General features: G+C 37.7%; 1 protein-coding gene across 1 annotated transcript; it reads right to left on the bottom strand.

Annotated features, from left to right (window-relative positions):
* Positions 1 to 18,404: 18,404 nt before the first annotated feature.
* Positions 18,405 to 65,951, bottom strand: CUNH14orf132 (chromosome unknown C14orf132 homolog). The gene is made up of 2 exons (XM_027849029.1): positions 65,894 to 65,951; positions 18,405 to 18,911 (listed from the first exon to the last, which is right to left on the bottom strand). The coding sequence occupies exons 1-2, from the start codon at positions 65,918 to 65,920 to the stop codon at positions 18,687 to 18,689; spliced, it is 252 nt and encodes an 83-aa protein (XP_027704830.1). The 5' UTR covers positions 65,921 to 65,951; the 3' UTR covers positions 18,405 to 18,686.
* Positions 65,952 to 72,089: the final 6,138 nt, after the last annotated feature.

Raw genomic sequence — 72,089 nt, 5'->3', positions numbered from 1 at the left:
AAGTGTCTGGTTTCAGCAAACTGTTTCACAAAAGAATAATTATCCCTTTGCTTAATGGAAAGATAATGTAATATGTGATTCCAGACACCATGGAGCAATGGAAGCCTGATAAATATTAACTGTGGAACAGCAATGCTCTTTTTGCAGACCTTCAGAAATCAAGTGGGGGTAATTTAGAGCAATTAGGGCAGACATAGTCTGCTTTAGGCAAGATGGAAAAATACCCAGTGTGGGTTTGAGACACAAAATGGCCACATGTCACATAAATAAATAAACAGTTCCCCTTCCTCCCTCCTTCCTCTGAATCAACAAGACCAATAGGCTCCCTGTTCCCAAGGCACTTTATAAACCATAATACAGCACATAAATATGAGCTACTATGATAATTATAATTATTATGAAAATGCTTCCCATCTTTTCAATAGAATTCAGATAGAAAGGATTCAGGAATAACTCACCATATACTTATTATTCTTTTACATAGTAAGCAGACAAAATAATTGCTTTTTTGTGGTGGAAAAAAGTAGTAGGATATAGAGCTAGCTCTTGATTAGCACAAAAACTAGATTCCCTCCAGAAGTGGTTGTACTATTTGAACATGACATGCTTCCATTTGGCTGGAAAAAATGATCACATTTTAACATAATTATACTTTCAAATAGTGTGAAATAGAATACATGTGACAACTTCAGGGGATTCATCATTCACGCTCATTAAGACTTAGTTCATCCCCTGTAGATTTGTAGAAAACATCCTCAATTCAACTAACTCCAGTAGCAGGCAGCAAGGAAGGAGATGGTATATACCTCTTCCTGTTCCCACATGCTTTTGATTTCTTCTACTGGGTCCCGGTATTTGGAAAGATTTTAATTTTGTGTAGCTTGCAGGTAATAAGAATTCAATATGGAATATGAATAAGGGTTGCACTCATTGATATAGATAACTTACTGATGAGGAAACTCTCTACTGATACAAGTGGGCACCTTCTCTGCAACTTATAGTCTTAGAGAATTACCTAGGATATTGAGGGGTTAATGAAATTGAGGCTCAATACTGATTAACTTCTCAGGTTACATAACCAGTTTGTGTTAGTAGAGAGATTGAATCCAGGTCCCCACAGTTTCAAGGTCAGCCCTTTATCCATTATGCCATGCTGCCTCATGTATTTATTATGTTGACATCAATATCATTGTTTTTGTTGTTCTCATTCTAATCTTATTTAAGAGAATTCAGTTAGAAAATAGTGAAAGGATAAATTGCTACCTTGATATTACTTCACACTTAATCTGTAGACTATTGTTCAAGTGCATGAAAAGAATGCTTTTTGTAACTCAGTGTTGGTGGTGGTGATGATTATGATGATGGTGATGATGGCATAAGGAAAGGAAACTGGCCTGAAGGATAATTTAATAAAGTTCCAGAGAGAGAGGCAGAGTGTCCAGTTTTCTTTAGTCTTTCTCTCTCTCTAAGGGACTTGAATAATTCATCAAACATTTCACAGATGTCTCTTAAAGGAAGGCTAGTGAAACAATGACAACCACATGCATTTCTGTATCACTGTAACATTTGAGGAGTATTTCTGTCAATGCTGCTATAGGGTGGGGAATGCAAGCATTATTCCCACTTTGTTGCTGTGCAAGCTGCAGCTCCAAGAGGGGAGGTACCTTGCCCAAGGTCACATGGCTAATGAATTCAGAGATGAGACTTGAACACAATGGGTTTTTATTTAAAATGTGTTAAATGGGCTCATTCTCTCAACTTGAAGTGAACAAGTTCCTCTGGAGTACCATGACTACTTTTTCCTTCAGGTTCTAGGAGTAGCACTGCTATCCCTCATGATCCCCATCCAGTGTGTTTGATGATATCAATTAACTGAATAACATCAATTATCATTTATGAGAGAATCTTTACTGAGAAGGTATAGCAATGAGTTATAGGATGATCACCCCCAGACTTGGGAGTGGGGCACACCTTCCCCCTGCATACACAGGCAGGGAAAGTGGGTTTAAATTTAAGGTATAGAAGTAGTGAGGTGCACATTAATTAACTCATAGGGCCAAGGGGTACTTTGTGACTCTTAGCCCTGAGAATCCTTTTCTCCCTTCTAGAAGTCCACACCAAGTACATATCAGGGATAGGTGTTATTCTAACTCCTCATAGGGTATGGTGTCTCAGTTGGTGGGTCAATCCACTTCCGGTCTGGGTCAAGCAGGTGATTTACTTTTTGCAATAGCACCTTACAGGAATTTTCTGCTACTATAATAAACTCCAATTCATCTGTGAACAAAAAGTCATGCACCAACTCTCCCTCTGCTTTAGTCTTGTATTGTAGCCTTTTTAAGATACCATCAATGTAGTAGTTAACCTTGATGCCATTTTTATCCTTGTTGAAGGCTTCTGACAACATTGCCGAAAACATCATGCTAAAAAGCAAGGGAGCAAGTATACAGGCCTGTTTCACTGCATTGGTGACTGAGAAAGTGCAAGAGCATCATCCATTATCCAGAACCTGGGCAAGCCTACTATAAAGAAATTGAGGTACAATACTGATTAACTTCTCTGGGCAACCACATTTTGACATAATTTTCAACAAGCCCTCACATCTGACAGTATCAAGGCCTTGGTCAGAACAACAAACATTGTGTACAGACCTCTGTTCTGCTCCTGGCATTTCTCCTAGAGTTGTTGGGCAGCAACCACATCTTTGGCCCTTTCTGAAGCCACACTGGCTCTCAGGTAGATGACCATCTTCCAGGTGAAGGATCAGCCTATTAAGGAGGTCTCTGGCAAGAATCTCAATGCGGCCTCTGAAGCTGAATGCAGCAAAGTATGGATCGATTCTCTGCTGCTTGTGCTAGTTTTGGTCTAACAATCAACACCCAGAAAACACAGGTTCTCCATCAGCAAGCACCACGCCATCTATATGTGTACCATCAAATGGAGAAATTTTTAATACTGTGGATAAGTTATCTTACCTTGACAGTACTTTCCAGGGATGTACACATAAGTAATGAGGTTGATGCATACATTGCAGATCTAGTTCAGTGTTTGGGAGGCTCTGAAGAAAAGTGTAGGAGAGAAAAGATATTAAATTGCCTACCAAACTGAAGGTCTACAGAGCTGTTGTGTAAACCTAATTGTTGTATGCCTGTGAAACCTGGACAGTCTACCAGCACCATGCCAGGAAACTGAATTGCTTGTATTTGAATTGTCTTCGGAAAATCCTGAAGATCACCTGATGAGATAAGGTACTAGACACTGAGGTCCTTTCAGGAGCTAAACTGCCAAGCGTTCAAACTTTGCTACAGAGAGCACTACTCTGATACACTGGCCACATTGTTTAAATGCCAAATGTGTGTTCGCCTAACAGACTATTTTATGGAGAACTCATGCAAGGCAGGCACTCACATGGTGGTCAGAAGAAGCAGTACAAGGATACTCTCAAGGTCTCTCTGAAGAACTTTGGAATCAATTGTGAGACATGGGAGACACTAGCAAAGGACTGCCCAGTCTGGCATGCCCGAATCATAGAGAACAATGTGTTCTATGAGTGAAGCAGAATTGTAGTAACTCAAAATGAAATGTGAGATGCACAGATTTAGAGACATCTCTACTCCAAATGTTCACATGGAGTATGTGTGTCCAACTTGAGCTCATATTGGTCTGATCAGTCACAGTCAGACACATTGTACTCCTACTTAGTGAAGTTATTTTGGTCCTCCTCAAGAAAGAAGGACAACAAATAATCAATAAACTCCAATCGCCAATTTTGGGTAGGAGGCTCTTCTGGGTGGTTTTGATGGATCTCCACCAGTTACTTAGGCACTCCCTCCGCCAGAATGCTTAGTTTGTCTAAAATCATGAAAGAATGAACACAAAAGAAATATAGAGGCTCTGTGAATTCATGTACATGTGATAGCTGCTGGTGGTGGGAGTACAGCTTCCCTCCCCCAACTCCCTTCTGCAACTTATAATAGTCTTCCTCAATCAAAGCCACAAGTGAAAAGGATAAAAGATCATTCAAATGAAACTTTTGTATATGCACTAATTTCCAGCTTAGCAACTCAGTCATTCCAGCTGTAATGCTAATTAGAAGACTTTTCATTGTCATATAATACTGACTCTGAGTCATCATGGTCAAAACCTGTCTCCCCAAAGTTCCATATATTGGATTAGAGCCAGGCAAGGAATGTCAGCACATGATTCAAAGACTGACCAATTTTATTATTGGCCTTACTGGCTCCCCATTATACCACAAAGCACAAAATGGAATGTTTTTTGAAAATGGATAACCTTTGCTCTTTTAATTTTGTAATCATGCCTTGTTTTATGGATATAAAATACTGAAATCTTTCATCTTCAAGTCATTACACTAAAGTTAACTTTGTAAAAATCAGAACCTGATGTATGAGGACAGATGCTATTAGAGCAATTCCCTTTGGCATGTGGTTTCCCAGCTCACAAAGTGCTTTCTTCACAATAATCCTGTATGGTGGGTTGTGGAAGTGTTTTTATTTTCATTTTATAGATGAGGAAATTCAGGGTAATGAAGTTAAATGGGCTTGCTCAAAATTACTTATTTGGATCTTGAACCAAGTTTTTCTGACTCTGAGCCTAGGTCCCATTGTATGATACTTTTAATAGCAATATTGATTCTAGGTCATTCCCATCTTTCTTGCTCAGGGAGGAAGTGCTTCCTGGTGTGGGATCCTTTTTATGGGCATGGAAGACATTTTCTCAAGTAAATAAAGATGATTCAGATGATTTGTTCTATTCATTCATCATCTCTTCAACCTCTGGGAAACACTAACAATTCCAGTGGCTCCCTACTGCTTCTAGAATCAGATGTAAGTTCCTCTATTTGACATTTAAACCCTTCACGACCTTGTTGTGGTCAGCCTTTCCAAGGATATTTTACATTATTCCCCTATATCTATACACCAGTCTAGCCAAACTGACTTTTCTGTTTTTCACCCAGGACATTTCATCTCCTCTCTCCATGCCTTTGCATAAGCTGTGCCCCATGCTTGGAATGCCCTCCCTCCTCACTTCTATCTTTTTGAATTCCTAATGTCCTTCAAAACTTAACTAAAATATTACCTCATATATGAGGCCTTTCCTGATCCCCCCAGCTGCTAATACCTCACTCCCTAAAATTATTATATATACATACACATGTATAAAATATGTATATATGTAATAGTTATACTGCATATTATACGTTATATGCAGTATTTCCATTCCTGTATCTATATATACTTAGATGTATACATGTTGTTTCCCCAATAGAATGGAAGACAGGGGCTATTTCAATTTTGTCTCTAAAGTCTCAGCACCTGGCACAAACTAGGCACTCATTAAATAAATGCATTTTGATTGATTGGTTGACTTTGTCTTATTCTTTTTCTTTTACAGTTTAGCCCAAGACCCATTGTTCTTTTCTTCAAAATGTCTCTTGGAGTTGTCTTGGACTCCTAACTGGCCAATTCACACTACATATGCTGACAAAATAACCTTCTTTAAATTCTCTGCCCATTATATAACTTTCCTCTCATTGCTATGGGATCAAGTCCAATTTCCCAACTTCTTCAGGAAGGATTTTGTGGCCTTTCATTATATGGACCCAGGCGATTTTTCCACCCTTTTTTTCCCATTACTTTTCCACACATTCTTTTTGCATCAGTCGACTCACTGCCCTCAAAATATGCCACCCTCACTCCTAATTCTGTGCTTTCACTCCGTCTTCCTCAGGTTCAACATCAACTCTGCTTATCCATATCTTAGGTATCAGAGCTGTGATACAGTGACAGAAAAGCTGAGTTTTTGGTCAGGGGAATTAAGTTCAGATTTTTGGCTCTACTGTTTCTCTAAGCATGAGCAAGTTACTTCAACTCTGTGGGCTTCACTTTTTTCATTTGTAAAAAGACATGGTTGGGCTAGAAGGTCTTGAAAGTCTCTTCCAACTTTAAATTCTGTGATGCTATCATTCCAAATCTTTCTTTCTCTATAAAATTTTCTTTGACTACTTTGGGCCTTGCTGATATCTCCTGCTCTGCCCACTATATATGGTACTATTTGGTTTCTATAAGGTACCTTTTCTATGCACTTATTACTTTTTACTTCATATCACAGCTAAATGCAAGAGTGTGCTGGAGCCAGCTAGACTTGGTGAGAGCCAATTGCTGAATTTTCAGTGCGGGAATTTACACTTTAGAAATTGGCAAACACTACAAATCAGAGCTTGATTTACTGTTTTGTTGATTGGCTGGACTTAAGAAAGCAATGGAGAAAATGTTAATGATGCAGATTAAACTTAAATGTGGGTTATGTGTGAGTTTTCTGTGTGCTTTTTTTTTCTTAGGGAATCAGTTGCTGGACATTTATCAATAGACCCTTGATTATGTATATACATATATGTATATACATATATTATTTGCTTTTGAAATAATCACATTGATTTTGTGTCTTTTTTTACTGAATTTATTTACAATTAATTGATTTTGTTTTGTAACTGCCTAAGTCATGATTCTTTGTCTCTGATCTTAGTCCAGAAATTCAGCTGTCCCGTAATGTTTAATTTAGAAATCTATTTCTCCTGCTAATCATTGTTCTCATCTTGTGTCCAGGAAATGTTACCCTTAAAGGATTCAGGTGGACACCAGTGAGTCTTGTCTAGTATCTTTACACCACCAAGCTAGCTAAGGATTTGTTATCCAAACAAGTCTGGTTTGCTATCTTTGTCCTTGGAGATGTAGCTGGACTCAAACAATGAACATTTCTTAGTCACAGGAGGAGGGGAAGGAGTTGTTACTAGCCCTTATTCTCAATTTCCATAAAATCATATTTTCTTCTATCTATGATGCCAGTTTTCATATTATCTATACTCCTTAAAAACTATAAAAGAGAGCTGTTCCCCCTTATTCAAGGTCTTAGCTTTGCTGGGGAAGCTGAGATCCTATTTAATGGTAAATTCAAGCTTTACTAATAAATTGATTGTGCTCAGAACTTTGTACCCCAATCTTAATTTTAACTGTTACACTTTCTTAGACTAGAAACTCTTCCATGTCAGGGAATATTTCTTATTTATTGATAAGTTTTCTCACAGGATCAAGTACAGAACCTTAAACAATTGGAGTCCGTATAGAGAAGGGTAGCCAGGATGGTGTAGAACTTGAAACCATTTCACATGAGGTTGAAGGAACTGGAGATGTGTAGCCTTGGGAAGATAAGATTTGCAGGGTGAAGGGCAGCATGATAGCTATATCCAAGTATTTGAAGAAATGTCATAAAGAAGGAGGATTTGATTTGTTTATCCTGGCTCCAGATGAAAGAAGTAGGAACAACAAATGGGAGTTATAATAAAATGGATTTTGGTACAATGAAAGGAAAACATTTTTGTATTAGGCAGAGGCATTCTATAACAGGAGTGATTGGGTTGAGCATGAACCCTGGGCCTTTCCAGTGGGAAACATGCTCTGGTCTGTTGCTACAGAACAAGTGAGACCTGTGGCCTTTGGTTGGTCCTTATGTGTCCCTAAGACTGGTATCTATGTCAAATATGATTGAAGATTAAGTCATGAAGACATGCCAGTTCTCTAACTTATACAAAGGGAAGGGAGATAGCTTCTTTCATTTTTTCAAGGCATCCCTTTGATATATCTCTTGTGGACATGTAGTTGGAGGGGTGAGAACTTTTATTTTCTCTACCCCCTCCACTGCAATGGTGTCTGAGTGCACAGGAAAGTGAGAACACGTGCTTGCCTAGGCGAAGTTGAGGTCCTTAAGTCCCTGGCTGCTTCTTCTACTTTGTATTTCTTTCCTGAGCCCAAATGACTGACCACTGATCCTGGGATTGATGTTTCTAGCCTGGGAGGCTACTTTATGAATATGAGAGGTGGGGAATTCCTTGATCCAGTGCTTCCTAGTGCTGTTTGCCTATCTGGAGGTGATGTATATAACAAATTCTCAGAGGAAAAGATGAGAACCATCAGGAGGATGCCACAGCTGAAAGGGTTAATAAGAAAGCCCAACCCATTGGCTTGCCAGGAGATCCAGACTTGTTAAGTTCTAATCTGCAACTCTTTTATAGGAAAGGCTATCCCCTGGGCTTTTGGTGATCTCTTGGTGTCTTAAGAGAAATCGTTTCCCACCTTGCTAGAAGTCCAATGTCCCAACAAAGAAGGAGCCTCAAAATGAAGATGGAAGCTCTTTCTCCTCATGCCCTCTTGGGTCAGGGTCATGAACAGACATCTCTTGACTGAGCTGGTTCCTGGTTCTAATGGGTGAGAACCAGATTAATGACCCCCAAGACTTCTTGGAATAATTAGGTCTCTTTCCCTCATACCACCTCACCCCAAATGTGTGCTGTACATCTCCATGGCCTGCCTGGTCTGTAAGTAGATCAACAGAAACACTTGGGGGTCATAGTTAGTCTTTTAGAAATCTGTTATAATCTATACTTTGATAGACTTCAGAACTTTTATGCTGAGATCCCCAACAGTCTTCACTGCAATTTCACTTAACCCACAATCCTTCTGTAATCAAGTCTCCACCCTCTCCCCCACTCCTGACATCTAATTGTTTGGGAAATACTATTGATTGTATCTCTTCATTATTTTTTACATCTTTCCCTAGTTTTCCATCCCTACTATTACTAACCTTGTTCAGGTATTCATTCTTTCTCATTTGAACTCTTTTAATGTTCTCCCATTGTCTCTCTTCTCCATTCTCTCCTTTTTAACTGATCTTATATTTCACTCTCAGATCAAACCCTCTAATGCATAAATTTGGTCATCTCATTATCCTGCTAAAAAATCTTCAATGGATTCCTTCTACCTATTGAAAAGAGTCCAAATTCTTTTGCCTAGAGTTCAGGGCTTTCCAAAATATGAAACTACTCTATTTTACCAGTCATATTTCCCATTTCTTTTCTTCACTTATCTTGTTTACAGCCAAATTCACTTATCTCTGAACTAGTCCAATACTGTTCTGTGTCATCCTATCCTGTACCTGGAGTACCTTCCACCTCCACCAACCCCTTCTTCTGCAATAACGTTGCTTCCCATCTTCCAAGGCCTGCCTCCAATGCCACATGGGCCTGGTTCCCATGCCACCTCCTTCAGGAAGTCTTCCCTGATATCTAATCCCCTTTCAACCTGGAAGAGACTTTTCCAATCTCAGCATTTTCATAGCATGTTGTGCTCCTGCAACATTACATTCTAAATCACAATTATGAGTATCCCCATCTTATCTCTCCTACTAGATATTTTGTCTCTTGGTCACAGGGGCCAAGTCTTATTCATCTTTGTATTTCCTCTGCTGAACATAGGGTCTTCTTAAGTGTAGGTGCTCAATAAATATTTTCCCAAATTGTTGAATCTCTGGCTCATCTGGAAATCTGAACTGCTTATGCCCAACTGACCTGGATAAATGTGGTTATTCTATAACTTGTGTACTGACATGTGGAGAAGTCAGGATACTTGAGTTCTTGGACAGTGCCTGATTGTTACAGAATGTACAACCCTATAAATGCAACTACATTTTTGTTGGCTTCAGATATTCCATAGTTTTCATATTTTATTGACCATGTTCTTTATTGAAAACTCTACCTACAGACAAACTAGTACCAAGCATTTGTGAAGAAAATATTTGTTATAATGTGACAATAACAGGATAACAATAAACACTCCATATAAAGCCAACTGAACAAAAATACTCTACATAAAAAACATCCTTTTAACATTGTGAACTTGACCCATAAAAGCACATTTAAATATTACTTTAATCATTATTTTAACAAAGTTAAAAAGACAAGAAAAGAGAGACAATATTAACATTGTTAGGGAAATTCCCCAGTTTTTTAAGTAGGAAAGGACATTCAAAAAAACCACTGAAATATCTTTTCATCAAATAAACTAGCAAAGCTTTCAGGGAAATACCAAATCCCAGTGCTCCCTGTCTGTGTCACTCACATTTCCTGCACTGTTTGTCAAAGGAATAAAGTTTCAGTAGAATGTCAGTCGGTACAGAGATCACTTTGACCCATTCAAAGTCACAAAAGATCCAGGGTCATGGAAAAGAAATAGCAATGAATCATTTTTTATTTTATTTTATTTTTGTCTAGATCTGAAATTTCATAGGTTTAGGCAACTCCCAATGAGAAAACTCCTACTAATGCAGATTAGCAAATCTTCTGCAATGTTAGTCTTAGAGACGAGCCTGTAGGCAGGGAGAGAGGTTAAATGACTTGCCTGAGGTCACAGAGTGAGTGTCACAGGGAGGACTTGAACCTGTCTTCCTGAGTGAGGTTGGCTTTCAATCCATGACACCTAGCATGTATATAATTTGTATATAGTACAAACTGTATACACCTCCTGAGTGTTTCTCAGACTTGGAGAACCAAAGAGAGAATTCTCAGAGAGTCATAGACAGGGGAACTATGAGCAAGCAGCCACCAATCTGCTTCCCAGTGTGTTCATTTATCAGATCCTTTCCTATTGCTATTGACTAACTGCAGATAAAATATCTATTACACATCAGCCAACCTTTTCTGCTAAGATCATTAGTACTTTATCCCTTTCTTCACATAAAACTTTCCCCCACACTTGTAACTTCCTCCAACTCCTATCCTTCTACCCCAGTTAGTAATCATCTCTGCCTACAGAAATCCTACCCATCCTTTAAGACCCAGCTCAACTATCAACCCCTCTGAAGTCTTCCTAGTCCACAGTGCTCTTTCCCTATTCACAACTCCTATATCATTTATTATTTTACCACTTGTTAGGTCTTATTACTGCTTTGAATCCTTAGCTATATATTTTTTACATTCATTATGAATCTTGTCACTCTAACTGTATTCTATGATCCTAAAGCATGGGCACTGAGTCTTAGGTCCTTTTTTTTAGCATCCATTTTTTTAGCATACACTATGCATAAAAGTCATTAACAGGTTAGTGAAGCAACCTGCTAATAAAGGAAATATTGGCTCCCCTACCTAGGCCTTTTAATGGACTAAATAAAGGGCATGTCAAGCAGTTTCAGAAACACTGGGGTGATACATGAAGGTCTGTTCATTTCTGGGAGGACTGGGCTAACAAGATATCTTTTGAAGAGTTTTGCTTCTATCCACCCCAGGGTCAATAGGGTGCCAAATAAATAATGTCTGATGGATTTGTTTACCCCACTGAACTGACCAGTTGATTGAATCCATAGGTTGGCCGATTGTTGCATAAATATAATTGGCAAGATTCCCAAAGAAGAAAAATGACTTTGGGAAAAATCACTTGTGATCCCTCAGACTCAGTTTCCTCATCTTTAAAACAAAGAGATTGAGTGAGATGATCTCCAAAATTCTTTCTAGTTCCTTCTAATATTCTCTTCTTTGGTCCAAGTACCTTCTAAGGTTTAATGTTTTATGGTTCTATGACCTCCAAGATACCCATTTCTACTATTCTGTGTTCTGTAATTATAAGACCATTTCCAACTTTGACATTTTATATGGGTATATGAAATATAATCCAGTCTTTAAGTACTCTTGGCCCAACTTTCTATTGGAGGGGGTGAGGTGAACTAAAACTCTTTTGAAGGGTCATAGCCTGCAAATGCCTAAGAATTACTGCTTTATAGAAATCTGCCCTTGTGCTAAGACATGATTACATGTGGATATTTGAAGTTTGGGCCACAACTCCAGTTGCAATGCTTTCAGTTAAAAAACTAAATTTTAAAATAAATGTAGCCCAGACTCAATGAAATATCTATTATATTAACAATTATACAACTACATAGAAATTCATATTGTGTTAAAATTATACGACTAATAGTTATAGCTAAAAACACTGCTCAGCATAGATTTTCATGTCTGGCATATAGTGCCTCAACAATTGATTCAAATTTACAACAATTATAAGAAATTTGAGGGAAAATGCAAGTGTCACAGTCTGCTACAAGTTCATGATCCTGGGTTTATTGACCAGCTCAGATTCCCTGTCTTTCACTAAGGAATAGTGTGTTAGTGATAAAAATTAAAGGAATTGAGGAACCCTATAGTGTAAAAACAAACAAACAAACAAACACTAGTTTTGGGGTCAAAAAACCTAGGTTAAAATTCTCATTCTCTTCCTCATAAGCTTCATTGCCTTGGGTAAATCACTCAATATTCTTGAGCCTTGATCTCATCAACTGCAAAGTGGGATTAGTAATACCCTGCTTGCTTCTCAAGTTTAACATGAGGACCAGATAAGTTAATGGAGGTAAAGAGATTTGTGACCATTAAGCGCCATGTAAATGTCAACCATATTTCAATGGATCTGAGATCTCATCTGTGTTATTCCTTTCACTAGTGCAATTTGTACCTTCTCATCCTATGAAAGTTTCCTTCATGTCTTTCTGTAAGTCCTCCATTGAGTAGCTGTCCAAGGTACTAAAAGCCTTCCTCTTGTTCTTTTAATATTTCAAGGATTCCAATTCAGCATCCAAACTGTCAGGTTACCTGTTATGCTTCATTCTTGACACATGACTGATAAACTTCTTTTCCTACCATACATGCCCTTGATGACATCTTCTATGCCACTTCTTTCATGGAAGTCATCACTGGAAATATCCTGCAGCCTGTTTGTCATTATGTGTCTTTCCATTACTCAGTCAAGTGAAATATAACAATGAAAATAGGGCTTGCTGTTCAGGGAACATTGAAACCACTTTGCCTTGCAAATGTTGAAGTTTTATGTAAAAGTGAGCTATTCATCTAATTATTCTATAAATTGTTATTTGATGAATGTGAACTCAGTGTCCCATGACCTCATAGTCTTTATTGTTTGTTAACATCCATTCATGTCATAGAATCATAGATTTAGAGCTAGAAGAGACATCAGAGTCATCTAACCCAAACTTTCATTTTATAGATGAGTAGAGTTAGGCCCAGACAGGTTAAGTGATTTAAATGTCTTATAGGTAAGTAGGTTGAAATGTTGAGAAATTTTGCCTTATTATACATCTTGTGTTGTGGCCTCATATTGCTTCTATTTTCAGTTTTTACATTTTCATGCATATTATGTCTTATCTTATGCATGAACTATGTTTTATTTCATGATTCTCTCTCATCTTGTTTATTCCTTCTGCACTATACACACACACATACATATATAAATGTATATGTATATATACATATGTATACACACACACATATATATATATTTATTTTCCAAGTGCAGAGGAAAATTCCTCCCTGTCATGTTCTTAGAGAATGAGATTTCTGGGAAATTGATGTTAAAATGGCTGCTTTGGCTGAAGGTTTCCTGGAGGTTATATTTTATTATCATGCTCAGAAGCATTGGTACAAGCAGAGTTCATTTTAGAGGCTTTTTGTTATGTCACACTATTGAGAGGAGCAGTCCTGTGTAATATGATAGACAACAGAGACTGCTATAATATAGGGGCTGTATCTAATGAACCTCTTGCAGAGGGATCCTATGCTAAAGTGGTCTGGCTGTCTTCCAAGGAGTTCATTTAAAACTTATTTTGAAAATGGCCAGATGCCAGCCCAGCTAATTGGTAATAGAGCTCCCCAGGGGGTCCCTGGATGAGAAGAGATAACCATCTGCCTGGAGGCAGGGTGCTGACCTCAGTGATTTCTTGAAGTTTCCCCCACTGTCCAGAAGGAAATAGTCAACACACCATTATACTGAATTACCACCATCCTGGTGTGCACGTTTCTCTAGACTGGGAGGTGTATGTGTGGGAGTAAGGAGTGGTCTTAGACTGCAAGCATGGACAGATTTCGACGGTCTGTGAATTGAGATGGGAAAACAATTTAATCTTCATTTTAATTAACTTTTCACTGAAATTTAGCATTTCCTTCAATTATGAGATTCTTTAAAAATGCACTATTCTGAAATGAGGTCCATCAGCTTCACCAGATTGCCCAAAAGGGCCATGACACAAACAAGGTTAAGAACTCCTGCTCTAAGCTAAAGGTATCAAGCAAACCCTCCAGATGGTTTTCAAAAGTTGAGACATGAAGACAAAGGACACCTCAATAAAGATAACAGATTGTTGAGTAAGATAGAAGAGGCTACTTCTCATTATTATGATGAAAATGCTAATGAAAAGTTAAAAAATTGAAACAATTCCAGCAAATGTGGTTAAAAGATAGATGTCTGCAGGCCCTTAATTGGAAGGGAAACAGGGTAATAAGAATGAATATTCAGTGGGTACATATTGCAGAAAGGGGTCAATATAAAGCCCAGAAACTGTCATTTCACCATTTTTGCGCATTTTGAGAATTCAGAAAATAAAAAAGTACTCTAGATCATGAGATTATAGTCAAATAAATTCTTGTTGCCTCTTCTATTGATGGTCTCCTGTCCATGATCATTGCCAAGTCTGGTAGTGGGAATACAATACCTCTTTGCTCTCACTCTGTGAATTGTGCGTAGAAGAGATGGAGTTCACTTTAGATTCAACATAAATAAAAACTTCCTGGTGATTGGAGTTAACAAAAATGGAATGAGCTGCCACAAAGAGTTGTGAGTTCACCATCATTTAAGTTAGATGATCACTTGTTGGAAATGATTAATAATATGAGTAGAAAGTTAGACTAAATGACCTTTGATGTCCCTTCAAGTTCAGAGATTTCAGAGTGTTATGATTCTAAGATGGCTAGTGACTGTTTGGAATCAATCACCTGAACCTACAAAGAAAAACATGCCCACACATTTATTCTTCCATAGTCCATATGCAAGAGTGGTGTGAAGAATATAATGTTAAAAATATTCCTTTTGGAATAGGAGAAAAGGTCACCTTAGAAACTGGGATTATAAGATTTGTAGGACTGTCCAATGAGGGAATCTTATGAAACATGGGGCAATCTACCCCATGTATAGCACTGGTGGTAAGGTAGGAAAGACCAGGAAAATGCCCTAATGACTAGAGTTACCTTCATGAGTTCTTAGGGTTTAGTATAATCCATGGAGGACTCTGGCAGTCAATATTCTCTAACTGGAAGTGAAGGAAGAAACCCATATGTCTGAAACACCCAAGCTTTGAGGAGAGATAAAGGATTTGGGAATCTATCATCTTATTTGAGGATCTACAATCCTATAAATAATCTTGTGTTTCAAGATAAAAATCTCAAAGTTTAAAAGAACTTAAGGTTCATTTGGTGAGTGAATCTTCTCTATAATATCCTTAATATTTAAACATGAATCACTTCCATGCTTTTGTAGAGAATGCTCTCCCTCTTCATCTTTTATTCTTGGTACTTCTTACTACCTTCAAGGCTCAGCTCAGGTACCACCTCTTACTGGGGTCTTTCCTAATTTTCCCAGTTGTTTCAATTTTTCCCTGAACCCATCCTCCAATTGCTTCATACTTACTTATCTGTGTACATATGGTATAACCTTCCAATTGAATGTGAGGGAAGGGACTTAACTTTTCATTTTTGTTTCTCAAGTGTCTACCACAATGCCTACACACCATAAATATTTAATAAATGGTTCTTGAATGGAACTGAATATTCAGTGATGGGGAACTCATTATCTATTCTAGTGTATCCCATAGTGCTGCTGCATATCTCTGATTATTAGAAAGTCCTTCATCATATTGAATCTAAATCTGCCTACCCAAGAATAATGAATTTGGAATCACTGGATCTGGGCTCAAATTCTGATTCTGCTTACTACCTGTATGAACTTAAACAAACCAATTGACTTCCCTAAGCTTCAGTTTACTCCCTGGAAAATTATGGGGTAAGATTAGGTGATTTCTAAGATGTCTTATAGCTATAAGTCATAGGGTCCTTTGAAATTTCACTCATTTGCCCTATTCTGCCCTTTGGAGTTAATGTTTATTAGCTGCTAATGACATGCCCAGTCCTAGTTTAGGCCACGATCCACAAACTATTTTCTAAATTACCTAAACTCAGAGCTGCATGGACCTCATGGTTTTGAAGACCTTTGCTGATCACTTGGTAGCTTAGCCTTTTAAAAATGGAGGGCCAGTTGAACTAGGAATCTACTTTCTCTGGCTGAAACAGGTCAAGTTTTATCAGCCAAAAGGTGACCGGCTAAGCTAATGAAATCATCTGACTCTTAATAGCCTAATTCTAACTTACTTTGGTTAAATGTGCTGAAAATCACACCTCGCTTTCTTTTCTCATTAATTGGTCACTGATAATAATAATAGCACCTACCTCACAGAATTGTTGTGAGGATCAAATGAAATACATATAAAATTCCTTGCAAATCTTAAGGTTTCATATAAATGTCAGTTATAATTATTACTATTATTATTATTATACAACTACCATCTTTATTTTATCTGTCTACTTGAGGAAATAGAAGGGATTAAATATGAATTTGAAAATAGTGGAATCATATATGGAATTGAATTTTATTAATATCTGTTCCCCAAATCCTAGGGATCCTCAATACCTAGAAGAGATTAAGAAGACAGAAGAAAACCATAATTAAGGGAGTGGTGTTGTCCTCCAAAAGTTATGAGCTACACATTGCTTCCTTTTCTCTTTCTCCCTCTTTATCTGATTTCCCTTTCTCCCACCCAGTTTGGACTCCAAGAGACCTTCAGGCCAAATGGAATTCTAGCAGATTGCTAGATGAATACTTGCTGGAGATACTATAAATGGTATTCATGCCTTGGGTGGGAGTTGAATGAGATGGACTCTTCAACTCCTTCTAAGTCTAAGATTCTGTGATCCTGAGGAATGGGAAACCAAGCCAATGACAAATGTTTATAGAGCTCAGAGAGGTTTTCCACAGTCTCAAGACACTACCTCTCCTGAGTATTAGCAACTTGCACTATCTCTCCAAGCCTGCAGTGATCAAAAGGGCTTCTAGAAAGCAGAGACTGTCTCATTTTTAATTATTTTTGTCTTTGCATACACAGTGCCTAGTACAATGCCTGAGAAGCAGGAGACATTAAGTACTTGCTGATAAATTAAATGATCCTTACAAGAAAGGCTTCAGTGCTCAGGAAAGCCTTCCCTTATAGGAGTGGACAGGCCTGAAATCATCTTTAAAAAAACAATAAGAAAATATAGCCAAAACACAAATCCAGAGAATATTGCACAGCCATAGCTATATAAAGCTGGAGTCCCAACTGGCCTACCAAATCTTCTTTCTTCATACAAAGGTGATGTTCTGGTGCTTAGAGTACAACAATAACATGAGCCATGCTTAGCAAACTTTCAGAGACTTCCACTTGAATATTGACAATCTTAGATGTCCAGCTGTAAAACAGAGATACAACCAATTCCCTTTCGGAGCCAATCTGCAGGCACAGACAGACTGATAATTCTGTTGCCATAGTTTCTCAATAGCAATCCCTTAATGGTGTCACTCAGAAAATTAGGCTGTTCCTTTCTCTGTCCTAAAAATCATTCATTCTCCTGGATGATGGCCTGGGCAAATTTAAGCTTTCTGTAATAACAATTGAAACCCCCAAGGGCAGAAGACTGTTTTAATTTTCTTAATCATAAACAATACCCACAGAACAGACTTATAGTAGCCCCTCCTATTATAATGAAAGAAAGAACTCTAGGTTCCTGGAAAGAGGCTCCCCTCCCCCTTCATTTTCCATTTCCCAGGGTGCTGAATGTGATTTGAGGCTGTTGGGGGCAGCAGCATTTCTATGGAAGGAATAGGAGGACTCTTTGATTTGAACCTCAGTGGGAGAGATTCTGCTTTCAGCAATTATTGACCTGTTCTTTTACCCAGGAATTGTCTTATCTAGCATGATTCCAGAAGGAAGTTGAAAATAAAACGAGGCATGCAAAAGTATATTCAAGAGATATCAAATCATATCATGATCATTTCAAACTTTGAAATGTAGCCAGTGGGGCTGTCTGTTCTTTTATGTAGAAGAGTTTTAAGTATCCCTGAATGAGCTTATCAAGGACCATTTCTCCTTTCCTAAAAGAGAAACCAGGGAATGGAAACAGCAGTGACTGAGGAACCAGGAAACCTGGGTTCTGTTCTCTGTTCTACTGTTGATTAGCTATGTGACCTTAGGCAATCCCTGTATGCACCTCATTTTTCTAATTTGGAAAATGAAGGGTTTGGACAACATCAAATCTAAGGTAGTATCTGGTTACAACAATATCTAATTTTTCAGAAGGAGATAGAAAACATCTTTATTTCTATCATAAAAAATATTAGTATTTGAATACTACATAACTGTACTTAATTAACTTAATCATACAGTACTCATTTCCCAAGTTTCTTCCCTTCACCCACAAAAAAAACAGAAAATCCAGCTGGAAGGGAAAAAAAAGCAGGAAAAATGTACAAGTTAATTTGTTTCCCCTAGTTTTCCAAATGAACCTTGAGCCTTTAGAAGGCATAGCAGTTGCCTGTCAAAACCAAACCAAATTTTCAAATTTTTAGCACTATTCAAGTTTATACCATCAGGCTTTGAAAGGACTATGTAAAAAACTGAAGGCTGGCCCTATTTGTCAACTTTCATTTCTAGACCTTGGTGAAAACTAAATGATGAGCCAACCAGTATCTTGGCATAGCAGGGCCTAATTCTATCTACAAGGATAGGGAGAAGAAGCACACACAATTACTGGCTGTCCATACCAGCAGGATTCTGCTTCACACATGATTACCAGCACTCCTTCCACTTAGCAGGGTCAGGCCTCATGCTCATCAGCTGTTCAATCTTTGTGTTACTCAGAAGGTGAAGGCATAGACAACGCCTACCACCACGATATTCCCAATGGTGGCTATTATGGCAATCCATAATAAGATGGCATCATTGGAAGAACGAGGTGGGTCTTCCAGTTGGTTTGGCCCCGAAGTGGCTGTGTGGACATTGGCCGATGAGCTAAACAAGGAGTATTCAGTACTAAAGTCTTCATTTGGTGAATCCATAAAGGCCCCTCCCATAACAGGAATCTGTGGAGAAGGATGGGAAAGGATTAAGCAGAGTTTAAACATTCTGAGCAAATCACTTTGCCTTTGAATGTCTCGATTTTATCATCCTAAAAACGCTGATGATACCGGAACATGCTTTGGACTTGGAGTTAGGAGAGGTTTGGGTTTGAATCCCACTCCTGGCACACACTTATTAGATATATGATCATGGGCATCCTCAATCTCTCTGAGCCTTCGTTTCCTTATCCACAAAATGAAAATAATAATACATGCAATATCCACCCCACAGGGCTGTCATGAGACTCAAATGACATAACTGAAATGCTCTGTAAACTTTAAAGCTCTCTAGTCACTAGACTAGTCACTCTAGCACTAGCTCTTAGGAATGCTCTGAAAAAGTGCTTTTTGAACTTAAAAATTCTGTAAAATATGAGTTGCCATCCTTTATTTAAACTTAATGAGAACCTTTGCTTTATAAAAAGAGGCATTTTATAGCCCCTCAATCCTATGTGGAAAAATGAGATTGAGATTCAGATTGAAGATATGAAGCAGAATTCTGGAGATGGATCATAAGATCCAATTGTTAAATTTTCAGTCTGAGCCTCAGAAATCAACATACAAACTGGGCCTTGATTTATTACTTTATTAATTGTCTAGACTTAAGAAAGTGATGGAAAAAGTGTTAATAATGCAGATTAAACTTTCCTGGAGAACTGATTGTTAAACATTTACCAATATGCCCCTGAATACAGGTACAAATTTTCCACTATTAATAACTTTCCATTTTGGAGACAGCCCTGGAGTTGGGGAGAGAGATTGCTAATGATGGTAACAGTAATTCCATGACAGTTTAGTTTACTAAAAAGCTGTAAGAAAAGCTATGATAAACTGTAACTAGGAATATGGGGTATGGGAGATGCTGATATAGGAGTGATTACTCCTTTGCAGGGCAAATGTAAACTGGATACGGAAGTGATCCTGGAAATTTTAATCCTGAAAAGCCGGGAGTCCAGGTAGTTCATAGAGAGCTTAAGGAGAGATGCATATTCAAATTGTTGGGAAAGAAGGAGAGTAATTTGGGGGGAAGAGTAATTAAAAGGTCCATAGATGACAGCAATAAGGCTTTAAACAGGATGAAATTAATGTTAAAGGATAGATGGTAACAGAGGTAGGGTCCAAAAATGTCAGAAAAGGAAAAGGGGGAATGCTAATTTCTCCTTGCCCTGTGTGTCAGTGAAGCATGAGGGAAGGACTAGCCTGGTTTAGAGAGGGTGCCAAGAGATGTAGTATGTTGACCTAGGCTCACTCATCTAGAAAATGAAAGAGATGGACTAGATGTGCCATAATAATTATAATCATCATAATAACTCATTTATTTTATTCATTTAGCACTTTAAGTTTTGCAAGGTGCTATACATACACATATATTATTTTATTTGAACCTCACAACAATCCTGTGAGGTAGGTGCTATTGTTACCTTCATTTTACAGATGAGAAAACTAGAGGCAAGACAGGATCAGAAAGTCACAGAGCTAACTGGTATCTGAGGTATTTGAACTTAGGCTTTGATTCTAAGTTCAGTGCTACTCATTATGGCCTGAAAAATATTGTCTGTCTCCAAAAAGATATGGACTTCACATGGTAAGTTTTGATAGGAGGGAAAGACAGGTAAATGTTTGGTATATTCTCCAAAGATAAGAGGCCTGTGTGGGTACTGCTGGATGACCAGGAGCATAGGCACCTGGCGTAGTGATGGGGAGGGCACTGAATATGCAATGCATCTGCTTCATAATTCTTCCCAGAGTCAACCACATGCATGAAATCATAGTATTTTAGAGTGGGAAGGAACCTTGATCTAATTTCTTCATTTGTGAGATGAAAACACTATGTTGATGGCCTTTTGCCCCAAGACCTTGCTCTCTAAAAGTAACAATTACTCTGATAACTTATCTTTGCTAAGATAGGAGAGCTCTCTTTAGTTGGCATAGTGAATAGAACGTGAAACTTTGGACTCAGGAAGATTTGAGTTCAAATCTTCCCTCAGACACTTACTAACAGTGTGATCCTGGGTAAATCACTTAAATACTCAGCCTCAGTTCACTCATCCAAAAAATGGGTATAACTGTCCCTACTTTATAGACAATACAAAATTGTTATGTAAGCATCAAATGAGACAATATATGTAAAGCACTTTGCAAACCTTAAAGTGCCATATGAATGCTAGCTAGCACCATCATCATCATCATTATATTTGAAGGGTTGTCATGAGAAAGAGTGATTAGATCAGATGTTCCTTTTTTTTTGATTTGTTTTTTAAGGCAATTGGAGTTAAGTGACTTACCCAGGGTCACACAGCTAGTAAGTGTCAAGTGTTTGGTCTGAGGCCAGCTTTGACCTCAGGTCCTCCTGACTTCAGGGCCGGTGCTCTATCCACTGCAACATGTAGCTGCCCCCTAGATCAGATGTTCTTAACCTTTTGGGGTGTCACGGACCCCTTTGGTAGTATGGTAAAGTTGGTGGGGCCATAATCAGAATAATGCTTTTAAATGCATAAAATGAAAACATGGGATATAAAGGAAACCAGAGGTTAGTGAAAATAAAGATGTAATCCTCCCCAGTCCAAGTTCATAGGCCCACTGAAATCTATCCACCTAGTTAAGAGCCTCTGCTCTAGACTCAGAGTCCCCAGCTATGTAAGCCTTGGCAAGGAATGAAAAACTTTCTTCTTTCAATTGCACTTAACTAAAGACATCCTTGGGTATAAAAAGAAACCCATCCTATATAATAAATGATGGCATCATAACAAACAAAAGGAGGCACAAAAAGAGCTACCCTCCCACAAGTTTTGAGGATTCACAAGTACAGTATAAGTCAGGTGGCAGGAAAGGAGAAAACAAAATAATGTTAATAAGAATAGTTTATGCTTCTGTAACATTTTAAGACTTACAAATTACTTTCCATGTAGCTTTCTACATGCTTTCTAGCCTATGAATTACATGAAAGTATTATTATACTCATTTTATGGCTAAGGAAATCAAGACCCAGAGAGGTTGAGTGATGTGCCTAATGGCATACAGCTAGTGCTAAAGCTAGGAATAGAATCCAGGTTCCTTAACTGATCATTGAGGGCTTTTCCTTTTTTCACCAATACATTGCTAGGGAGAAGGAAAGAACCTGCTATAGAAGAAAGAACACTGACTCTGGATCTTTCTCCTTTTTTTCCCCTTCCCCAAAATGTGAGCATTTCTCCCTTTCACCAAAGGCTTACTTCAGCTCTCTTCTCCTTATTTTTATGCTTTCTCCATTGACAAACTGACAGTTCCAATGATCATCTTTATTCATGTCATTCCTGAGTGCTATCTCAATATCTCAATATCCCATATCTCAATCATCAGTGCTGATCTGTCCCCAGACTGCAGCCCCACACTTTTAACTATTCATCAGGGATTTCTACATGGATGTTCCATTGACACAGCAAACTCAACCTGTCCCAAACTGAACTCATTTGCTCCCTGTCCCATCCCCTAGCATTAAATAGGGAAGGGAGCATGAGAGCCCTTTAAATTATCTGAAGAGAGTAATTGCTTCCTCCATGAATCTTTTCTTCACCAAGCTAAACATTCCTAATTCCTTTACCTGATCATCAAGTGACATGGCCATCAACCTGGCTCTGGCTACTTTCTCCTCCTTTCTTTATCTGTTCCTTGGCAAACCAACTCAACTCTATACTATCCTCTCCTCTAAGAATTTCTCACCCTCTCATCCTGTCACAGACCACATTGCCAAATCTCAATCTGGAATTCCAAAGCACTGGAATCTGACTCATTTCCTTTTATTTAAATGTTGTTGAATGGATATGTTTACATATACATACATATACCCATACACATACATATACGTACGTACATAAATACACACACATATATGTGTGTGTGTGTATGTATGTGTATACACACACACACACACACACACACTCACACACACACACATATATATGAGAGAGAGAGAGAGAGAATCCATACTAACTGGGTCCGCTACAAATTTATGTTACATAATCTCAAATGCTCACTAATTTCAACAGGGAATCCTTTTACACCTCCCTGATTGATACAATATCCCATTCACTACAGTGACTATTATAAACCTTCTCATCCCTTCTCATGCCTCCCTAGGCATTTCTTCCTTTCACCCCCTCATTTAAAGTCCTCACTTCATAGGTCACCTAAAAAATTAAGGCCATTTGCAAAAAGCTTCCTTTTCAGTCCTCCTCCTCATATCCCATCACTCAAACATTTCCCCCATGATCTCCTTCTTCACCCTTGCCTAACACAATGAAGTAGCACTTTTCCTTACCAAGACAAACCCTTCTACATGCATCCCTCATCCAATTTCCTCATTTATTTTCCAGCAGGTTGCCATTACTGTCATCTCCACCCCCTTTCTAATCTTTACTCTTTCCTAATCTACTGGTTCTCTTCTCTGCTGCCTATAAAAATGTTCATGTCTCCTCTATCCTTAAAAAGCCCTTACTTGATTCAATGATCTCCATTAGCTATCATCCTCTATCTCTCCTCCCCTCCTTGATTGAATGCCTTGAGAAAATTGTCTATACTAGGTACCTCTACTTTCTCTCTTCTCAGTCACTTCTCAATCATTTGCAATCAACCTTCTGCCTTCATCATTCAAATTGATCTCTTTAATGTTACCAGTGATCTCTTAATCAACAGACCTGATCATCTTTCCTTAGTCCTTATCCTTCTCTATCTCCCTTATTTGATGCTCATGACCACCCTCTAGTCCTGGAGAGTCTCTCTTCTATGGATTATGATGCTGCTCTCCTGGTTCTCCTCTTACCAATCTGATTGTTTCTTCTTAGTATCCTTTTGTTGGAACTTTATATTAGGTCATGTCCCAATCCACTCACTGCTAGTACTTTCTCTCTGAGATTTTTTCATATAATTCTATGTATCTTGTATGAATAATGTTGTTTCCATGTTGTCTACCCCTACTCCATTAGAATGTAAATTCCTTGAGGGCAATGACCATACATTTTCATTTTTTTTGTGTCCTGAGTGCTTAGTACAGTGTCTGGAACAGAGTAAGTGCTTAATAACATAGATTCAAGGTTCTTCACCATTCTGGTTGTCTTCCCATGAGTGTCTTTTAGCTTATCAATATCCTATCCTTCATAAACTTGTGACCCAGAACTGAATGAAAACATGCAAGATGTGGTTTGATCAAGGCAGAGGACTGGTATTGTCATGTCTTCATAACTTTTTGATTGCCATATCACACTTTTTATTCCTAAAGAGCTTTCCAGATCTATTTCAAACTGCTGATTAACCATGCCTCTCCCCATCTTATACTTGTGAAGTTAGTATTTTGAACCTAGGGGAAAGCCGTATATTCATCCTTTAATAGGTTTCATCCTATTAGATTTAGTCTAATGTTCTGGCCTGCTTGAGATCCTTTTGCATCTTGAATCTCTCATCCAGTATTTTGGCTCTTCTTATCAGCTCTGTATCATTGGCAAATTTAGTGAGACTGCCATGGACGCCTTTATCTGAGTCATTGATAACAATGTTGAAAGGACAGCAGATCTTTCAGATGAGTCTATATTAATCATTCTAACAATATTTATTAAGCACTATATGACATGCACTGTGCTAAGCATCAGAGATAAAAAAAATCAAAACGGAGTGCTTTAATGTAGAAGACAACATGAACACACACAAGTATATTCAGAATAAATATGTAGAGAAAAAATGCAAAATAGGGTAGAGAAAGTATTAACATTAAGGTTAGAGATTAGGAAAAACTTTATATAGAAAGTGAGTTGTGTCTTGAATGAAGTGAGGAACCCTATGCATTAGAAGTGGAAGCAGTACATTCCAGGCATGGGAGTGGGTGTGGGTTGACCAGAACAAAGGTATGTAGATGGGAGATGGAAAACTATCTTTGAGAAATGAAGAAAAGGCCAGTTTGATTGGACCACAGAATATATGATTGACAGTAATCCATAATGAAGCTGGAGAGGTAGGTTAGTGCCAGGTTGTAAAAGGTGTTAGAGGGTTAAATAGAAAAGATTATACTTGATCCTAGAGGAAATAGGGAGCAACTAGGATTTATTGAAAATCAGCGTGACATGGTCATGGCTGCATTTTAATTTTTTTTTCTTTTTTTGAGACTGAGTCTTCTAACCTTTCCCAGACTAGAAGTGCAGTGGCCATTCATGGGGCCCAATCCCAATGCTAATTGTTATAGAAGCTTTAACCTGCTCCTTTTCCCCCTAGTATGGACTGATTTGCTCCTATTTAGGTGGTCTGGCAGCCCTCCAATACCAGGGCTCACCATATTAGTGAGGATATAAGATTTACACTAGCTCTACTAGTGTTGAATCTCAACATCAGATTCAGCATCTCCCAGTAGAAAGTATCTGAACTTAAAGAAAAATCTCTAGCAGGGGTGCTAAGGTTTTTATTTGAATCGGGGACACCAATTAGATGGCCATAGCAATTGTTTGGGTGAATGGTGCTGAAGGCCTGAACTAAGGTGGTAGATGTGAAAGCAGAGATAAGGGGATTGGATGTGAGAGTGTTGTAGAGGTAGAGAAGAACTGATTTGGCAATGAATCAGATATGTGAGGTGATGGAGAATGAGTTGCCAAGGATAAAACCTAGGTTACAACCCTAGGAGAATGAAAGAATAGTGGTGCCACCAAAAGAAATAGGAAAGTTTGGGAAAGGGGTGAGATTGAGGAAAAGATAATAAGGCTATTTTGAACATGGATAGAGGGAGGGAATAGAAAGGAATATGCATTTGTATAGTGCCTATTATGAGCCAGGTATTGTGCTAAGTGCTTTTCACAAATATTATCTCATTCAATCCTCACATCAATCCTTCAATGTAAGTGCTATAATTATTCCCGTTTTATAGTTGAGAAAACTGATGCAAACAGAGGTTAAATGATGTGCCCAGGGTGCTAGCAAGTAGTTGAGGTCAGATTTGAACTCATTGATTCCAGTCCCAGAACTCTAGCCACTATTCTACCAGCTGCCTTTTAAGGAAAGAGAGAGAGAGAGAGACAGACAGAGAGACAGAGACAGACAGAGACAGAGAAAGACAGAGAAAGAAAGATGCAGAGACAGAAAGAGACACACACAGAGACAGAGACACAGAGAGAGACACAGAGACACAGAGAGAGACACAGACACACAGAGAGAGAGGAGAGAGAAGAAGAGAAGAAAAGAGAAAAGAAGAGGATCCAGGACAGAACCTTGGGGGACATCCACAGTTAGAGCCAGGAAAGGAAAGTGAAGGAGTAGCCAGATAGGTAGGAGAAAATAGTGCTACATAAAGCAAGAAATTATATAGGAGAAGAGGATGTAAATAGTTTCAAATGTTGCAAAAAATGTCAAGAAGGATGAAGACTGAATAAAGACCATCATATTCAACAATTAAGAGATCTTTGGTAACTGTGAAAAGAGCAACTGATTGACAAGGTTAGAAGCCAGACTCCCAAGGATAAGGATAAGTCAAAGGAGAGGAAGTGGAATCAATGAGTGTACACAGATTATTTTTCTAGGAATTTGGCTGAAAAAGGGAGAACAGATTTAGGATGTTAGCTTGATAGGATATTTACTGAAGGAAAAACTTGGATATGTTTGAAAGCAACAGTTGTTCAGTTGTTTTTCAGTTGTGTCCAAAGCTTTGTGACCACATTGGGATTTTCTTGGCAAAGATACTGGAGTGGTTTTGCCGTTTCCTTCTCAGCTTATTTTACAGATGAGAAAACTGAGGGGAGAAGAGTTAAGTGACTTGCCAATGGTCACACAGCTAGTAAGTGTCTGAGGCTAGATTTGAACTAAGGAAGATGAGTCTTCCTGACTCTAGGCTGTAACCACTGTAGCACCTACCTGCCCCTGAAAGGAGCAGAGGAGTAAGTAAACAGGAAGACATTGAAGTTGGATATAAGTGGGAGGATAGGAGAGGAAAAGAATGCAATCTGCTAGAGATATAAGGGAACAGGATCAAGGACATGGGTAGAAGAGCTGGTCTTGGCAAGAAGAGTCACTTTATTATTAGCAACTGGAAGAAAAGAGGAGAGATAGATGTCAAGGGGTTTTGAGATGAAGAGGAGAGAAGAGAGAGCATGGTAAATGAACTCAAATTTTTCACTAAAGTAAGATGTGAGGTCCTCCTCATCTGAAACAGAGGGGAGAGGAAGTGTGGGAGGTTGTAAGAGAGAAGAGAAAGTTTAGGACAACTTCTGTAGAGAATGGGATTGGGAATCAGTTAAGGAGAAGCAAAAGGATTGTTTGTTGCATGGAAGGCTTAGTTAACAATAGGTAACAAATTTGTAATGTACCCAATCAGCTCAGTTGTATGACTTTCTCTAGCTCTATTCAACAGCACTTGAGAGGAGACATAAAATAGAAGTGAAATTATGTTGGGGTTTAGTAAAAGATGGGTGGTGGTGATAGGGCAAGGTGGGAAGGGATTGGACAATAGAAGATAGTACAGTATTGAACTGGTTAACTATAGAGTTGAGATTTGGAAGAGGAGGATGTGAAATTAGAGCAGGAACAATGGCCTGAGAAAATACTGAAATGTGGAGGAATTGGATTCTGTTTTTCTATCATTCATTCATTACGTTCTGCCATTTTGACAATGTTGCCCCTTGACATTGAAAAGGTCTGGCTCAGAAATTCTTTACCGGACTTGACCTAATAAACATCTCTCTGAGAGCTGCCTCAGAATATACTTATACTTATTGAAGGGGGCAGTTGAATCCAACACTAGACACAAGACAATTTGACCTTCGGTTCACTGTTGCCTTGTCACAACAAATCTAATGTTTAACAATTAAGATAGTCACATCACACCATGATTAAGATTCTTCAACTTCACAAACCCATAGCAAAAATAAGCATAACTCACAGAATCCTTAAGCTGGAAAGTGATCTAATTCAATTAATACTCTGTTTGAGAGGCAGTGTGGTTGGTATAATGGGAAAAACAGACTTGGAACTGGTAAATGTGTGTTCAAATTCCCCTTTTTCATTTAGATGTTATGTGACCTTAGGTAAGTCATTTAACTTTTCTTGGCCTCAGGTGCTTCCTTTGTAAAATGAGGGACCTGGATTAGTTGGCCTCTGAGGTCTACATCTATGATATTATGACCTGCAAAGAGGGAGAATTCACTCCCTCTGGAGGTATCCCAATACACTTTGAGATAGCTCTAATTGTTAGAAAGTTTATCCTTGCATGACACTGTGAAGGTTCTTATGATTTTCTTAATAATTTATATGGTATGTGTAATGAATGTACTAATAGATTAAACTTTTCAGAATTACCTTTTCTAACTTGTGAGTCAGACTCACAATGAAGCTTGAAATGCTCAATCAAACCCTTGACAATGCTTTATCTCATACATTCTTGAATATGTGTGCCGTAAGTGAAGCAAATCGGACGTTGTAGAACTTGTTCCCATCACAGAACTCTGGTCCTGTGACCCACCAAATAATGGCCCTCAAAGACTTGAGCAATATTGCTCCCATAGGACTCCAGAATTGTTGTATTGTCTTCCACTTGTGGGCTGGTCATGGGAAACCACTTAAGCCCTGGGAAAAGATTATTTGTAAACCACCTTCCCCTGCCCCCATTCCCATTGTGATTTATGTATATAATCTCCGCCTTCACTTCAGCAAGGTGGAATTCTGATCAGGAGAATTCCCAATTTGTGAATCTGTTCCTCATAATGAAACTAATTAATTAAAAGGCTACCTGATTACTGGCACTTTGTCTCTGGCCTGCTGTTTGGTCATTCTCAGGTCTCCCACTGGAGACAAAGACAATACATGAAATCCTCTTTTGCAAACTTGAAGACTGCCATATATCCCTAAATTTTATCTTCTCCAGCATAAACATTTCTTTTTCCTTCAACCAGTTATTTTATGGCATGTTCTCCAGCTCTCTCACCATCCTGGTTGCCTTCCTCTAAAATATTCTGAATTCCTAAATGTGGTGCCCAGAACTGATGTGGCCTACAAAGTTCAGAGTACAGTAGAGCTATTGTGGAGAGCATGCCTTTCTTAATATGAGGAAAAGAAACCAGTCCAATTTATGTTGAAAAGTAAGTAAAGGGATTTAGAGTTATTGATAACCTTTAAGGTCAAGTAGTCTAGTGATTTCTAAACTTTTTCATTGTGCACCCTATCAGTAAAAAAAAAAAAAGTTTTGATCACTTTCTCCAATGGATGGTTATGGTATATAAATTATATAATTACATAAATTATAAAACACATGGAAATAGATATTTAAAAGGATGACATAAAGATGGAATGTATAGCATTTTTGTTTCATTGTGTTAGTGGTACAAAAGCCCTTCTTACTCTCACTAAAATATTATTAACTAGTTAACTAATTAATTAGTTAATTATATTAACTATAAATAATATTTTTAGTGACAGTAATGTGATTGAATAGGCTTTATTATTTTTGAAAAGTTACTGTGTATATTTTGAGAGACAGGATGAACTTATAACTAGTAACTATTTATTAGTAATTAATTATTCAGTTAATTTAATCAATATTGCTAGTCAAACAGGGATGTTTGATATAGATAGACCTCATGTTAAAACTTATATAGAAAATATATCATTTATCTTTCAATAAAAAGACAATAATCAAATAACAGGTCAGAAGGGTCAATTGAAGTAACAGTTTTTCAGGAGTCATGTATCTGTATATAGGTATTCACCATTACACAACACAAAAACAACAAAATTGTCTTTGCACTTCAGTAAAATGTGTTCTCTATAAATCCATTCTGCTTTCTTTACCTGGTTCTACTTAATGGATGGTGTCATACTTTAATTTCCTATTCATGTTCACTTGTTTTAGTTGTGTATTTATGTAAGTGTGAAGAAGGTCAGTTTGACTAAACTGTAGAATGCAGGAAATAAAGTAATAAATAGTAAAGTAGGAAAGATAGGTTAGGGCCAAGTTGTAAAGGTCTTTAAATGCCAAATAGATATTCGAGCATTAGTAGAGAGCCACTGGGGTTTATTGAGTAGGTTAGACACATGGTCAGATGTGGGCTCTATCACATGTTATTCATTTTGGCAGTTGTGTGGATAATGAATTGGAGAGAGGAGAAACCTGGGAGGAGACTAATTCAGAGACTATTGCAATTTTCCAGGTGAGAGGTGATGAGAACCTGAACTAGAGTTGCTGTGTGAATAGGGAGAAGAGGACAGATATGGGAGATTTGGGGGAGATAGAATTGGCAGAATTTGAAAACTGCTTGACTATGTGAGGTGAGTGAGGAATTGAGGATGACACGTAATTATGAAATTGAGAGACTAGAAGGATCTGCCCTTGACAGAAATGACAGAAATTTAGAAGAGGATTGAGTTTGAGGGGCAAGACAAGGAAATGAAATCTTTGATGTAGCTAGCAAGCTTTCCATGGCTGATCACCCAGTGCAACTCACTCTGTCCCACTCAGAACAAAAAAGGAGGGAGGAAGGGAGTATTCTCAGTCACAGATTAATACTCTGGAATGTGATGGCCCAGACACCCTCATTTGAAAGATAAAAATCTGACGGCCAACGAGGAAGTGACTTGCCCAAGGGCTTTCAGGTGAATGTCAAAGACTACATTTGAACCCAAGTCCTTTGACTTCTAATATTGTCCTTTTGCATTTGATTTTTAGAGTGACTCAAGAAGAAAAGAAATTGCTTTCAAACAAGCAGAATATTATCAGGGAACAGAATGAATTTTTAATCAGATGGGCATATTTTATGCCTTAGGGACATTTTTTGAAATTTCTAAAACATATGGGCCAACACACAAGAAACATTCAGATGGATGAAATAACAGAAAAAGCATCAAATTTAGAGTCAGAAGACCTAATATGAGCCCTTGCTCTGCCCCTCAGTACTTGTGTGACTTTGGACAAGTCATTTCACCTCTCCAGTCCCCAATTTCCTCATCTATTCCACAGGATGTTATGGGGATTGAATAAGTTAGTATGTGCAAATTGCTATGTAACAGTAAAGTGCTATGGTCTTTTGAACAATTATAATTAATAACATTAATTATTTGATCACCTAGAGGCAGCAGAATTAGGTTCAAGTATTGAATGCACTTAAAATGCAAGATATTCATTACTGTAATATTATCACTTAACTCCCAGAATGATTATGGGAAAATCACTTATGATCCTCTAAGCCTCAGCTTCTTCATGTGTAGAATGCTTCTATCATCTGAATATACAAATCAAAATTTTAAATTCTAAGTGAGCAAACACAATTGGGGAAGAAATAAAACTTCTGGTTTTGAAAAGGATGTTTAACAGGAAGTATCCTCAGATCCACAAAAATAAAATGACATCAATATAATTATGAGTATAATATTACAAAAATAAAATAATATGCTCACATTTTTATTATGCTTAAAGATTTATGAAGTGTTTTCCTCATAACAAGGGGAGGTACTATTCTAAATAATTTTATAAATGAAGGCACTGAGAATCAAAATGCTCATGGTTCTCAAGATAGTAATTGGCATAATCAGAATTTAAATCTAGATCTCCTGACTCTGTGCTCTTTCATAGCATTTCAGAGTTGACCCCAGAGACCATTTAGTTCAATTGGTACTCAATTCATGAATCCTGTTTATGATGTGCACAACAAGTAGTATTCCTCCGTAAAGACCTCCAGCGATGGGAACTCACTACTCCCAAGTCACCTACTCCTACCTTAGGCAAACATTTTCAGGGAAGGAAGTTAACATGGGAAAAGTTCAGCAGGGAAAACCAAATAACTTCACATCCAGAACTACACTTAGGGACAGAATGTTAGAGTTGGAAGAGACCTCAGCATTAATCCACTTCAGCCTATTCTCAGAAGGAATCCTCACTATGACATGCAAGATAAGTAGTCATCCAGCCACTACTTAAAAACCTCCAATGAGGGGGCCACCACTACCTCCCAAAGCATCCATTATGCTTCCAGAAGTCTTCAGTTACCAGGAAGATTTTCATGCCATCAAGCCTAAATTTGTCTTTTTTGCAACTTTTCCTGGTTTGGTTCCTTGGGGCCAAACAGAGCATATCTAATTCCTCTTTGCATAGTAACCCTTTAAATATTTGAATATGTCGTCTCCAAGTCATCTCATCTTTAAGTTAAGCACCCCAGTTCCTTTAACCTATTTTCATAGGCCATGAACTTAAGGTCCTTTACTATCCTGGTTTCTTTCTTCTGGGCAACCTCTAGTATATTGCTACCCTTAAACTGTGGCACACAGAACCCTGCACAATACTATAATTGAGGTCTGATAAGGGAAGAGTACAGAGGGTCTATCTACTTATTCCTAGAAACTATAGCTCTATCAATGTAGTCCAAGGTTCCATTATTTTTTCTGGCTATCACATCACACTGTTGACTCTTAATTTTAGTTTGTGGTACCCTAAAACTTTGTCTTTTTTTTTCAGATAAACTGCCCTTAACTATGCATTCTCCATCCTGTACTTATGCAACTGATTTCCCTACAACTCACTCAAAAAATTAAAACCATCTTTGAGTGATGAAGACAACTCATTGGGATTATTACATTCAATTGTGGATGTCAACTCTTAGGAAGGACAGGGATAGAAAGCATTTAGGAGAGGGTAAACAGAAAGTTGAAGGGTATCACAATTGTGCCACATGAGGATCTGTTGAAGGAACTGAAGATGTTTAGCCTGGCAAAGAAGACATGATAACTGTCTTCAAATTTGAAGGATTGTCACATAGAAGAGGGATTAGGATTGTTGTGCCTGGCCATAAAGGGCAGAACTTTGAGTGATGGATAGAAGTTACAGAGAAACAGGTTTGGGCCTGATGATAGAGAAAACTTCCTCAAAATTAGAGCCACCCAAAAGGGAAACTGTCTGCTTCAAGAAATATGAAGTTCACCCTTTAAGCAAAAGCTGAGTGACCATTTAATGGCAGGGTTATAAAAGGGATTCTTGGTCCAGTAAGGACTAGACTAAGGACAGGATTAGATGGATAGATAGGTAGATAGATAGAGCAAGCCAGCATTTATTAAGCACTTAAATGACAGGCACTGTGCTAAGAACAAAATACAAATAAAAGCAAGATGGTCTCTGCCCACAAGGAACTTACATTCTAATGGGGGAAGACAATATATAAAGGAGTGCTGGAAGGGGGGAGGTAAGACATAAGGGCATGGTGAGGAGACAGGAAGTGATGTGGAGTACTGGGCTCTGGTAAGATAAGGCAGAAAAAGCCCTCGCTTATCAGAGTTAGGAGACCCAAGGGTAGAGTCCAAGGTTCTCGTGGGAGGAAAATGAAGATGAAGATGATGCCTGAAGGTAGACAGTATGGTGAGGAGATTATTAAGAAGACTAAATGGCCTCTACAATTCCTTTGAAATTCCGAGATTCTATTAGTCTGTGAGACACAATAGATCATATACTGAAACTTGCCTATTTGTGGATAAGTCTTTCTGAAGTGAGCACTTCAAGCTCACTTCAAGCTGAACAGAATGAAAAAAAATCTCAACTTAATTAGAAACTTGTTTTGCTATCTTTCTTTGTTGTTCAAAATCATGAAAGAACCCTGGATTTAAAGTAAGAAGACCTTAGTTTGAGTACTGGGTCTGCCACTTATCAAAGATGAAATCTTTGATAAGTCACTTTATCTCCATGAGCTTCAGTTTTCTTTCATTTAAAGTAGGAATATTATGAAGTGGTACCAGTACCCATCTCACAATGTATTTTTACATGTATGTATTTGTAAAGTACTTTTACAAACTGTAAGCATAAAGTGCTTTATAAATATCAGCTATTATTATCATTAAGATATTATCTTATTAATAATATCAACAAGACATTTATATAGCATTTTGTGAAGGTTACAAAGACTGTTGTATACATTTTATCATTGGGTCCAAAAAAACCTTGTGAGATAAGTGGTGTAAGCATCCTTATTTATTACTAACAACAATGGTAATAATGATAATATGTCATAAGTACTTTTATTAATTCAGTAAATCCTTTGGAGTACAGCACTGTGTATGATTATCTTTTAATATATTCGTTGTTAATAATGACCCTCAGCGATGCCTGCATTTGCGCAGGGCTTACCAAGGCTTGTGTAGGTAGTAGGTTTCTTCACATGAGCAGTATCATATACTTGAGAAAGATAAGTCATTTGCATTTCTTGAAAATTTAACCCAACAATTGTGATGGCCTTCTTTGAGAATATGAAATGTAGTAGAGGTAGAGGGTGGGAGAGAGGATTTTTTCTGCCTTGACAACATCATTTCATCCTCCTGAAACATGTGAGAATCAAATATTGGTCAGGGAATCTGGGTTCTGGTCTTACCTCAACTGTTACCTGGTTTTATAACTTGGGGCAAAGACATTTCCCCTCTTTTGGTTTCTTCCTTCAAAAAATGAACAGGTTGTACTAAATTAGGTGTTCTTTTTTTTTAGATTTTTAAAAACTAATTAATTTATTTTTAGTTTTTAACATTCACTTTCATAAGCTTTTGAGATTTAAATTTCTCTCCCTCCTTCCCCGCCTCCCTCCCCAAGATGGCATGCATTCTGATATAGGCTCTACATATACATTTCTATTAAACTTATTTTCACATTAGTCATGTTGTAAAGAAGAATTAGAACCAATAGGAGGAACTATCAGAAAGAGGAAACAAAACACAACAGAAGGAAAAAATAGCAAATAATATGCTTCAATGTACATTCAAACTCCATAGCTATTTGTCTGGATATGGATAGCATTTTCCATCATGAGACTTTTGGAGATGTCTTAGATCCTTGCATTGCTGAGAAGAACTAAGTCTATCAAAGTTATTCATTGCACAACATGGCTGTTACTGTGTGCAATGTTCTCCTGGTTCTGCTCACTTCACTCAGCACCAGTCCATACAAATCTTTTCAGGTTTTTCTGAAGTCCACTCGCTCATCATTGCTTATAGCACAATAGTATTCCATCACATTCATATACCACAACTTATTCAGCCATTTCCCTAATTGATGGGCATCCCCTCAGTTTCCAATTCTTTGCCACCAATCAGGTGTTCTTAATATGAGGTCTGTGAACTTTAAAAAATACTTTAACAACTGTATTGCACTATAACTGGTTTCCTTTACAATTCTATGTATTTTATTTTATGCATTTTAAAATATCATTTTGAGAAGGGACTCGTGGGCTTCACCAGATTTGCAAAGGAGTCCATGATAAAATTGTGGGTTTTTTTGGGGGGGGGTCAGGTATAGACTAGACTTGATAGATAGATACATAGACAAATTTTTTTTTAGTCATTTTTGTTGTTCAGTAGTCTGACTCTTCATGACTCCATTTTGAGTTTTCTTAGCAAAAATACTGGAGTGCTTTCCCATTTCCTTCTCCAGATTATTTTACAGGTAAGGAAACTGAGGCAAACAGGGTTAAGTGACTTCCCCAGGGTCACACAGCTAGCTAGTGTCCAAGGCCAGATTTGGATTCAGGTCTTCCTGACTCCAGGTCCAGCACTCTAACCACTGTGCCACCTGGCTGCCCTTACAGACATAGATAAATAGAGATATACATAATACATACATACATATATACATACATACATGCATAAACAGACAGATAGATAATATATAAATAGAGATAGATGCATAAATAGGTAGAAGATAGGTAGATAGAGTATGTGAGTGAGTGACTATTAATAGTCTCTAGGGTCAATGAACATTTACTAAACACAACTATGAGCCAAATGCTAGAGATACCAAAACAAAATGAAATATAATCCTTGCCCTCAAGGAGCTTTCATTCTATGGGGAACATATACCATGTAAATAGATAAGTATATACCTACTAATCAGAGGAGAGAGAGAGGATGGGGGATCAAGAAATGCTTAAAAATCAAGCTAACAAGCATTTATTAAGCATCTACGATATGCCAGGTGGGGCAGATAGATGGCAAAGTGGATAGAGTGTGGGGGTTTGAAGTCAGGAAGGCACATCTTCCTGAGTTTAAATATGGCCTCAGGCACTTACTAGCTATTTTACCCTGGGCAAGTCACTTAACTCTGTTGCTCTTAAGGAGCTTACAATCTAATGAAGGAAACATCATGCTAACTATGCACAAACAAGATATAGTAGAGACAATCATCAGATAGAAGGCACTAGCATTAAGGGAGATAGGAAAATGCTATAGGAGATGGCAACCTAACTTGAGCCTCAAAGGAAAACAGAGATTCTAAGAGCTGAAGGTGAGTCAGGAACTCATTCAAGGCTTAGGGGATGGTGAGTAAAGGCAAGGAGGCTAGCGATAGAATGTTGAGCATGGGGAAGAGCAAGTGGGCCAGTTTGGCTGGTTCATATCCTTCATGAAGGTGAACAATATGAAATAAGCCTGGAAAGGTAAGGCATACCAGGGCCAGATTGGGAAACGGTTTAAATACCAAGCTGAGGAGTTTGTATTTATGCTAGTGGCAATAAGTAGCCACTGAAGGACCTTAAGCAAGGGAGTGGTAGCCTATGTTCTATGACTCTCAGTTCCCTCCAAACTCAGTAGAATATAAGCTCTTTGAGGGTAGGGACCATTTCAACATTATATTTTTATCCCCAACACTTAGCATAATTCCTGACATATGGTATATAAGCTCAATAAATATCAGGAGAAGTAAATGGAACTCTATGTGCTAAAGTCTATTCCAGCTGAAACACTCCAAACTCTATGAGTCTAAGTAAGGGTCCTTTTCTAGCTCTGGAATGGCCATTATATGTTTAATGCTCAAATTATTGCTCAGAGTGAGTTGGGCACAGAGACAAATAAATTTAATCTATCCCTCCAAGAATACCTTCCTTAAGTGGACCTAAATTATAAAATCCAAAAGGCCATTTTTAGGAGATTTTATTTCAGGAGTACGTTAGTGGGAGGAAAATAAAATCTGAAACATAATGATTGGCATGTATAAAAGTATTGAATTTAGCAGCCTTATAATGAGCCTGCTTCCTAATCCCTAGAGCTAGGTGAAGACTTTATTATCTCAGGTGGAGCTGGAGACAGAGGATTGTTCCAATAGGCACTTAAATGGATCCACAGGCATTTCTAGATATTTTCTCAAAATAGACCAAGAGTTTCTTTTCTGAAGGATCTAAAGGAAAAGCACAGGCTCAGCTCAGCATTAGACACTGGGTCAGGAAGAACTAGTATTTGGATATCAGGAGGCCTGGATTCAAATCCTGAATCCACTACTTGTGTAACCTTAGACAAGTCATTGAACCTTGCAATGCCTCATCTTTCTCAATGCTTCACCTTCAGCTGTAAAGGGATCTCTAATTTCCTACTTTAACATTTTGGGGTTCTCTCTCTATGGTTGGTATTTAGTCTCCTTTCATCCTCTAAGCATTGGTGTTCACCATGGCTTTGTCCTTGGCTTTCTGTTTTCTTTCTACAGTTTCTTCCTTAGTAATCTTAACTGTTCTGTGGGCTAAGTTATGAGCTGTACGTATATGATTCCCAAATCTAATCTCTTTCCTGGACATCTCCAGCTCTCTGCTAGATATCTCTAATGATGTCTAGCAAGCATTTTATACTCAATATGTATATAATTGAATCCACTGTATCCCCTAAACCTGCTCATCCACCCAATTTCCCTATTTCTGTTAATAGAACTTCCATTCTCTCCATCACTCAAGCTTGAAATGTGGCCAACTGTGACTTGTCCTTGTCTCTTTATGTACAATCAGTTACCAAATTCTTTGGGTTCTACTTTTACAAACTCTTTCACCACCTCCTCCTCTCTATTCATAATTTTACCCCTTCTTATCATCTCTCATCTAGACAGTTCTAAGAGCCTTCTAATTGGACTTCATCTTATCCATGGCTCTTAACTTGGGGTTTGTGAACTTTTTTATGCTTTGATAAATGTATTTCAGTAAATTAGTTTCCTTTCTAATCCTGTGTGTTTTGTTTTGTGCATTTAAAACCATTATTCTGAGAAGGGCTCCATAAGCTTCACTAGCCTGCCAAAGGGCTCCACAACATACAAAAAGATTAAGAACTCCTAAATTAGTGAATCCTTAGAGTCCTTCAAAGGTCATTTCAAATGCTGCCTGGTATAGGAAGCCTTCTCTGATTTCCCTAGTTGCTGGTGTTCTGCTTTTAGGCTATTTATTATTTTGTTTTTACTTTTCTGTATGCAGTTATTTCCTTCCAAGTGAAGATTTCCATTTTTGTCTTTGTATTTCCAGTGCCTAGTACAGTGCCTTCCACATAGAAGTCATTAATAAATGTTTGTTGAATGAAAGGCCAACTCTGAATCTAGAGTCTCCCTTCTGTACCCCATTAAAATCATTCTCTTTCTTCATGGATCCTCTCAAGTGACACTTCCTCCTAGGAAGTCTTTCCTGATTACCTCAGCTGAAACTGAATCACTTTCTTAACAACTTTTCTCATAGCTCTTATGCTGAACCTCTCAGAATCACAGAATCTCAGAGCTGGAAGGAGCTTTGGAGGCCATTGAGGACAACCCATCCAAGAACTAGGATTTCCTCCTGGAATATACCTCACAAGTGAGCAGGAGAGTGATAGTGAACTCACTACCTTTCAAGGAAGACCATTCTACTTTGAGACAACTCTAATTATTAGGAAGTTTTCTTTCCTTCAAGCCTAAATTAGTCTTGTGCAATTTTCACCGGTTGATCTTACACTTTGTGTCCCTAGTACTGAACACAGAGCCTTGCATATGTAGGCACTTAATAAATGCTTATTGAACTGAAATATCTTTCTAAGATCCTTTCAAGCTCTAAAACTGATCATTTTAGGCAGTTAGGTGGATCAGTGGATAGAGTGCCAGGCCTGGAGTCAGAAAGTTTTGAGTTCAAATGTGGCATCACACACTTTCTAACTGTGTGACCCTGAACAAATCACTTGCCCCTTGTTTGCGTCAGTTTCCTAAGCTGTAAAATGGGGGTAATAATATCACTTACCTTACAGAATTGTTGTGAGGATCAAATGAGATAATAATTATCAAGCCCTTAGCACAGTGCATGGCACATACTAAGTACTATATAAATGACAACTATTATGTCTTTATTATTGTTCAAACTCCAGCAAAGACTCCACTAGTATTGTTCTGCTGACTGATGGCATCCTATCCAAGCCAACTTTATAATAATAATAGCTCATATTCCTAGATTACTTTCCAGTTTACAAGGCACTTTCCTCACAACAACCCTTGGAAGCAGGTGACAGAAGGTATCTCCATTTTACAGATGAGGAAGCTGAGGCTCAGAGAGAAGAAACAATTTGCCCAAATGGCAGAGCTGGGACCTCAAGCCTGGGTCTTTTGGCTGCAAGTCATGTGTACTTTATACTGAACCATGCAACTGCTTCCTCCTTCAAGGAAACTTGTTGCCCATTTCAAGAGGCAAAGTGTCAAAACTGTCTTTAGCACCTGCTGTTTAAATAGCAAAAAACCCCACTTTTTCTCACAAACAGAAGATGAACTGCCAAAGTCAGAAATTTCCTTAAGATCCTTTCTAGTTTTTTTTTTTTTAACAAGGACTTTATTTTTTTTTCTTTTTCAATAGAGGTGGGGCAGGAGGGAGGGAGAGAAGATGAATTTTTGTTTATATATGTATATATACACACATGTAAATACTCTATAACTATAAAATCCTTTCCAGCTCAGAACTTTTGAATTCAAGCTTCTAATCATTTACATTTCTATAGTAGTTTAAAGTTAACAAATGGCTTCCCACTGGCTGAAATGACTGCAGGCCCTCTAGCTCCTACTGCTGAGGAAGCTGGGGCTGATAATCTTTCACTCTCTGGCACTGAGCTAGAAGGGCTCAAAAGGACTAGAGCTCATTGCATGTCCACACTAAGTCTAGAACCAATATGGTGAGCTCCCCAAGAGTACAAACCCAAGTCTCCTCCCTCCAAGTCTAGTATTCTTTCCGCTAAACCATGCCATCTTGAATGTTCTTTATAGAAATATTAAGTTAGATGATGTCTTCAACATCCATATCACTAGTCACCTCAGCACTGCCTGGAATGAACCCTCTTTTCACCTCTATCTCTTGGTATCCTTATTTTCCTTCAAAGTTCAGCTCAAGCACCATTTACTACATGATGCCTTTCCTTATCCCCTCTGTTACTAGTTTCTCCTGGCCAAGATTACCTTGTACTCATTTTTCACATGTTTTGTATATACTTATATGTATATGTGTTGTCTCCCCTTACAGAAGGCAAACTCCTTGAGGGCAGGGACTGTTTAATTTTTTTGTAACTTCAGAATCTGGCACATTATATAGGGTTAATAAATGCTTATTGATTGACTGATAAGCTGAAAGAATGATTAAGAGAAAAAGCTTCTTGAAAAAAGAAAGACTAAGGATTATAATCAAGGCTGGACTTAGAAAAATTGACTTTTCTTCAAAGGTATGCTTAATATCTGGTGTGAAAAGGCATGATTTCGTAATAAAGAATTTAAAAACATGTATCAAAATGTTGTGAAATCAGTGCCAAATTATAAAACAAGTGATTATTTCAGGATGTATTGCGTATTAAAAGTTTTTTTTTCAAAGCTGTAAAAAGCTGTAAGATTTTTTTGTATGTTAATAAATTTAATTATTTTTTAAAGAGGAAAAAAGAAAAAGCTTTTTTCTTCCAATCCTCCTGGCTCACAAATTGTCACTACAGGAAATTTCAAGTTCTGAGAATGTACCAGAAGCTTTTAATCACATTAGTTGAACTGCTAGCACCAAGTCTGTCTGAAATTACTCCTCTGGAGAGCAAATATTACCCTGGTAATAGGAGGTCACCCACACCCTGGAGCTATTGTTATATGTAGCTGTCCATCAAATTCATCTCAAGTGTATGACATCCAAATCAGACTTAGGCTGACTGCATTTTTAATATGGATTATCATTATTATCATGATTAGTAATGTTGTTGTTTGTCCTTCATTTTCGAAGAGGACCAATGACACCCCAATACACCCCTACCTATGGATCAAACACTAATTCATTCAACAAACATTTACCAAATTCTTACTGTTTCAATGAACTATATTTGGTGTAAGAGGGATATAGACTTAAAACTAGTCCTATTAGGATTTAATAAATCATAAAACCATAGAATGTCACAGTTAGAAGAGTGAATAGAGATCATGTAGGTTAGGGGTTCTTGAGGGTCCACAGACCCCAAATGAGTTCATAGATAGATTTTAGGGGATCCATGACCTTGGATGGAAAAAAATTTACATCTTTTCCCCCCCACTAATCTTTAATTGAAATTTAGCACTGCTTTCAGTTATGAATTCAAAAAAATGTTATTCTGAGATAAGGTCACCACCCTGTCACAGGGTTCTATGACACAAAAAGAAGTTAAGTACTCCTGATCTAGTTCAACTTCCTCTTTTTATGGACAAGGAAATTTAGACCTGGGAACAGAATTAGTCCAAGGTCACAAAGCTAATTAGTTTCAGAAATAGAACTGAAACCAATGGTCCCTGACTCTCCATCCCATTCTTCTTCCACTTTACCACGTTCCTTCCCTAATATGGTCTGGATGGTAAGAAATTTATATATGTATATACACATGCACATACATATATAAATATATGTAGTCACAACACACACACGTATGTATATGTATATACATATGCATATAGTGGCATGGTGAAAAAGAAAGCTGTATGAAAAGCTGGAAGACCTGAACTTAAGTCCAACTTCTGGTACAGACTTCTAAGGGATCTTGGGGAAGTCCCTTAACCTCTTTGCCTTAGTTTCTTCATCTATAAAATAAGCATCTTATATCAGAAAACCTTTGATATTTCCCCCACCTCTAAGTCTATGATATGAGAATGTAAGTTATGAAAAGTGCTGTAAGAAAGGCACACAGTGGTAAGGGACTGACTACTCCCCACTGAACATTTTATGGCAGAAGTGGCATTCGAGTTGAGTCCTGCACAACAGGAAGGATTTGTACAGACGGAAATGATGGGAGAAGAAGGGGACAGAAAATAGAGAAAAGTATTACAATATGAAGCCTGGAGAGTTTTTTGGATTGTTTAGGAAATGAAGAGTAATCCAGACCGTCAGGCACACAGTATGAATGCAGGGACAAAGGTACGAAAATAAAAGTAGGGAAGGGCAGATCAAGTGACAGACTAAGGAGTCTGGATCTTATCCTATAAGGCAACAGGGAGCCTTATAAAAAGCTTTTAAAGAGGGGAGTGATGTAAACACAGAAATGCATTAGGAAGATTATTCTGACTGATTGAGAAGGATGGATTGAGAAGAAGAGAGACTAGAGATAATGAAACCCAAGCAGAAAGCTATTTCAGTACTCCAGGCCAGAAACAATGAGGTCATGTCAGTGCAAACGGAGAGGACAAAATGGATGCTTATGTCCTTGCAGAGATAGAATTAATATGATTTGGTGACGTAATTGGTATAGAGAGTAAAGGACAGGGAGAAATAGAAACTGAGTGGAGAATGGCACCATCATTAGAAATGGATGGCAGAATAGGCAGGACTATTTGATGATGAAATGGATTTTGGGCAGGATGAGTTTAAGATGCTGGAGAAACATCTAAGGGAAGATACTTAGGAGGCAGGTAGAAATGTGGACCTGGACTTTAGGGTATAGGAGATGGAGATATGATAGTCATCAGCATAGATGTGATAAATGAAATGATGAAACCAGAATATTTTGCCATGATGAAGATGTAGAGAAAGAAGTAAAGAATGCAAGGGACAGAGTCTTAAAGAATGTTGACTATTATTATTATTCTTGTCTTATATTTGATAGAATTCAGATAGAAATAGTTCTAGAACAAGTCACTATCCTACTATTATTCTTTTATGTTTAATGTTTGGTATCATTATTATTATTATCATCATCAAGAGGAAGTATGGTTTTGTGGATAGCATGTTGGATTTGGAATCGGGAAGACTTTGGTTCAAATCATACCTGACACTAGCTTTGTGACCTCACACAAGTCACTTATTCTCTCTCAGTCTCAGGCAACTCTCTAAAACTTATCTACTAATTTGGGGTTGGTTGGTAATAGTCTATATGGATAGAGGGAATAGTATAAAGAGGAAATCACTTATTTTGATGTATAATTAATCCTATCTTCCATTTACACTTTTTAAAATGATCAGAACACTTTCACATCCATAAATTCGTTTGTTTTTATGTTACTTGGGGGAGGGGCAATATGTTACATACCTAATTATATTTCACAAAGATTACTATTCCAAAGAAGGAAAGAGTGCCTTTTCCTGAACAAAAAGATCAAATGATGGCAGATAGCAGTGGCTAAGGTAAGGAAACAAAAATTTCAGCAGATAATCTTACCCTTCCCATCCTACTAGTTTGCTTAGCTCCTTATCCTTCTCTTGCCCCTAAATGTAGACATTCCCAAAGACTTTGTCCTTGACATCCTTTTCTCTCTACATCTTTGTCAATTGGATCTGCTTTCATCACTTCAGTTATCACATCTATGCTGACAATGCCCCAGTCTCTATCTCCAAACCCCAACCTGTACCCTGAGCTCCAGGTCCATATTTCCACTTGCTTTCTGGATAATTCCATTTGGCTATCCTGCTAGCAATTTAAAGTTACCATATCCAAAAAGTACTTCACCATATTTTTTGCATCTGAACCCCTCGCCCTCTGATAGGGATGGCCTAAGTTCACAGACCGAGGACCAGGTATACCCAGAATAATGAGTTTTTCAGCCAGAATGACCCCTGTATGGAAGGTCGAGATCTGCTTCTATGAAAGGAATAGTTATAACAGCAACATCACAGAAGGTTGAAATAATGACAAAAGCATCCTTATGCTCCACATTTCTAAATATTTGGGATTTCATTGGTGAGGATTTTCCCTCCACAGATAGCAACACTTCTTTGAATTGATTTTGTAAAACATTTCTTAAAAATCATCTGGTGCTATCCCTCTGGTGATGAGCTTTTCGCACTTATCTAGCTTGGTATTCAGAAAACAGAATCATACTGCTTTGGGTGTTTCTGGTTGCTGGCATGCTAATGTGACCTGGGCAGGGGATGAGTATGGAGAAAGGGTTGTTCAACTTTGAGTCATAGTTGGTCTAGGTAAGAAGGTTATCTTCAGTGACACCATCAAGTATAGTATGAGTTTGAGACACCATAGTATAAGCAGAGAAAGAACCTGACCCCCTGTCTACCTTTGCAGTCTCTTTAACCAGAGAAACAAACTTGGACTAGTCCCCACTTCCACTTCCTTCCTTCTGACCTTATTCTGAGATGTCTTGCTGAGAAATGCTCTAAATTCTGCCAGCACTTGGTCTTGGACTATTTCAGGATTGGTTCACTTTTGTTTTGCTCTCTCTTTTCTTATTTTTTTTTCTCCCTCCTCCTGTCCCCATCTCTCCTAGTCCAGTGCTTTACAAAGGGTAACTAAAAATTTTAAACTAGATTTCTCTTTCCTTAGCATTTAGCACAATGTCTGGAACACAATAAGTACCTTTTTGTATGTTGATTTTTAAACAATCCTCCTTCCTCATTTCTTTCTCTTAATATTTTTTGTTTAATGACTCTCTTTTCCCCCACTCCCCATTTTTCTCCTTGCTCCCTCTTTCTTTTTAAAAGAGCGGCCTAAAAATATTTGATTCAAATTTTTATTAAATATGATGTTCCATTTGTAAAAAAAAAAAAAAAAAGTAGAGACAGGGCCTAGACCTGTAATTGTATTGTATAGGGAATTCCTGAATGAGTAACTCATTCTACCAATGCAGGTTGGCATCTGCAATTTATATCCTTGCCTAGTGGTCACATAGCTATTATGTGACAGAGGCAGGACTCCAACCCATGCCTTCTAGTTTTGTGGTCTACTCTCAATCCACTTTATCAAAATGTCTTTCACTTTGTGAAATAAATATAAAATTCTCTAGTGTGAAGCCCCACTCCCATTTAAAGATTAAAGAATCTGGGCAATTGTAATATTGGTATAGAGTTGGTCACAGATATAGTGGGGCTATTTCCACATTACAACTTCACTTAGCAAAGGACTTCTCTCACCTCGAGGTAGCTTTGGTCAGATGTTGCCGCAGACAAAGGTTCAAGCAGATGTATTAGAAAGGTTTCCTTTGTGGATTTCTAAAGCTTTAAACATGCCTATAGCCCTTTGCAAGATTCTATTTGCGGATGAAAACAACCAGGAGTTCTAACATCAAGGAGACAGATGGTTGGAGTGTCTGATAATACAAACTCTCCCCAAGAGAGAGGAAGGTGAGATGGGAATCTAGGAACATCTCACTTCATTAAAGAATTAACTGATGCCTAGAGCTAAATAAAGGAATAATGATTTAGCTTTCAAGGTCCTTCCCTCCATCTTTACTATGTGGTTGTTGAAAGGCCTGGCTTTTGTTCTATAGATTCTGCTCACTGAGGAGTGATTCAATTGCATGCTGCCAGGGGAATGAGGGTCATCACCCTACCACAAATTCTTTGGGGACTGGTGCTGTCCAGAGAAGAGCATATCTTCTCCTAAGAAAGGCAGCCCCATGCCATTGTCGACCCTATTGCCATCCATTGTGATCTGTTCTGCAGCCAAGGCTGTTACATAAAGCATCCCTATGCTCCTCTGATATTTTTTAAGCTTCAAAGAACTATTGAAAATTAGTTCAGGAAAGCATTTTCTAATATAATGGATGCCTTTCATAACAGGAAAAAAATAGTTAGTCATTCTATTTGTGTTTGGAGGCACTTTGAAGTGAGGTTTGTTGAATATGTCCCACAAAGTAGAGGTTTAACAAGTGTTTGCTGAATAATGATTTATTTAATACTCTACAATGATGCCTCAGTTCATAAACTCCTTGGGAAATAAAGCTCTCTTTCATAAGTATTTTGGGCATTACGGACACTGACCAAGACACTGGTCCTTTTATTTCTGCTTCAAAGACAGCAGCAGTGGTTGAGAAGGAAATAGCAGAAGCATTTTCTGAGATACAAGTAATGTGTATCATAGAAAGAGAACTGAATTTAGAGTCACATAAACCAAGTTTCAGTCCTGGTTCTGCTGTGTAACCTTGGAACAAGTTATTCCCCTTCTTATCCCCCCCTTAACCTTTGTTTCTTTATTTATAAGAGTAATATGCAGAGTGGGCTAAATCCTTGTACCGATCAGCATTGTATCCAGTACCAAGTGGCCACTGCACTTCCACTGCACTTCCAGCCCAGTGAGAGAGGGGGGTCCAGTCTCCAAAAAGAAAGCTAACACATATGTCACCAATTGTCTTGCAAGATTATTATAAGGATTAAATGAGCTCTTGGATGAAAGTGTTCTGTAAACCTTAAATCAAATAAGAATTAAATTTTTTTTATTATTGTTGTTGTTATTGTTATTATTAGCTTCTCTACTTGAACCAAGAGCCTAGCTGAGTGAAAGGTCATGCTCTGAGGACTCACATGGATCAATGTCATATTTGGTTTCCCACAGTGAGGAAACTTCCTAAAAAATACCAGTGGACACCAGAAGACTGTAAAGTCTAGGAAGCCACAGGCCTTGTGATCATGGCGGGTGGGGTTAGTACCTTCCTCTACTGACTATGGAAGGAAAGAATGCTCAAGGAGAGAGCTCTCATCCTGATACTCAGCCCTAAGCTTGCTATAGTGGCTTTACCTCTGATAACAAAGATTCTGAAGCACGCTATGGCAATGCATTTTCTTTAATATGTAGAGGTATTTTTTACACTTTCAATTTGACCTTTGGGTCTTTCATTTGACAAATATTTATTGAGTGATTACTATATGTAAACAGTCTCTCCTAGGTGCTATGGGAGACACAAAGATATTTTTGTTTCTCCTGTATTGTGGTGAATGCTTTCACTTGACAATCAATGCTATCAATCTAGATGTCAAAATAAATGGGGTATGGTTGTAACTGTGATCTTGGTTAAGTTGCTTCAACTCCTATTGCAGTTGCAGGTTCCACATTTGAAAAGTGAGACCCTTAAGCTAGATGCCTTCTAAGACTCTCTCAAGATATGCATCTACAATTGGACATTTGCTTCAATGCTGACATTCTGTGGTTCTAACTCATATTCTATGATTCTATCATTTGAGAATAGACACGTGACAGATGAGTAGGGGTCAGATATGCATACCAAATCTCCTGTGATTGGAAAGTTGCATAAAATATGAGATGTCAGCCTCATATTTTATCAGGGTCTCTTGATTCTCCATATAGGGTCCTTTGTCTCACTGCTTCAAAAAAAAAGAGATGCCAATGATTGAACTGAGGGTCTTTTAATAATATTTTGTATTTATGTATCGTGTTATGGTTGTGAAGCTATATATCTATATTGATACATAAAATTTCATTGGAACCTTGCAATTCTGCTGATGCAGGAGATGTAAATATTAATATCACCATTTTACAGTTGGGAAAATTGAAACTAAAAGAGGAGAGGTGACACTCAGTGTTACACAGCTGTAAGTGGCAGAATCAGAACTTAAACCTTGGTCCTCTGGCTCAAAGTACAGGGCTCTTTCAACAGACACACACTGCCTCAAAAGTCTGTATCTCTGTCTTTATCTATATTTATGCAAACATAAAATTATGCTCTCTCTCTCTCACTGGGCTATAACTTTAAGAAACCATGGAGTTTCAAAATCCAAAAACTTGGTCTCTAAAAGTATTACTCTAACCCTTTAACCCACAAACATGGGATTACTTGGCATGGAAGAGACCATTAATTTACTTCCTTCCCCTCCCTTTTTTCTCCCTTCCCTCTCCTTCCCGCCTCTCTCCTTTTCTTCCATTCCCTTCTCCTTTCACATTTTGCTGAAAGGGGGAGAAAAATTATTTCATGTGTGAAAAATTGATAAAATAAAGGTTTTATTGATACATCATTATGAGGACCAGATAATTACTTCAGCTTGAACTATTCCCCTCTACTGCCCCATCTAGTCTGAGATGGAGAACAAGGAGGAGAAAACACACCTTTTGTTGTGAAAACAGGCTTAATTATCTGGCTTAGCACAACATTTGGCATATAATAAAAATTTAATAAGTGCTTATTGACTGACCCACTGATTGACTGACTTGACTTTCCAAATCCTGTTGAGTGAAGATAGGGCTGGGCTTGTTTGCATTGGCCAGAAAGCCAACCTCATGAGTTTTGCTATGACCTCTATTTTGCTGTTACAAGATTCTGAGAGCTGATTGGATGAGAAAAATACTGTTCAATAGAGGAGCTGGCTGGTCTTTCTTGCATTGTCCAGAAGGCCAACTTGAGGAGCTTTGTACTTTTCTGGCTTAGGTTAACTGCTTGTCACTTTAATAGCATAATCCTTCCTCAGCACCCTTTTAAATTCAAGTATGAGTTAAAAGAAGTAGTGGTTGCTTCACCAGTTCAACAGCAGTAGAGAAACAGATTTGCTCAGCAGGTAACAGGTAAGGACCAAAAGCAAAACAGCTGTAAGTAAAGTGGCTTTGTTCCTGAAGGAATCAATAATATTAAAGTGTGTAGTCCAGAGTTGTGAATTTTCCCAAGCACATGTATTTCCTCATTCATGTGCCTCCCTTCATGACATTTATGAATGTCCAGGTTTATGTGTGTTCCTACCTTCCTTCATGTACATTGTACTTTGTACATTGGTGGGAAAGTGCGACCCACATATATGGGTGGACTGTGATGTTAAAATTCTTGTTTTTACCTTATCATTAAGGAAACATTTTATAATTAGTAACCAATAGTATCATGGTAACTGATATTATATAAATAGGAAGCTCACTTGTAGGAACTCTGGAGCTAGAATGTTTAGTAGGAGCACATACTCCCACAATAGGGTTAACCCTAGGACAGTAAAAGTTTGAGTCATAGCTGTGTGGTGGTGGCATTTATCTGAGAACCTCAGATGTAATGGTGTGAAGGCATATTGAGATGAGTAAACCAGCCTAGACAGTAAGAGCAATGGCTACATGTTATGAAGGAGCTTCACATGAGTACTATTTTGATGCAATTGGAGCTTTATTTGAAACTTGAGAAGGCATTACCTGATTTTTTACAACCTTGGAATAGTCATTATGAGTATGAACTAGCCAATATCCTCTGGTGTCAGTGGGTAAAAATTTCCATTTGAAAGACTGCCTGATCAAGCCACACTGACTATGCATACTTATATGCCCATAATAGATCAAAACAAAATTAACTGATTCTCCTCAAATTGTTAAAATATTATTTCTGATTCAGGTGGTGTATCAAGAGTTGAACATTTCTCAATAGGCCACACTTTGTGCAATCTCATTTATGCTCTAAATGTTCTGGGAAAGAGTTGCCTTCCATCTTGTGCAGTTGACTGGAGATGAAAGAGGAGGGTACAAAATATGCCCTTCCTGCCTCAGTTTCTGAATTTCTAAAACGTGGGAGTTCAACTAGATTATCTCTAAGGTCCCTTCTAACTCTTAAATCTTAAGACTTCTGAAATTTCTTCCAAACTCTATGGTTTTATGAGAGATATTTTCAGGAAAATTCAATAGGACTTAGTAACTGACAAGAAGGCTAAAGGTGTTGGATAAATCACAGATGACAAGGAGAATTGGTGCTGCAAGTTACAATCAAATTTATGACATGCAAACTGAGAAGTTGAAGTGTTTCTGAGGAATGGATAATAGTTCAGTTTTGTGAATTGTAGATGACAGAAACAAAAGCCGAAAATCAAGTGCTGGAAATTGAGTAATGCCCACACTTTGCATAAAGCAGAAGGGAAGAGATATAAATTCAATTCATTTTGATGAATATATCCTAAGCACACTGAAAGGATATGTAGTATAGCAGATAAAAAAGCCAGACTGTGAGGTCAATACCCAAAGCTCAAGTCTTACTTCCCATTGATTATGTGATAATTTAATCCTTCAAAATATATAGGAATCAACAACTGGAAATGTATTCTAGATCTGATTCTCTTGAAAAAGGAGGACCTGGAAACTGAGGTGGAAAAGATGGGAACCCCATTGGGAAGCAACCAGTCCATCCAGAGAGAATTTGGGCATAACCTGAGATGCTGGGGATTTTGGGGAAAGCAGATTTTAAGGGCTCCTATCTTTAGGAAAGATAGGTAAAGTCCGATGGACTAAAATACTAATGAGGAAGTCCACTCAGGAGTGATGGGAGATGTTCAAGAATGAAGCTCTAAAGACAGAAAGGGAAACAATGCAGTAAGAAAGAAAAATAAATTTTTGGAAGATATTGATGTGGCTGCACAAGTTACTCACAAGCTAATTTAAATTTTAAAAAGAAAGAAAGAAATATATAGAAGATGTAAACAAGGCAAATAAAAAGAAGATGAATATAAGAGCATGATATGATTCTATAAAAATGGTGTTATGAATCCTGAAGTTCAGGATTAATTGAGGCTGGCAGAAGAAGTTAAGGAAAAGGAAAAAATGCTGTTTTATCTCCCTGAAAGATAAATTAAGAGAAAAAAAAGGATCAAAGAAGTGATAGGCCATGGGATGTGGTTGGATTGTTAAATCCCCAGTAGGAGCATTTACACCTCAGAAATAGGTTATTGCCACAAATCAAGGCTTGATTTATTGTTTTGTTAATTGTTGAGACTTAAGAAAACATCAGTAATGCAGATTAGACTTAAAAGTGTTGTGCAGGCATTCCCCCAACCCCCAGCCCCATTATTAATTATTTACCATTACACTTATGGAAAGAACCTTTGAAGTGACTGTGGCTATGATAACTGACAATGGTGAGAAGGAAGAGATGTCCAAATTCCTATTCTGTTTTGTCTTCTCTGTAAGGAAGAGTTATTTCTACACTGGACAGGGCAGAACAAAGAAAAATAACAGGGATTTGGAACCTAAGATAAGTAAAGAGATAATAAGCACTATCTGCACTTGAATGTAAGTCACCTGGCCTGGATGAGTCATATACCAAAGGAACTGGTAGATGTTATGACTAGTCCATTGTCCATGATATTTGAAAGATCATGGAAGATGGGAGGGTACTGCAAGACTGGAGAAAGACAAATGTTACCCTGATTCTCAAGATAGGGAAGAGAATAGCTTCTGCAAATTATAGGCCAGTGAGCTTAATTTTGATTCCTGGGAAAATTCTAGAATAAATTAGTAAAGAAAGAATTGTCAAATTTCTAGATAGGAAAGCAGTGGTTATAAAGAACAAAAATGACTCCTTTAACAACAGGTCATGCCACAGCTTTGAAAGCTATAGATTAATCTAATATACTTAAAAACAAAAGCAAGGGACAGAACCAAGATGGTGGAGTAAAAGCAGTGACTTGCTTGAGCTTTCCCCTAGACCCCTCCAAATTTGTAAAAAAATGATTCTAAACAAATTCTAGAGCAGCAGAACCCACAAAAAGACAGAGTGAAACAAATTTCCAGCCCAAGACAACCTGGATGGTTGATTAGAAAAGTCTATCACACTGGCTGGAAGAGGAACATAGTCTGACCTGGGCATGCAGGCAAAGACCAAACCTCAGTGAACCTGGAACAGGCCTCAGAGGACTGAATCATGGGCAGCTGTGGTGGTTTCCACACTTCTCAACCCACAAATGCCAAAGCCAACTTAGAAGGTCAGTAGGAAAGGTCTGTGACCATGGTGAGAGAGAGACACTTGGTCCCAGCCCCAGTCCTGGCTGCAGCCCTGGGGCAGTGACTGCTTCCAGAGCTTCTGGCCCACAGACTGAGGGGGAATAGAATGACTGATCAGAGAGGGATTGCAGGGATCTCTTTGCTGGTGCTAAGGCAGGATGCTCTTGCTTTGCCTGTGCTTGTATCTGGGTCACAGTTCTGGGTGGCAATCCTGGGGCAAGGAGGAGTGCTAGTATGGGAGAGCTTGTAGTGGTGATGGAGAGGGAATCCTCCTCACAGTTTCAAGACAGAAAAGAGTGCTTATGGTCACTCATAGATCAGATCCTAGGCCAGGAAAGGAGTAAACACCTAGCCCTTGATCTTACACCTTGAAAGAACTGAAAAATTTACAGGTCCCTAGAAGTATCTCTGAAAACAGCTGCACAAAACCCTTGAAGCAGACCTCTACCTTAACAAAGAGTTTAAAAATCAAGTAATTGGCTGGGAATGTGAGCAAACTGCCCAAAAAGTCAGACCATAGAATCTTTCTTTGGTGACAAAGAAGATCAAAATATTAAATCAGAAGAAGACAACAAAGTCAAAGCTCCTACATCCAAAGCCCCCAAGAAAATTATGAATTGGTCACAGGCCATAAAAGAATTCAAAAAGGATTTTGAGAAGCAAGTAAGAGAAGTAGAAGAAAATTGGGAAGAGAAATGAGAGTGATGCAAGAAAATCATGAAAAACAAGTCATAAGCTTGCTAAAGGAGACCCCCAAAAAATACTGAAGAAAACAACACTTTAAAAAATAGCTTAACCCAAATGGCAAAAGAGGTCCAAAAGGCCAATGAGGAGAAGAATGCCTTAAAAAGCAGAACTGGCCAAATAGAAAGGAAGTCCAAAAGCTCACTAGGTTGGTAGGGCAGAAGCCTGCTAGCACATAGCAGGACCTATCCAAGAGTGATTTATATGAGTAAATAGAAAACATTGAACACTATAGAGAAATATTATAGTTTCAGAGATGCCCAAGAGATAAACCCAGAAAAATACTACAATAAATATAAGCAAAACACCAGAAGAAAAAAATACCTTGGCCACTGGAACTATAAGAGAACCTGGAAGAAATGAAACAAGAGATACAAAATGAAATTATGAGTGAAATAAGAGCCTTGTTGGAAAGAATTAGAAGGAGAACAGAAGGTGAAATATCTTATTCAAGTGACAGATTCCTTGAAAATTAGATTAGACAAAACAGATCTATGATTCTATGAGACAACAAGAAATACTAGAACAAAATTTTTTTAAAAACTGAAGAAAATGTAAGCTATTTACTATAAAAAATAAAAGCAAAAAGAACAGGGAAAGATAATTAATCTTATACATACCTTATATGTATCTAATTTGCATTTTCTTTACATTTATTCCTTATATACTTATAAATGTATTTGTCTCCCCATTAGAATGTAAACTCCATGAGCAGAGAGGTTATTTCTTTTTTGTACATGTATCCCCAACAATTACTACATTGCAGCCACTGAGTAAGTGCTTATTTACTGATTGAGTTAGTGCTAGAAATGTTAGATATAGTAACAGGACAAGAAAAAGAAAATGAGGCAATAAACATAAGTGAAGAAAAATATCACTTTGCAGATGATATGATGGTCTACAAGAGAACCCTATTGATTCAAATTTTAAAAAATAAACTCTGAAACAGTTAATAACTTCAGTAAAATAGCAATATATAAATCATCAACTTTTCTGTATCTTACACACAAAACCCAGCACAGAAAGATAGAAAAATTCCAAAGTAACTATAGCATTTGTAAACAACAGTTCTCAAAATGCAGTCTTGGGACCCCTGGGAATCCCCAAGTTTGATCCAAGGTCAAAACTATTTTGATGATACTAAAATATTTTAACTTCTAATATGGTAAATATCAACAGATAAAACCCATATAAACAAAAGTTCTGATAAGGTGGGGCTAATAATTTTTAAGAGTATAAAAGGGACCTGAGACCAAAAGGGTTGAGAATTACTAATGAAAAATATTAGTGAATCTATTTATCAACACATACACACAATAAATAGAGTGCATTAATACAAATACTAAATACTCTTTATAATACAGATACTAAATACTCTTTATAAAAATGAGTACAAACTAGGGGCAGCTAGGTGGCACAGTGGATAGAGCACCAGCCCTGAAGTCAGGAGGACCTGAGTTCAAATCCGGCCTCAGACCAAACACTTGACACTTACTAGCTGTGTGATGTTGGGCAAGTCACTTAACCCTGATTGCCTCACTAAAAAAAAAAAATGAGTACAAACTTAAACAATTAGACAAATTAATTGTTCAATAAAAATGATAATACTACTTATGTTATTTTACTTATTCAATTTCAAAGCTAACAAAGTTATTTTGTTAAGCTAGGAAAAATAATAACAAAATTCATCTAGAGGGAAAAAAGTCAAGAATCTCAAAGAAAATAAGTGGAAAGGAAGTTGGCTTAATCTTAACCAGATCTCAAAATATGCTACTAAGTAATAATCATCAAAGCTATGTGGCATTGGTTTAAAAAAATTAAGAAATAGATTACTGAAATAGATTTAGGTACATTATACAGAAGCAAAAGAACACAGTAGAATACTATTCAAAAAAAGCCCAAAGACCTCAAATATTAGGCAGAGACTCACTATTCACCAAAAACTAAAAGGGAAACTGAAAAGTAGTCTGGCAGAAATGAGATTAAGACCAGCATTTCACACTATGTACAATAAGGTCCAAAATGGATATGTGATGTAGATGTAAAAAGTCACCTCATAAGCAAAATAGAGGAGCAGAGGAGAAAATAGCTTTTGTAGCTAGGTATAGAAGATCGTTTGACCAAAAAAAAGGATGGAAATAATTATTGAAGATAAAATGGATAATTTTGATTAAATAAACTGAAAAAGCTTCCCCACAAATAACATCATTGCATTTGGAATTAGAGGAAAAACATTTAACTGAGAAAAAACTCTTTGCAGAAAATTTCTCTGATGAAGGTCTGATATGTAAGTTCTATAAGGAACTGATTCAAGTATATAAGTATGACAGCCATTCCCTACTAGGTAAATGGATATGAATAGAGAGTTACCATGGGAAATCCAAGTGATCATCAACCATACAAAGATATGATCCAAATCACCTCTAATTTTTAAAGGTGCAAATTAAAATGACTCTGAGTTTTTACCTTGCACCTATCATATTGGCAAAGTCGATTAAAAAGGAAAATGACAATTGTTGGAGGGGCTATGGGAAAACAGATGTACTAATGAACTTGAGCTAATGAGCTATGAATTTGTCTACCCGGGTGGGGAACCTGTTGCCCTGTGGCCTTTTAGGTCCTCAAGCGTGGCCCTTTGACTGAAACCAAACTTCACAGAACAAACCAATTTGGATTCAGCCAAAGGACCACACTTGAAGACTTGGGGGCCACATGTGGCCTCAAGATAACAGGTTCCTTACCCCTGGGACTTTAGCCATTCTGGAAAGTAATTTGAACTATGCCCCAAAATGCCACTACTAGGTGTCTTGAAACTCTTTGAAAATGAGCAAAGAAGGAGGAAAAAGACTCATGTACAAAAACATTTTTTCCAGTGGCAAAAAATGTGCAATATTTTCTTCTAGTGACAAAGAACTGGAAACAAAGGCAATGAACTAGGGAATAGCTGAACAAATTATGGTATATAAATGTAATGGAATATTATTGTATCATAAGAAATGATGAAAGTAATATTTTAAGAGACATCTAATATATGAATTGAAGCAGAGTGAAATGAGCAGAGCCAGAACGCTTTAAAAAAAACAACTTTGAAAGAACTTAGATAAATTAAATAGCCTACTCACATTTTCAGAGGCTTAATAATGAAGCATGTAACTCATCTCCTGACAGAGGTACCAGGAGACATACCTATTTATACCAATCAAATATGTGGCTTCTTTTTGCTTGACTATGCTAATTAGTTATAAAGATTATGTTTTTCTTTATTTTTTTTTAACTTGGAGGGAGGAGCTAGTTGATGTTTCCAAAAAAGAAGAAATGAAAGAAAAGAGGGTCATCAAAGCATTTCTAAATGCACAGAAGAGAACAGAAGGAAAGTTAGAGGGAAATATAGACAAACAAAGCTATTTTAAAAGAAACATGTTAAATTTATTATACACTTGAAAAAACAAGCTGTAAATACTAGAAATGTGTAGTTTCAGGTATAATCTCTTCTATTCTACTTTACATATGAAAATGTTCTTTTTTGGCATTTATTAAATTTAGAATACAGATGACATTTTAAAATTTAGTGGGAGACTCTCTAGTTATCTGAGTAATTAACTTTTGTAGAATTCAACAAATATTTTTTAAATGCTTCCATGTGTACTGGAAGCAGGTGTGCTGGAGCCTGCTCTACCCTGCCTTCAAGACTTCTGTTGTTAAATTTTCAGAATGAGCATTTGCACCTCAGAAATCAGCATTCACTACAAACAAGGGCTTGATTTATTGTTTTGTTGATTGTCTAGGCTAAAAAATGTTAATAATTCAGATTAAACTCAAAAGTGTGTATACATTTTTACCATTTTAAAAACATTTATCAGCACACCTTGTATTGCTCTATAAACACTGCTCAAGCTCAGTGGGAGTGCAGTAGAAGACTCAGGGAATGAAGTCATTTTCATACTGGAAGCCTGGTGACTGGAGGATAATGATAACAATAAAAATAATAGCAATGGATATTTATATAGAGCTTTAGTGTTTGCAAAGCTCTTTTTATCCATTATCTCATTTGAACTTCATAACACACCTGAATAAGACTCAATCCCTATCCTTATGGATACCACAAGTTATTAGAAAGTTATTCTTGAATGACACTAGGCTAATAATATTAGGCTAATTAATGAGATGGTACTTGATTATCTCACATTTTTCTTCATTTGCATCATATGCCTATGTCTGTATGCTGCTTAGGAGTAATGACAGTGGCTTATACTTTGATAATACTTAAAGCACAGGCTAAGCAGAAGGTAGTGTTCTGTAAGCATTTGTTTATTAATTGATTTCATATGACTCCCTTCCTTTACCAAGAATCAATTGTTATCAAATCAAAATGAGCAGTTTTAAATGAGGCTTTAAAATCAACTCTAAGGTTGGTTGAACAAGCTCACCAAGTCAGTTCCCCTCCCTTTAATGGGTGTACATTACATTTATCTTTAAATTTAGTGCTAAATTTCCATGACAGACATCTAATTAGATGCTAAAATATTTAAATCTTTTAAAGTGCAGAACGATTTGCCTCCAGTTCAAAAAATATGCTTGAAATAGACAATTTGCATGCAAATGATTATTCTTGCTAAAAAAGTAGTACTGCTGAGACAAAAAAAATTCTCTCTCAGCAGTTAACCCAGCTCCTAGAGAGAGGCAGTGATGGGAATTCTGCTGGTCCAATCTCCTAAGTTGGCAGCCCATTCCAGAGGGGAGAGGACAACTGTGTGACTTTCCCTTTAGGATGTTAGAATGATTCCATTATCAGTTCTTAGAAATGTCACCAAATCAAAAGGGATCTAAGAAATAATCTACATAAATCCCTTCATTTTTATAGCTAGAGAAACTCATGCCCAGAGTAGAGAAATAATGTCCATCTTGGCACAGCAATTATCTTAGTGGCAGAGCTGGGACTTGAACCCCAGGTCTCCTCACTTCTGTCACATGGAATATAAATTAGATTTATTCTGTTTGGCCTCAGAGGGGAGAATTAGGAAGAATGGGTTAAGCTTCAGAGGGGGTAGATAAGGAAAAGATACTAACAATCAGAGATGTCCAGAACGGAAGTGGGATACCCTAAAAGGTTGTGAGTTCTCCCTATCAGTCAAGGTCTTCAACAGTTTCCATAGTTACCCAGCCATTTTTTCATATCTGACTATGTCACTCCAACAAGAATCCTTTTCCAGTCCTACTTAATTTTATTGCCTTCCATCTGAAATTATTTCCAATTTATCCTGTACATATCTTGTTTGTAGGTAGTTGTCTGCAAATTGTGAGGTCCTTGAGAGCACATTTTTTGTTTGTTTTTCTTTGTATTTCCATTACTGAGCATGGCACCTGGCACATATTAGGTGATTAAAAGTTCCAATTGACTAATTGCCCTACTCAATGAACTTCAGAGGCCTTTATTTCATCTAGGGTATTTTAATGTACTTCACAGTATGGTCCCAGCCTATCCCTTCAGGCTCATTATATATTGCTCCCCTTCCTGTACTCTGTAGCACAGTGAGACTGGACTGTTTGATGTTCCTTTACATAGATGGTCTCCAAATATGGAACATATTCCTTTCTTACCACCACTTTGATGCTTAAAGAGTACAACTCAAGTACTGTAAGCTATGGAAGACTTTTCCTGATTCCTACCCTTACCCAAAGTGCCAGTTCTCTCCCCTTTCTTGAAGTTATTTTGTGAATATTTGGTGCTTATTCATCTGTGTACCTGTTCAGTTTCCTCCTGTAGATTATGAACTCCTGGAAAGCTGAGACCATTTAATTTCCATCTTAATAAATGTTTGTCTTGGGGGCAGCTAGGTGGCACAGTGGATAGAGCTCCAGTCTTGGAGTCAGGAGGACCTGAGTTCAAATCCAGCCTCAGATACTTGACACTTGACTAGCTGTGTGACCTTGGGCAAGTCACTTAACCCCAATTGCTTAGCAAAAACAAAACAAAAAATGTTTGTCTTATTGTATTAGCAGTGAACAAGGAACCCAGGTCTCCTGGTTCCCAGTTTAGGACATCACCATGCTGTATCTACTAGGCCACAAATTAAGTAATGCTGGTTCAAACCAATTGCTGTATTGAATAGTTTTAGGTTTTTCTTTTCTATCTGGAATGTATCTGGGCAGACTGGGGACATATTTCACAAAGAAGTTTTTGGGAAGCAAGCAGACCTAACAATGTGCCTTATGAGAATAGGCTTCTTATGTCCAGTAGGATGTGATGGGAGTTGTAAATGAGGGAAATGAGATGATGGTTTGGCAGATAGGAAAGAAAAGGTTTCTAATCTTCAGTTCCTGATTCATTTACCTGTAACAAAAAGCATTAATGTTTACCAGTTCCATTCATTCAACCAATAGTATATTAAGTAGCTACTATATTAAAGGCCCTATGCTCTAGCATGAAGAGTAACAAAGATAACTGACTCTCAGTTTCTGACATTAGGAAACTTTGAGATTAGTAAGAGTGATACCATATGAATAGAAAATACTTATAACATCTGCAGAAAGTTATATTCACAGCATGAGAAGTAGGAAGAAAATGTTGCAAGGGGGTCTAGAGAAGTAAAAGACTACTCATTTCTCTTCTCTGTCTCTCTTCTTCAGCTAGGCCAACTACATTGTTACTCACACAAGGAACTGTGCCCTGGAGGAACTTTGTCCTGATGCTTTGCTGTCTTAATTGGGTACTTTCCTTCCTGGACCCCCATTTCAGGAAAGTTCCAATTGTATTTTACTTCTCTACCTTCTCTCCTTTCCTGTCATCTTCTCCATAGCTATACCAACTTATTGCTAATTACTCATGCATTTCTTCCTCCCCTCCCCTCTCCAATTCCATAACCATGATCAAATCAACTCTTCCTTATGTCAATTTATTCCTTTATGGTCCCGCTCACCATTTTATGACTTTTCACCTCAAAGTGCTTCCTCTCTGGCTAGTATTCTCCATATTGTATATTGTATATGTTATCCATTGGAAGGTGTTAGGGCAGAGGCTGTCTTTACATTTGTTTTTGTATCTCCAGTGTTTGCCACAGTATTTGGCACACAGTAGGCATAAAATAAATGCTTATCATTTATTTGCATCTGGATAGAGGGTAGAGAGGAATAATGGAAAGCTTCCTGGAAGGGGTAGCATCCTAGTTGAGCCTTACAGGATGTGGTTATGATTTCCACAGGTAGTGATGAGAACGAGAGCATTCTATGTAAAGATCAAGACAAGAGCAAATTAAGATGGGGTCCTGTTTAGCAGATGTTCTTTAACTTGCAGGACATGGGAAAAGAGTGGCTTATGAGACCAGCCTTTTGGAGTAGGATAACAGTTGTATCCTGCTGAAAGCAGGCTTAACAGCTTATAAATCATAACACAACCAACCAAGCGAAGGAGTCAAAGGAAGCATCATGGATGGTTATAGAACTATAAAATGTTATAGGTGGAAGGAACTTTTGAACATCGGTTCTGTTGGAACTCATCTACTCTCTGTCTTTGCTCCTGTAAAAGGAAGATTGAATTGTTACCCTATGGATTAACAATACACCCTTGATTCCCCAGACCAAAATATTTCTCCCTAGCTGCCATTCTCCTATGCTATTTGTCGCCTTTGTTAGAATTCAAGCATCCTGAGGGCAGGAACTTCTGTATTTTTATCCCCAGCATATCACACAATGCTTGACACATAGTAAGTGTTCAATAAAAGCTTTTTCATTCATTCATTCATTTATTCATCTAGTCCAAACCCTCTCATCTTGCAGATGAAGAAAATGATACCCAGAGAGGTAAATGACTTACCCAATGTGGTTCTGCTATCAAGAGGCTTAACACCGCTGAGAAGGCAGAATGTATATTCACAAAACTCCTGGCAAAACCCCCCCCAGAAATCTAAGAAACTTGCTATTTTCTTCCCCTGACTTGTTTTGTCATCCAAAACACTCCCCCAACTCTCATGATCTCTTATCTCTTATCCTGTTTCCAGTATTGTGTTGAAGTAGAAATTAAGTGATCACTTGGTAACAGAAATTTATTGTTGTTTTTATTCAAGTATGATGCTGTAGCCAACTAGATCATATAGATAGCAAAAACTTTAGTGCAGGAAGGACTGGAAAGGTCTTGATTTTGAACATAATAGGATTTCTTAACATGGTAAGATTTTGTTAAATAATATTTCTTAAATTATTTTCCAGGATAATTATCCAATTAGGATGCAGTATATCAAGGAAGGGAAACTCAGACCAAAGCCTGCCTCTTCAACCTTATGCTGCACTAATAGTATTTTAGAGGTGGAAGGGACCTCTCATTTTATACATGAGGAAACTACAGGATAGTGGAAAAAATAATGGACTTTGAGCCATGGAGACCTGGATTCAAACCCTGCCTCAGTATTTACTATGTGACCCTGGGCAAGTCACTGAGCCTCAGTCTTCTTATCCATAAGATAGAGATAACAATACTTGTTATACCTACCTCACAGTGTTTTTGTGAAAATTCCAATGAGCTAATGTCTCTAAAATGCTTTGCAAATATTAAGGATATATGTCAGCTATTATGATTAGCTAAGGTGATACCATTTTGGTCATTCCAGGCAAGCTTACCTACTTCTGGTTTTCACACCTAACTCAGAAATGATGCAGCTATACTACTGTTTATATCCAAAAGAGATCAAATTATGAGGAAACGGTCCTATATGCACAAAAATATTTATAGCAGCTCTTCTTCTAAAAAAAAACCTAGAAAACAAGGGGATATCCTACAATCGAAGAATAGTTGAATAAGTTGTGGGATATGAATGTGATTGGATTACTATTGTGCTTTAAGAAATGAGGAAATAGATGGTTTCCAAAAGACATGAAAAACATATCAACTGATACAGGGTGAAGTAAGCACTCTAAACAATACTCAGAAGAACAATTTATACTATAACATCAATATTATAAATATAAACATGAACATAAACTGATGAAGAACAAAATAAGCCGAACCAGGACAACAATTTATACGGTAACAACAACACTGTAAAAACAAACAGCTTTGAAATCTATGGTCAATACTATGATCATCCATGATTCTAGGAGACCAGTGATGAAGCATGCTATCATTGCAGAGAAATGATAGATTTAGGATACAGGATGAGACATATGTGTGTTTGTTTGTATTTGTATTATTGAGGGAATTTGTTTTGCTAAACTATGTGTGTTATAAGAAATTTATTTTTCTTTTCTTTGTTTTTTTTTTTCCAAAGGGATGGAAGGGACCATTTCTGTTAATCAAAAAAATAGGTGTAGCTAAGTGGCACAGTGGATAGAGCACTGATCTTAGAATCAGAAAGACTCATTTTCATGTGTCCAAATCCAACCTCAAACATTTACTAACTGTGTGACCCTGGGCAAGTCACTTAACCCTGTTGTTTGCCTCAGTTCCTCATCTGTAAAATGAGCTGGAGAAGGAAATAGTAAACCACTCCAGTATCTTTGCCAAGAGAATCCCAAATGGGGTCAAAAAGGATTGGACATGACTGAAAAAATGACTGAACTGCTACAAATGTGAATTGTTGTATGCGCTCTGCAATGAGGTCACTGTACTATTATTAACTTTTCTATTTCACTTTATTACATGATCTTGCATGAATGGAGGAAATTCATAAATATTTGTTATATAGAAACAAAATATCAATAAAACTTAGGAAGAAAGAAAGAATGCATCATGATATGGAGGGAAGAACACTGGACTGGGAGACAGGAGACCTGAATTCTAGTCCTTTCTGCATCAGTTATACAGCTATAAAACCCTGGACCAATCACTTATTTCAGGACTTCATTTTTCTTGTCTGTAAAGTGGGACAATAATTCATGCCTTATCTCTCTCTCAGGGTTGTTGCATAAGTGGTAGGTAAGATGATGCATGATAAAAAGGTTTAGAACTGATGTGATATGCTTTTGTTTGGATTTCACATCCCAATCTTTACAAAGAAAATAATCATACATTTAGCTTCTTCTCCCTATTCCTCACTGCCTATTCAATGCCTGCTCCTCGTTCAAGACCCAGTTTCAGTTCCAGATTCTCTATGAAGCCCCTCCTCGCCACCTAGGGCTGCCACTTGCATTGGGCCCTTCTCATTTGGTCTCATACTGTTATTTGACTTTTCACGTATTTATGTCTTGTCTCCCTATCTGGAGCATGAGTTCCTGGATGCTACTCACACATGAAATTTTACCTCCTGTCTCCATGTTTTGCACAAGTTTCTCCTCATGCCTGCAAAGAACTTTAGAATCACCTCCACCTCTTAGAATCCCTGTTTCCTTCAAAGCTCAGCTCAAGTGCCATTTCCTGTATGAGACTTTTCCTGATTCTCCCAGCCCCTATTGCCAACCCTTGTACTCCTGCCAAAATTATATATTTACTTTGTCTATATCTTGGGTCTGCTCATATATGTACATGTTGTCCTCACCCAGTAGAATGTAAGCTTCTTGAGGGAAGGAACTGTTTCATTATTATCTTTGTATCCCCAAAACTTAGCACAGTGTCACCATTGAACAGATGCTTAATATATATTTGTTGATTGATTTAGGGCATAGACCAAGTCTGATTCTTCTCTGGGACTCTCTTAATATCTGACACAATGCCAACTCATGAAACCTCATTTTTCCCAGTGTTGAGTTAAGATAAAGGGTTTGATTGTGGGTTATGATGTCAACAGGTGTTGTGAAAACAGCAAGTTTATTTTGTAATGTTGCCATAGCAACTTCCACTGCTATAGCCATCCCCAAGGATTTTGATAATCAATTTATCTTGTTACCAAGGAAACATCAGCTATTTGTGGTATAATAGGGACAAAAGAGGGACAAAGAGTCAGTAATTGTTTATCTTTACTCCATCAGAAAATGGGCAAAATATTTTACAGTGAAAAGGTGGCTTACTACCATATCTCCTATTGGAATGACTTCCCTTTCAGGCAATAAGAAATTTAAATAAGACCAAAAACCCTGCTCTTTAGAGCAATTAGGAAGATGAAATCCTTGTCAAAAGATTTGGGAATTCTTTCAAGGTTTCAGAATTCTAAGATCCTCTGTTTGATTTGTGAATCATTTAATGCAAACTGGATTTAAATGTTTTGTTTTTAGAGAAAAGCAAAGCAATTAGGTGATTCCCCCCCATATTTGTTTCAACCAACTTCATTTATTGCTAGAGAGACAACTTAAAAATTGCGTAACATTCCAAATGGAACAGGCCGTTGATTCTAACCAGCTGTAGGATATTGAGGAAGTCTCTTCATTTATTTTAGTTTTCTCCTAATAGAAAAGTCATACCCATACATGGTTTGGATAGGAAGAGCACTCGATTTGGACCTAGGTTTGAATCCTGACTCTGATACTTACTTCCTAATATGACTTTGTGCAAATCATTTCCATTCTTTGGGCCTCAGTTTCCTTATCAGTAAAATGAGGATGATGATAGCACTTAGCTCTCAAAGTTGTTGTGAGGATAAAATGAAGTATTTGTAAAGCATTTTGCAAACCTTAAAGATCTACATAAGTGCTAGCCATTATCATTATTATTATTGAAGGATGGGATCATTTCCAAGAAAGAACAGCTTAAGTGAACACAGGCAGGCTCATCAGTAGAAAGTGGACCATTGAGTGATAATTTTCTTTTGTCAAAGACAATCTACCAAGTCATAGAGAAGTTGTGATCTTTGTTAGTGGAGGAAGTGCCTATACAGAGACATCATTAATTGTTAGAATACTGAAAGTTCTTACTATGCAAATGACACTGAGGAATATGGATACAAAGAAATATTCAGCATTATCTCTGCCTTAAAAATTCTTCCAATTCTATTCAGGAAAATATGATATGATAGAGCTAATTAAATTAAAACATTTATTAAGTGCCTATTATGCTCAGAGCATTATTTGAGAAAAACACTTTGTGAAAAAGGCACCATGATTTCCCCAATATTACCAGTTTCTAAGATCAGTTGTGGAAAAGGAAGCCTCTCATCAGTTAAGCCAACTGTCAGAATGAAAAAGGAAAGGTTGTCTTTCCTTTCTGCTCAGAATAAGTCTCTGAGCAGATTTCCCTGCTCCCCTTGTTAAATAATTAATCTTTCAAACAACAGAGAGATACCCACTACTCTTCCTCTGAGAGGTGGTGGTAAGGGTGGGGCTGGAATATTTTCACTTCAGATTGTACAGAAACAAATCAAAACAGAAGAAGCCTGCCTTGCCTTCTCTCTCTTTAAAGACACCATGCAAATATACTCTAGACCAAGAAGACTCTGATGAAACAACATGCACAGAACACAGAAAGGCATGACCCCATGAAACAAAACTGGACACACCTGACTCCAGGAGGCTGGGGGAACAAAGGGCTGACAGTTAATGATATTTACAACAGAGGCTTTTGCCATTGTGACTGTATTTTTATAAGTTCACCCAAGGACCAAAGGCCATACTAGACACTTGAAGGTTCTGCTTACTCATTCAAAGAAAAAGAGATACAAGAGCAGATGCCCATATATCTCACCTATTTTTCCCTTGCTGGTTCTATCTTATTATTATAATATTACCTCACAAGTATGGAGAGTTTGTTTGGTTTGTGCTAGATTTTCACATTCACTTCATCCTTGCTATAACCCTGTGGGTCAGGGCATGCATTATTATTCATGGTTGGCAAATGGGGAAATGAAGATAGAATTATTTCTCTGACCCTAGGGAATGAGGAGAGTGTTGAGAAATGGAGATCTATGTGTATGAATCCTGCCTTTAACTCAGGAGTTTTTAACCTGGGGTCTGTGAACTTAAAAAAAAACAAACCTTGCATTTTAACATATTTTGGCTTCTCTTATAATCCCATATATTCTATTTTACAACATTTAAGAACACTAAGAAGGGCATAGACTTCATCAGACTATCAAAGGAGTCCAGGACACAAAAAAATTGAAGATCCTTGTTTTAACTCACAGCGGTCCTCACCCTTTCCCCTACTCTCCAAGACTTAATCTTGTTCCCTAACCAGAGACCCCATGCAGACTGGTGCAAATAAAGAGCCCCAGGTGTCTCTTCCTATTTCTTTGTCACTGTTGTTTGTAGTCCATTTTGAGGGGGGCAGGAAAGGGAGACACAGATATGCACAGTTGGAGGCCCAATGTTCACCCCCAGGTAGCCCATGTCTGACCAGTCTCATAGCTCGGAACCTCTCTGCTCTGATCTCACCCCTCCAGCTTTGGCTTCTCTTCTGATGAGAGGAAGAGAGAACAAAGAAAAGGAAGGAGTAAAGATCCTAGACCCAGACTGAGGCTCCTAGCGCTCCCTGTTGACTGTCTCAAATCCCATCTCTGGACAGAGGAGTTAGGACCGAAGTGATAAACAAGATACATTTGAGGATGAATAAGGGTGGTTTCTTTGAAAAGCTTTGCTGCCCACGCAGTCGGGGGAGGGGTGGAGGAGACAGGAAGAAAGGGGAACAACACATTAAAACTTGTTCCTTTAGATGCTGCGAAAATAGTCAGGAGGGAGACGGGCGTGAAAGGGGGTTCCAGGGTCTGTGTGAATGTCCCACCTTCGGGGTTTGGAGAGTATCCTATTACCTGGGCGGCCATAAATGAAAGGTCCATGGTGTGGCTGCTCCTGCTGTGGCTGCTGCCTTCTCTGTTTTCTCCGCCGCCGCTGCCTTCTCTGTTGCCTTCGCTGCTGTTGCTGCTGCTACTGTCACCGCTGCTGCTGCTGCAGCTCCAGCTGCTGGGATCTGGAGGGGCGGAGTAGGAGGTGGTGACTGACTCGGCTCTTGCCCCGAGAGATGGCAGCTGTCTCACCGGTCCCCGCAGCTTAGTGGGGTTGGTCTGGGAGACCCGTACACCTCCTGGGCTCTGGGCAGCGAGGCTGTTGGCCTGGCAGATATGAGGCTGGGGGTAGTCCTGGAGAAGGCGGGCTGGCTCCCGCCCTACCATGTGACCGCCTCCTACAGAGCTGTTCAGCCTCAGCCTCTGGCTTGGCCCTGGCCAAAAGACAGACTCAGCCCAGCCCAGCTCTGCTGTCCTTCTTTGGAGTCTCCCGGATGCCCTATGCGCGGCCCTCCACGCCCCCATGGCCCCGCCAAGTGTTTCTAGTCCCAGGCCAGAAAACCAAACAGGTCTTAGGGCAAAAGAGACGATACTGTAGGTAACTGATAATACGGTCATTCCCATTTATAGAGAAGAAAAATCAAAGCTCTTGACAGTCTGACTCCAAATTACCTTTCTGCTTTCGTCACTTTCCTACCTGCCCGCTAGGATTACTATAAAATTCATAGCGTTCCACATTTTAGAAATGAGCTTTTGTAATGTTGTAATGGATATTATTGCCCCCTACTATGGTGCATGTTTCATGAGGACTGGCACTGCCACAATCATCCCCAGCACTTCTGATGTCTTGGGCATTTGTTGCTCTTAGGTCGTTTAGTCCTGTCCAACTTGATGTCCCCATTTTTATTGGATTTTCTTGGCAAAGACACTGGAGTGATTTGACATTTCCTTCTCCTGAGTCCCCATTTTACAGCTGAGGAAATTAAGGCAAACAAAGGTTAAGTGACTTGCCCAGGGTCACACAGCTAGCAAGTGTCTGAGGCTGGATTTGAATGTAGGTCCTCCTCACTCCAGACGCAGCATTCTATCCATTGTACCATCTAGCTACCCCTGGACATAGGAAGCCCTTTATGAACAAATAAATTAAAAGTACTCATTAAGCATCAATAAATATTAATGTATGCCAAGCACTGTGCTAAAGTTAAGGATAAAATACAAAGGCAAAGAAATATAGTCTCTAGTTTCAAGTGGTTTACATTCTAATTGGATGAGGCTGCACAAATAGAGGGGTGGTGGCCAGGGAGGAGTCAGGGAAAATTGGCAATAGGGCAATAAAGGGGTATACTGAAGTACCCTTTCCAGGAAAAAATGGCAGAGGTGGTTTGATCACACAGCTGCAGAACTGAAGAGTGTGTTAACTGAAGAGTAGGGGAACCACAAACTGTTACCAAGGCTTTTGAGAAGAGTACCTGGGAACAGGGAGTGAATTGAAGCACGGTTGAGGTTTGCCTAAAATAGTGGGCCAGGCAAAGTGGTCACCAATTAAGATAGTAGGGCCCTAGGATGGAAGTTCTGGACACAAAAGAGTTAGAACATCTAGAGTATGGTTTCTGGTCCCAGAAGCAAAGCTTTCTTGGGTGTTTTGAGAAGATGGCCTAAGGATGAATTGGGTTGAATTCAGGAGTACTATCTGAGTCTTCTTGTTTCAGTCAAACCAGACTACAAGCCATTATTAGAATTCATCAGAAACTTACTTTTCCCCTGAACCCAAAAATGATATAGAAGAAATATATGATATTTAGAATCAGGAGACATAACTTGAGCAGGCATTTCCTTTGTTTTGCATTAAATGAGGGGGTAGGATTAGATTTGAGATTACCTCCAACTCTAACCATAATAGGTTCTATGATTCTATGATTTCTTCAACCACTTGCATTCTGTAGTTCATAGTATTCCCTAGATCCTTTTCTTCAAGACTTGCTTTAAGTGATACTTCCTCTATGATGTCTCCTCAGGCCTTTCAGATTAAAAGTGATTTTCCTTCCTCTATGTTTCCATAGCCCTTTGCTTGTACCTTTCCTATGGTCCTACTCACATTTTGCCTTATATTAATAAGTAATTGTGTTAAAATTAAATAAAGACACACCACAAACCAAGATAAGGTCAAAATGGGTACATGATCTACATCTAAAGGGTGATACCATAAGCAAATTAAGAAAGTATGGAATAGTTTATCTGTTACATCTATGGATAAGAGAAGAATTTAGAACTAAAGAAAATGTAGAGAGCATTACAAAATGTAAAATAGATAATTTTAATTATACAAAATGAAAAAGATTTTTCACAAACAAAATCAATGCAACCAAAATTATAAGGAAAGCAGAAAAGTGTGAAAGAAATTTGCAACAAGTTCCTGATAAAGGCCTCATTTCTTACATATATAGAGAATTGATTCCAATGTATAAAAATACAAGTCATTCCCCAATTGTTAAATGGTAAGAAGATATGAACAGGTAGTTTTCAGATGAAGAAATCAAAGCTATCTCTAGACACATAAAATGCTTTAAATCACTATTGATTAGAGAAATGCAAGTTAACCCAACTCTGTCTGAGGTCCCACCTCACACCTATCAGATTGGCTAATATGACAAAAAAGGGAAATGATAAATATTGGAGAGGATGTGGGAAAACTGAGACACTAATGCTCTGTTGGTGAAGTTGTGAATTGATCTAACCATTCTGGAGAGCAATTTGGAACTATGCCCAAAGGGCAACCAAACTGCGCATACTAGCAATACCACTGCTAGTTCTATATCTCAAAGACATAAAAAAGAGAAAAGGATCTATTTGTACAAAAATATTTATAGCAGCTCTTTTCGTGGTGGCAAAGAATTAGACATTGAAGGGATGCCTGTCAATTAAGGAATGGCTAAACAAGCTGTAGTGTATGGTTGTAATGGAATATTATTGTACTATAAGAAATGACAAGCAGGATGATTTCAGAAAAACTTGGAAAGACTTACATGAACTGATGCAGAGTGAAGTGAGAAGAACCAGGAGAACATTTGAGCAATATTGTAGGATGAAGAACTGTGAATGACTTAACTATTCTCAGCAATATAATGAACCAAGACACTCCCAAAGAATTAATGATGAGGCATACTTTCCACCTCCAGAGAAAGAACTTATATTGTTTGAATACAGACTGAAGTGTGCTATTTTTCATTTTCTTTCATTCTTTTTGTTTTATTTGAATCTTCTTGTACAAAATGACTAATATGGAAATGATTTACATAATTACATGTGTATAACCTATATCACCTATATCTGAATGCTTACTATCTCAGGGAGGGGGGAGGGCAGAAAGGGAGGGAGAGATAGAATTTGGAACTCAAACTTTTAATAGTATTTTTCCCCAGTTACACGTCAAGACAATTTTTATTTTTTTTTAAATAAAGGATTTATTATGCATCAAGTAAAGTTTTTAAAGTAGAGGGTGATAATTACAATCTCAGGTAAAGCAATGTAAACACAGATACAGGTAAAAGGAAAAGAGTAGGAAAATTACATTATTCTCAAGGGGCCCATAGATAATGGGTCAATATCAATTGTATATATGTATTTATATACACATATATGTGTGGATGTATGTGTGTACATATATATATATATACATATAGACACACACACACATACACATATACATGTATACACTGAAGACATAGCATTTAAATGCCTAAAGAAAAAGTTAACCTAATACAGGGAGAAATAGACAGCAAAACAATTAAAACAATAATAGTTAGGAACTTCAATGTCCCTTTTGAAGGCCTAGAGACTAATGTAACAAAAAATAAACAAGAGAAAAGTTAAAGACTTAAATAGGCTGTCTTAAAAGTTAGATATTATAGAACTCTGGCAATTATTGAACAGAAAATGAAATAGAGCCCAATGGTTTAAAACTGCACTAAGACTTCTGGAGCAATATAAATACATACACACAGACATCTAAGTATATACATAGATTTATATATGCAAGTATATGCATATATATGTACAAATGTGTGTATATGTACATATGTGTGTATATGTATGTGTAAATATATCTACAAACATACATATATGTTAGTATGTAAGACACTTTTGCAAAAATTGACTATGTACCACAACATGATAACCTCCCAAACAAATTTAGAAAAGTAGAAATATTAAGAATCCTTTATTGAGAACAACACAATAAAAATTATAACCAATAAAGAGCTTTTAAAGAAAGAATCTGACAAACCCTGGGAAACTCTGGACCCACTGAAAGGACTCATTTTCAAGTCAGATTCTTATAGATTTTTATCATTTTTCAGTCTGTTGATGACAATATTTATATCAGGTACAGGATTTAGAAAATGATAGAAATAGCAAGGGATATTTAAGAACTGAAATTCTCTAAAGTTTCAAGTTATCTATGGGTTCCCAATTTAATGTTTTTCTTTTGGCTCTATTGTTAATAAGATCAGAACCACAAGGTTTAAACTAGTTGTCACCACATGACCAAGCTATTGGAAAAGTAATGTTTAAGATGTTGTACTAAATTGTGTTGAGATCTGTTTTGTAAAAGATTTTAGCAAGAACATTCAAGGAACTACAAGTGATATTGAACCAGAAAAACAAATTCACTAAACAGGAGTGTCCACTTAAATGCTGACCCAAGGGAAGATGTTTCCAGAAGACCAGATGGTTGCAAAGGACATCTGAGATTCAAGATGAAATGTGCTGATTAGAAGGACATTGGATGGGGGTCATTTCTAACCCATAATTCCTTGGTGGAAAGATCTAACTTGGCATTTCTGCCTCAGAGGTTTCTTTTCATAGTGAAGTTGAGTTAGATTCCTCCCACCCTTGGTGGCCCTTTTAGCCTTAAGGATGTTATGTACCCCATCTTTTTCAGGGACTCTGTGCTATCCCAAGATAATTTTTAGCATTCATTTTCACAAGAATTTGAGTTCCAAATTTTTATCCCTCCCTCCACTCTTGTCTTCTGAATGGTAGGCAATTTCACATAGGTTATACATATGCTATCATGTAAAACATTTTTCTTTATTAGTCACAGTTCTAATAGAAGAAACAGATCAAAAGGAAATAAATCACATAAAAATAATGAAGTAAGTGAAAAAAATATGCTTTGATCTGCATTGAGAATCCATCAGTTCTTTATCTGGATGCAGATAGCATTTTCCTTCACGAGTCCTTTGTACTTGTCTTGGATTATCATGTTGCTGAGAAGAGCTGAGTCATTCATAGCTGATTATCACACAATATTGCTGATACTGCATACGATGTTTTCCTGGTTCTGCTCATTTTACTTTACATCAGTTCGTACAAGTCTTTCCAAGTTTTTTCTGAAATCTGCCTGTTCACCATTTCTTATTGTGCAATAGTATTCCCATTACAAGCACATACCACAACTTGTCCAGCCATTCCCTAACTGATGAGAATCCCCTCAATGTCCAATTATTTGCCACCACAAAAAGGGTTGCTATAAATATTTTTACACATGTAGGTCCTTTCCCCTGTTTAATGATCTTTTTGGGACACAGACCTAGTAGTGGTATTGTTGGATCAAAGGGTATGCACAGTTTGGTTGGGCATAATTTGGGCATAGTTCCAAATTGCTCTCCAGAATGATTGGATTCATTCAAAACTCCACATCTTCCCTTGGGTCAGTTTTCCCACATCCTCTCCAACATTTATCATTTTCTTTTTTTGTCATATTAGCCAATCTGATATGTGTGAGTTTACCTCAGAGTTTTGTTAACTTGCATTTATCTAATTAAAAATGATTTAGAGAACTTCTTCACATGCTTATAGATGGCTTTGATTTCTTCATCTGAAAACTAACTGTTCACATCCTTTGACCATTTATCAATTGGGGAATGGCTTTTATTATAAATTTGACTCAGTTCTCTATATATTTGAGAAATGAGGCCTTAATCAGAGACACTTGCTATAAAGATTATTTCCCAGTTTTCTGTTTTCCTTCTAATCTTGGTTGCATTAGTTTTGGTCATACAAAAGTCTTTTAATTTAATACAATAAAAATTATCTGTTTTATGTTTGTAATGCTCTCTCTCTCTGGACATGAATTCTTCACTTCATCATAGATCTGACAGATAGACTACTCCTTGCTCTTCTAATTTGCTTGTGGTGTCACCTTTTATGTCTAAATTGTGCA

The sequence above is a fragment of the Vombatus ursinus genome, unplaced genomic scaffold (genome assembly GCF_900497805.2).
Source record: "Vombatus ursinus unplaced genomic scaffold, bare-nosed wombat genome assembly UNPS02007284.1, whole genome shotgun sequence".
Classification (NCBI taxonomy): Eukaryota; Metazoa; Chordata; class Mammalia; order Diprotodontia; family Vombatidae; genus Vombatus; species Vombatus ursinus.
Note: the sequence above shows the minus strand (reverse complement) of the source record. Positions and strands in the feature narration are given on the sequence as shown.

Excerpts from the sequence above, each read along its gene's own strand:
- CUNH14orf132 (XM_027849029.1), bottom strand. The coding sequence starts at position 65,920 with ATGGACCTTTCATTTATGGCCGCCCAG. Across the intron at positions 18,912-65,893 it reads TTTCATTTATGGCCGCCCAG|ATTCCTGTTATGGGAGGGGC; the intron begins GTAATAGGATAC and ends CCTTCTCCACAG.